Raw genomic sequence first — 72,089 nt, forward strand, 5'->3', positions numbered from 1 at the left:
GCCATTTTTTGCCTCCATATCCAAGTACCAATGACACTTTTCAATCATGCCTTCACAAAGCATCTTGAACCCACCCTCCTCTGTCTCCGTTGCCCACACCTCCCACACTTGTCCTTAGACTCCTGAAATACCTTCCCACCAGTCCTCCTGCCTTTGCCTCTCCCCTTTCCAGCCCTGTTATAGGAACTGCCTCCAGGTCAGCCTCTCCCGAGCACCACTGGAGGTTTCAAAACGGTCCCAATAAGCAGTTCTAGAGACTTTTTTTCTTTTAAGCAGTAGCAGCATTGTTGACATAAGAGCATGACTTCTTAGGGGACTACCTGGGAAAAGGCCAAACACATGTACCCTGATGCTTATAAAACTGCTCCACAATCAGCTGTGGTACTTTAGAGCCACAGCACAAGCACTGCTGGAGAGATGCAGATCTTCACTCCCTCATCCACACTCAGGGTGCTCCTACTATGGCTCGATGCTGAGGCAGTAACAGCCCAGCCTACTGATGGAGGCTTCAGTCTCAGGTCAGATAAACCTGTTCCTCAAAAAGCACTGGTTTTGTTTAGGTTTTTCCTTCTACATATTTGCTGTGGTTTTTGTCATCAAGCAAAATCATTGCTATTATTGCCTCATTGTCTGCTAGGGATTTTAGGACCTAGTATTATTTTGGAATTCATCTAGTTTAAACTAGAGATTTCCAAAGAAGCAAGTTTATTTGAAAACAGTGATGACACTTGAGAATGCACATGTTCTAGTTCTCAGGTTTGAAGGTTAAAAGCTCTTAATCCAGTCGTTGGCCTCTCAGCCACCCCTCTGTTTAACCACTACATGGCATTTGACCCCTGGTATGCTCAGCCCACTGGCTCACGTGTAGGGCCACATGCTACAGGCCGGGCCCCCGACAGAGGAAACAGCTGGATTTTGGAAGAGGTATGCCACCACTTCCTTAACCAACCATAACAGGCATGTCACTTCAGAACTGATTCTTCTTAAAGGCAAGAACAAAACACTTGATTATTCTCAAAGAAATAGCAGAAAATAAAACCAAACAGATGACTTGGGAAAATAATTCTACACAAGAGTCTGTATGTCATGATTCTTCCTAGTCCCATCCGCGAGTTCCATCCCCCGTCCTCCTGAAGACGACAGCTTCTACAGGCTAAATGGCCCCAAATCCCTCTAGTTTTGTGCCTGTTCATTCACATGGGCTCCTCCCTACTCACCAAGCAGAGTGGAGGGTCGCTCCTGACAAGCACCAAACTAAAACATGGCTGCCTTCCTCCACCAGATCTTATGAACCAATTCTGGACTTTGGGGGCAGACACTGGACACTTCTATGGAGGCTAAAAACTTGTAGTCCAGATTTCTCAAGCAAGAAAATCCTAAATCTGAACAGGTTTTCTAGACTTCTCCTTGAACTAACGCACAGATTTTTTCCAGTACTAAATACAATATGATCCATGTTGGTGGAATCCAAGGATGCAGAACCACAGATAAACCATGGATACAGAGGACCCATATATAGAAGGCCAACTGTAAGTTACACATAGATTTTCACCTGCAGGGGGGATCAGCACCTCTAACTCCCTCCTTGTTCAAGGGTCAACTATATTTTAGGCTTTGCAGGCCATATGGTTGGTCTCAGTTACAAATTCTCAACTCTGCTATTGTAGTGTAAAAGCAGCCACAGACAATACGGAACAAATGAGCATGGCTGTGTTCCAATAAAATTCATTTACAAAAGCAGGTATGAGCCATACTCTGCTTTAAAACAAGCCTCAAAGGACTAAACTGATCTGCAGGTAAATTAAGTACCTGTTAGAATAAAGCTCAGTATAAAGAAAAAAAGCCAGCAATGTAATATCCACAATGTATACTATCCTTTGTAGGTTACCAGACCTACAAAGAACTGGAAAATGACTTTCCAGGAGAAAAATAAGTCAATAGAAACAGATCCAGAAATGACAGATGGTGGAATGAGCAGATAAGGACATTTAAAAAGCTATTATAAACTTAAAACGGAGTATAATCTATAAAAAATTGAATCACTAAGCTGTAAACCTGAAATTAATATAGTAAATCAAATATACTTCAGTAAGAATTATACATATTAAAAAATTAAAAACTATTATAAACATGCTCTTTCATGCTCAAGGATGTAAAGAAAATATGAATACTGTGACAGAAATGATGTAAAAAATAACTAAATGGATCTGCTAAAGACGAATACAGTATCTGAAATGAAAATTTCACTGGAAAGGAATAATAACAAATTAGATACTGCAGAAAAAAAAGATCAGTGAACTTGAAAAAGTGCAATAGGATTTATACAAAATGGAGAACAGAGGAGAAAAGGAATAATTAGCAGAGCCTCGGTGACCCACAGGATATCCAGCAATCTAAAAGACATGCCTACCACAGCCAACAACATAAAACCCACCCTAATTGTAAGGATCAAGAGGCTGTAAGTAAAAGGATGGAAAAAGATACATGATGACATGGTATCAGATAAAGGAGGCTTCAGGACAAAGAAAGTTCCCAGATACAAAGGACATTTCACAATAACAAAAGGGACAATTCAACAAGAAGACATAATAATCCTAAATGTGAATGCAGACAAGAGCAAAACTTCTAAACAGAAGAAACAAAAACTGACAGAACTAAAAGGAGACATATATGCAAATCCACAATTATAGTTGGTAATTTCAACATGCCTCTCTCAGCAACTTATAGAACAAGTGAAGAGAAAAAAGCAATTAAGGATATAGGAAACTTGAGCTCCACCAATCAATGTGACCTAATTGGTATTTATAGAATGTTACTGCCTGCAGAAAACACATTATTTTCAAATGAACAAGGAACACTCACCCAAGCAGACCATATGGTGGGCCATAAAACAAGTTTCAATAAATCTAAAAGGATTGAAATCATCCAGAGTATGTTCTCAAACCACAATGGAATTAAATTATAAATCAATAACAAAAAAAAATTAAAACAGTGCTTAGCAATAGAAATACAATGCAAGCCACACACGTTAATTTTGAATTTTCTACTAGCCACATTTTTAAAAGTAGAAAGAAACAGATGAACTTAATCCTAATAATAGGTTTTCTTTAACCCACTATATCAAAATTACTCATTTCTACATGTAAGCAGCATTTTTAAATTGAGATATTTTACCTTTTGTTTCATGCTAAGTCTTCCAAATCCAAGAAGTTACTTACAGCACAACACAATTTAAACCAGGCACATCTCAAGTGCTCACCTGTGGCTACCATATTGGACAGTGCAACTTCTATGGTAAGCTAATGTTAGAGTTGGTAATTTTAACACCCATCTATACTAGGTTGTTCAATTTTCCCCCTCAAAGGAAAAAAGTCTTGCCGTGAAACAGAAGGCTTTTGAAATGTTTACAGCTATCTTAAAAAATGTTAACACATCAATCATCGGGGTTGCCAATCTTGTCTTCAAACTTTTACTTCCTCTTTCACTCACCCACTATCGTGGTGGGCAAAACACTTCCCAATTTTAGCCATTGTTCTCAAATTGGTCTACCACTCGTTCCATGAATACCTGTTGGCTAACTTAGGATTCTCCTGTTCTTACGTCTGTCAGATGCCCCATTGCCTCCTTTTATTTTTCCTGCACAGACACAACAGTACACAGGTCTTGTGCCTCTTAGTGGTTTATCCCCACTCCACTCATATTTTTGAGGCCATGGGGATATCTTGCCATGCAGTTGTGCTGCAAATGTTGTCGAGGGGTTTCTGGTTGCTACATTTTTATGTGGAGAGTAAGAAAATTCAAAAAATCTGAAAGATGTTCCAGCTACAACCATCATTCCAGAATTTGGTTTTCTAAATATATGTATGTATTACTGATAAAAATAAAAATTTTCAAGAGAGAATATTGTCTGAACTCCCCTCCTTGGCTTTACCTCTGGCTGCAAATGTGGAATAAAGAGGACCCAAAGAAATGATACAGGACTGCAGGAAGGAGAAGGAACCAAAGAAACACTTTCAACAAACACCCTAAGTACAAGAAGCCAGGCAGAGAGGAAAATCTTGGATTTACACCCAAAGATTAGCCACCAGAGACAACAACTAGATGAAACAAAACAGCTCTGAATGGTGAAATAGGACACACATCCTGGAGATTCCCCAGAGAAATAAAGGCGTTGTTAGTGGAATTAAAATTGGTTCAGGCAGTACAGCTTCATTCTTTACTCAGCTGTTAAGAAAAATACAAGCCTGAGTGGGATTTTGGAAAACAACAGTTGTCGTGCCAGCTTTAAATCCACCCTCATGCACTGCACTTTGTGATACTGGAGTTGTGACCTATAAACATTCCTCCCTCGCCAGTGAACACATTACTAGGCACCGTCAGTAGAAGGCACTTCAAGTGAAAGGGGCTTCACTTTTGGTTCTGGTGCTTTTCCGTCTTGCTCCTAATGTGGCACTGTCAGCATGTGGCTTTCTGGCCAGCCGGCAGCTTCTCTGCCGGTGGTACACACTCTCCATGATTTTGCTGGCACCCCAGGAGGTGGCTTTCCCCTAAGTGTCACTGGCACCCCAGCAAGTGACTCCTAGCGAGTTTCCCTGACACCTTAAACTATGGCACCTCAGCAAACTTCCCCATCCAGTGGACCACACCACACTGTCCTCTCAGTGAGAGCTGAATCTCAGTCCTGGGGGAGGAAGAGGGGGGCTCTTCCAAGTTTGCTCCTTTCCTGGGGACTCTCAGTCTACAAGCAGAGGCTGCGCCCTACATCTGCTATCCTCGTATTCTTTAGAGATGTCTGCCCCATCTTTGTGGTTAATTCCCTGTTAACTAGTTAATAATTCTTCATACTGAATTTTCCCCGTTCAAATTACTGGTATGATTTCTTTCTCCTGAATCAATCCTGAACCCTAAATGATATCATAATCATTTGTAAAATTTACAAGAGGATGTATATTTTCTAAATCACTAAGAAAATTAAACCAGGAAATTAAGTCCGTTTAGAAAGTGAGAGGAATCGGTGAGAAAGCAATAAAACATGATCACAGAGGACCAGAGTTAGTAACTAACACAAAAGCAAATTGGATTAAACACTCTATTAAAATGCAAAGACTCTCCAAAGAAGCTGAAATATAAAATCCAACAAGACATGCTGTTTAAGAGAAAACTTAAAATTATATGAAAGCCAAAAATAAGGGGACAGATAATAATTTATAAAGCACATATAAACAAAAAAGAAGAGAAATTCTAATATCAAAGAAAGTAAAATTCAAGGCAAAAAGCATAATTGGACACAAAGAATAACTTAAGACTAGTAAGTCTTCCTTATGAATTGTACCTGACACAAGAATTTGTGTACTAAATAACAGTATCAAAATATATAAAGCAAAAGCTTCTAGACAAGATGAAACTGAGAGAAATAACTATAATAGGAGAATCTAAGACAATACTATTTAGTCTATGGTAGTTAATAACCAAAAATAAGAAAGTGAAATTTGAATAATTAAAGTGGTTGAACAGATACACATTCACCTCTGTCTCACACAAATTGAATAAACATTCATTTAAAACACCCATAGAACACTTTAAAAATGTTAGGCCCCAAAACCTCAATAAATTCTTAAAAACAAAAACCACACAAGCCGTGTTTTCAAGGTAAAAATCCCATCAGTAGCAAAAAATTTTGAAAAAAAAAGTCAACCACACAGAAATTTTAAAATATTTTTAGTTACTGAAACAAAAACTTAAAACACAAAGATAAACTACTTAGAAAATAAGACACATCAACATAGCAGGGATGTGAACATATTTGTAATTGGAGATAACCAAAAGCCTTTAATACTTTCAACTGTATACAAACAAAAACAAAAGTTACAGGGAAAAAAAATCTAGAGAAATCAAAGGAAATAATAAACACAAAATGAGAAAGTAATACATTTTAAAACAAAATCACAATTGATAAACAAGTCCAAACACCACTTTTTTTTCCCTAAGGGAAAAAAGATACCTTTAGCAAGTTTAAGCAAGGAAAAAATTAAGACAACGGAAGAACTAAGAAAAGGTAAATTTCCTATAACTTAGAAGTAGCAAGTTTAATAGAAAAGAGATTTTATTCTCTTTCTATTAAAATTATCTAATAAATGTGTTAAATTTCAACAAAATGAAAAGATTTCTGGAAAAGTATAAATTACTTAAATTTAGTAAGAAGAACCACAAAATGAAAAATACATTTTAAAACAAGAAATTTTTAATTTACATTTAAAGTTACTTAAACTTAAAATACCTAACATACTAATAGCTACAGAAGAAACTGGGGTTATCAAGAGTTTATCTCCTAATAGGGCTCTGAACTCAAAAGTTTTATAGGCATGGTCCTTCAATTTTTCATGGAACAAATCACTCCCATGCTATAATATAACTGCTTAATGTACAGAAAAATATATACAGTTATCATATTCATTTTACAGAGCTAGCAAAATCCCTGTATCAAAACTTGGATGACAGCCCAAAAGACCAAATTCACTCATGTAAAAAGGCTATTTTCCTAAATAAAATATTAGCAAATCAAATTCTCTAGTACCAACAGGGCAGTCACAGTTTAGGAGAAATGTATTCCAAAGGACATCCCGTATTTCAAAACTAATTTTCCCAGAAAAATAAATGTAAACACAGGGGGTACAAGGTTGGACAGCATAACTCTACAATCACTATAGTATATTTTTACTTTGAGACCACTTTTTCTTATCTCATCTTTATTTCTAATATTTCAAGAGAGGACTCTCACTCATAGTGATGGTTTCTTTTGGCTCTTTTATCATATTTAATTTAGGTCCCAAAGATACCGAGACTTAAGCATGCTTCTGAACACTAGTTTTAACACTACCATTTAATAATGCCTGTAAGAGAATATGGTTAACAGTGAATGTTAAAATAGCCACCCAAATCGCTCTCAGAGTGTGCTGGTAAAGACCCTGGGTGTTACCGCACACTAACACAGGATGATGGCACATCTGTTTACTAGTTAAAGCTGCACTGCTATGAGGTAAAATCATGAGCAGTTTACAATGCTGTAAGACTGCCAGTTCTGAAATGATGCAATTCTTGGTCATTTTTTAGGGTGTAAGTTTGTGCATTACTTCAAATTTCAAAAACAAAGTGACTCTTTACTAATATTATTAGATCAACTATTTTTAAACCATATAATTCAAGTCTACATAAAAATTTTAAAAAATTTTTTTAATTAACCAACCTGATTCTAGGCGTTCAAAGATGGTTTAATAGTGGAAAATCTTATTAAAGCATCATCAACAAATCAAATGGGGAAGAAAAAAACCATACAATCATCTTAGCAGATATTCAAAAAGTGTATTTGACAAAATTCCAGGGCCATTTGTAATTCAAATACTTTAAAATCTAAAAATAGAGGGTATTTCCTTTCTAGATAAATATCTGACTCAAAACAGGCAGCCTAATGGTAAAACACTACGGAGATACCCATTAAAACCAGAAACAAAACAATGTCTTCCATCATCATCATCATTTAACATTTCAGTCAACAAAACATGCAATAAAAATTAAACTATTATAAGAAACAACATTATCATTATTCATGAATGATACCAAAGTATTTCCTAGAAAACCCATTGCAAAATTGCTGGAAAAAAGAGTACTAGAATTAAGTGACTAGATACCATGAAAATATAACTTTATGGTCTGATGAGACCACAGAATTATTACTGCTCAAACCCTTCCACCTTTCTCCACCAGGACTGGCTGTATCCCAGTTTGAGTCGCTATTATTGTTTGCCTGGATTACTGCATCAAGCTCTTCTATTAACCGGCTTCCCTATCTTCGGTCTGGTGAGATTATACAGTACAGCCACAAGACAAATCTGATTGTGTCATTTCTTTGCATAGAATCTTCTCATAGCTTCCCATCATAATTAGAGTAAGATCCAAATTCCTTATCACAGCCTCATAAGGCCCTACCCAACCAGGCCTTACACAAACGCCATTCCTCACACTCTAGCCATATGGTCCTCCATTCTGCTCCTCAAAACATTAGGAGCTTTGTGCTAGTTCTTCACCCAGCCAGCATTACTCTTCCCTTAAACCTCACAAACTTGGCTCCTTCTAATATGTCAATTACATCTAATCTTAATCAATTACATCTCTCCTCAGAGAGCTCTTTGATCATCCAACCTAAAGTGGCCACCCAGTCACTATCTCCCATCACCCTGTTTTAATTCCCTCCATAGAGTCTAAAGTTCATGCTCTGATCTTTTCCCTGTATGTCTGGCTTCTTCTCCCACTAATGTCACCTCCATGAGAGCAAGAACTTTGCCTTAATACCTGTTCATGGCCAAAACTTAAGTAAGTGCCTGGCACACAAGAAGGGCTACTCCTCTTCTCTGAATCTTAATTGTCTGTCATTATCAACAGATTTTAAGCCCCATAAAACAGGAACCATTCCTACTTTAGTCACTGTTTGATCACCAGGACTCAGATACTGGCTATACAGTCAATAAATACCTGATGAATGAATGAATGAATGAATCCCTCCTTCCCTCTCTTTAACCCTAGTTGTCTAAGATAGGGCAAACTTCTTTGGTGAGTCCAACACATTACTAGCTTATATTGAACGTGTAGCCAACTAACGATTTCATGTGAACTGTTATAAAGTTAGATCTCACATCTATCCACTCCCCCAATTCTACACTTGTGTGACTGACTTAAGATAAACACAGAACCTTAATAAAGTTTGATAGCATTGTTGAAATTAATCTTTCAAATGCCTTCACCAAAAAAAAAAAACAATAACACATCAAGAAAAATTAGATCTTTAAGTCTTAATCCATAACTGTGTAAGTAGTTGGGCAGAGAAGATACCTCCCTAAAGTTATACTGGGGGTAGGTGGGGGGAAACCTGAGGTATTAAAAAGTTATTCTATCTTAAAAAAAAAAGTTAATCTTATCAGTGTGTAGAGAAATGACCATTCTATGCTAAAATGGTCAAAACTAATAAAACCACAAGGATTGCCTCCTAAGGATTTAATTAATATACTGGATCGCTATTTGATTACCAGAGAGTTACTCACTAAATATGACAGAGTACATATTTGCTGGTTTGTGGGCACTCTGAAGTATCTAATTACTTCAAACAAAAGGCCACATTCTCAATTTTTTATATTTTGTTTTTATTCAAGAGTTTACTCACAGGCAGCACTTTAAAATCAGGCTTTTAAAATTAAAGGCCAAAACTGGAAAAAAAAATTGCAAATATGACACTGCTAAAAGAATGATCATCTTAATAATTTAACCCTAAAATGTCTTGTGGAGTTAAAGTCTTTATTCATAAATGTGTAAGATCAATATCATTTAAAATAAACAACTGAAAAACCACATATCATGGGCAAATTTGTCAAAGATAAACATCAGTTTCAGCCTTGCAGGGTATGAACACCAGCAATTAATTCATCTTGTGACAGAATATAAACTATCCTTCAGAATTTGGCCTTTAAAGTCTCTTTCTCCAGCAGCAAATCAGCATATCTATGCTGAAGTTCCTTTTCTCTTTCTTGTTGTCGTTGAACATCTTCCTTTAGACACTTGAAGAGATAAAAATATTAAATAATTATTTCATATGTAAGCACACTGAAAATTAAAAATCTTATGGTACTTTGTCATCTTACAGACAGCTGACTTAAGTCAAGACTCTAAAGAGGCAAGCAGTCCCCAAAGAGAAATAAAAAGAGCAACTATTTTTGCTATGAAACCAGTGCTGCAGCCATTCTTTGGTCACATAACTATCATCTTATAAAATCCCTGCTGCTATCTCAAAAAAGAAAGCCATTATTGTCTCATCAATACCCACAAATGTGCTTAAAAAAGCCCTAGCTGCCCTTTATCTGGGCAGGGGCTATCATGGACACCTGGCAAATAGTTAAACCAAATCTGGCCAAAGGAATTTGATGCTTTGGGATGACTGGCTATTTTACCAGCATTCTAAGTTACAAAACAAAAAGACACTAATGTACCCTGGAGAGCTGTATGAATGGGATCCAATTAAGTTTCAGGGGGACAAATCTCAAGGGTTACTTATCCCACTTTACAGTGTATCTATATATAAAACAGAAAATTAGTAAAAGAAAAGCCTATATATCCACAACTGGCCTGGTCTATCCATCTACACACAGGCAATTGTGGATTAGAAGGTCAAAAACTTTAGGCTCCCACTGAAAAAAGCCAGACAGTATCAACTGCAGAAGACAGCCTGGACAGGAAGGAGAAAAAGGAAAGCCCTGATAATTCTTCACAGCCCTCTTTCTAAGCAATGCTGCAAGGCACTAATGTTACCTCTAGCCTCCGGGGAATAGCAGAATCTTCATGTTTCTTGAGTTCTTCAAAAGTGCGTAACTCCAAGTAAGCCTGCTCAATTTGGTCCCATAAGTCATTCAACTGTTTCATGAGCCCCATTGCACGAGACTGGTAACCCCCAAGCAAAATTTTCATCTTCTTTTCCATCTTTGCAGCTCTCTTGGCTTCTGTTGTCATGTGACCTCTGTTTATCTGGGGAGTGGGGGGGAGTGCACATCATCACACATGAGATAAGCAGGCGAAATAACAGGACTAAAAAGGCACGCCTGGTCTTCTACTGCTGCAAGCAAAAGTACACTGGAGTTCCTTATGCTTCAGCTACCTTAGTACAAAATTAGGCTTAGGGTCTGTCTTGCACCTGAATGGTTTTAGTCCCAAATAAGCTATTCATAGTAACTTTACCCTTGATTCAATCTCAAAGTAGGCTTGAATACCACAGTATGGGGAAAACTAATCTCTACCTACAAAAATAACTTCTGCTATCACTAATCTGCAATGATTTGGGGACTGGCAGCAACCCACCTTCACCATCTGTATCTCAAAAATGCACTTCTATATTATACGTCCAGAATATTTTAATAACTGAATAATAAATAGAGCATTGCTGTGATCAAAACATAACCTCCTCAAACTACAAAATTCCTCAATTATTTTTCTAATGTTATAATTCTAACTTCGGCATAAAACCCACAAAGGAAAGAGAACATCACATTTGGCAATAAAAAAACTTTAATTTTTGAGGAGCAAATGAACACCATAAAATTAAAAGAAAAGACGGTTTTCCTATTAAGTATACTGAGCATAAGTGGGCTGCCTCCTCAGATCATTCTAAAATTAGAGGAAACAAATTTAAAATGCATAAATTCAAAAAAGAATTACAGAGGGACAACAGAAGATTTCAACAAAATTCTGGAGCTGACACAGAAAGGCAGAGAAAGCCCCAACTTAGAGGGTCCAAGGAGAGGGGGCTGAGAAGGCAGCAGGTGTGCAATGCAGAATCCCACCCCATTAGCAAAACACCTTCTCCAGGTGTACATTCTGTACCCCATGATATAATCATATCGCCATGATCTGGAAAGTCATGTTCCCAACACACAACACTTAAAATTGTGAGGTCAAAACCTTAGGAATAATTATGAAATCTGTGTTAATTTCTTTGTGTCTCCCCTCTCCCCTCAAACTGATTCCGTCAAGTGACTTCTATAAGCAATCAAAATTAAGTGGTCTCAGGGTAATATAGCCCAAATGACTCTATAATTCATAATAATGTAACTAAGAGCACCCCATAACAAAAAAGACAGTGTGACTTTTTTTTTCTGAAATACTAAATATGATAAGTAGAAACGGTACCATGGGAAAATACTGTCAAATACAAAATACTGACATGAAAAGTATATACAGGATGTTTTTTAAATATTTAGAAATATAATCACCAACACAAAACAGCTTTCCCTGATAACAACTTTGAAACATCCACTTCAATGTGTAACATCTGATTTAAAAACAAACATGTTGGGGGTGAAGTTATAGCTCAGTGGTAGAGCACATGCCTGGCATGCACGAGGTCCTGGGTTCAATCCCCAGTGACTCCATTAACAGTAAGGGAGTAAAAACAAACATGTCAATCTCAATGCTTTCTTTAAAAAAAAAAAAAAGTAAGAACACCAAAAAACACAGTGTTCCCCAAAATATACAGTACACTTGTACTGGAAAAGAAGTACTTTATACCCATCCATCTCCAGCTTAGTTGACTAGAAATCAAAGACAAGCCTATGGCAAAGGGGGTGGCAGGGAAGCAACATGTTGCATGCGTGCCTTCAGAGATGGAGATAAAATTTACATAAAGCTCTTTTAAAACCATTCATATCTTCAGCATTTTATAATAGCTAATAAGCTTTTATTCCACTGCAATTCACTTGAAGACAAAAATCCATGAATAAATAATGTCCTTTATAAAGGAGCCATTTCCCTCTAAGAGATAACAAATCAAAGTTCATTCCTCGGCCATGATATGCCTTCTAAGGGTCAGGAAGTACTAGGTAAAGTCAGCAGTACAGTAGAGTCGGGGAATGCGCCACACTTTCCACCAGGCACTGCCACCCAGCTGTTTTGAGTTGATGTGGGTTATTTAACCTCTGTATCTCCATTTCTCCATCAGTAAAATGGCAGCAATTGCTAAAAGTTATGAAGTTTAAATGAGATAATGTATATAAAAGCCCTTAGCTGCCCAGAAACTGGCATAAAGTAAGCAGTCAACAAATGTTAGCTCTGATTACAATTATTATAGGTTTAACCATTTTGCTCTCCTCTCTGATGGACCAAGGGACTAAGGATAAGACTTTACAACCCCTTTTTAAATTCCAACTTTAATAAAAAATGACGTGGACCCCTTCCTGGGAATAAAAGCAAGGAAAAATAGCTGTTCTTTCTTTTAAGTGAGTAGTTTGCCTCTTGAGGACCACCACACCAAGTAACAGGAACTGGAGCACATCTTTTCAAGCCAATGCTATTCAACTCCAGCTAAACTTTAGAATTACCTGTAGAGCTATTAAAATCTACCAGTGCGGGGAGGGTATAGCTCAGTGGTAGAGTGTGCACTTAGCATGCACGAGGTCCTGGGTTCAATCCCCAGCACCTCTGTTAAAAAAAGATAAATAAAATCTACCAGTGCTGTAAACCCAGAGACCCTTATTTAAATGGTCTCAGATCATTTTATTTTTAAAGCACCCCGTGATTCTAAGAGGCAATCAGAATGGAGAATCCTCTTTAAGCCATTGCCATTACAGAAGCTAGACACAGCTATTCTCCCTTAAAGAGACCTACCAACTAGATCCATGAGTTAGCTGCATCAAATTCCTTATACTATTCAGCATATTCCAAAAATGCCAACATTAAATACTCCAATACATGTGGATTCAAATACATCCCAAAAAACAGAATTTCAAGTTGATACATATAGTGATTTTTTTTAAAATTAGTCATACAAATTATCATTTTCATTGGTTAAGATAATTCAATTAGCTATACACTGCACTTCATGGAAATTCAATTTCCAACCTGGTGTAACAACATAATACTTATGCTCAGAGTGTTTAATTAGTCATCAAGGCACATTTAGAATGATTGGTACCTTGTATCTGGGAATTAATCTCACCTCACAGTTGAGTCATTTATTATTCCCAAACCACCAAAGATTTTAAAACTGCAAAGTTGCTAGCTTCCATTTAATGCCAACAATTTTATTTAATTTAGCTCAATCTTTATTAAAGTCTTCTGGCTCAAATATTGTGCTAAGATTCTAAGCAAATATGGAAATAAATTACACAAGAAAAAAAGCACAGAAAAAAATAATGTAGTCAAATAACCATATAAAGTTAGTATAAAAATATAAAGAAGAAATGAAATACAGCTTTTAATGTTCAATTTCAGCTTGGTTACCTTACATCTGCCATCTAGTCATTAAAATGTGAAAGAAGCTATCTGCATACTAGTAAAATGCTCAACCTATGACTGCTCAATACACTTTAGGAGGGAAAAAAAACTAACATATAACGTCTGGCCTCTTTTCTAGCCAATAAATCTCTCAAGCATGAAATGCACATGCATACATGGAACAGAACTACCTTAAATCAGCCCCAACTCCCTCGCCCCACACTCACACACACACAGAAACAACATTAAAGTCCAACAGAGTATAGAAACTTACTGTTTAAAATAAACAGAATCGGAAAGAATCAGACTCTGATGTAACCAGATTAGTATTTCTAAGCCCTTAAACACACACACACACACACACACACACACACACACACACACACACACACACACACACACACACACACACACACACAATTAAGCATTAGCAACTGCCCTGAAGGAAAACTTATTTTGAACAAAACAGTACTGGCTTAAGGAGCTTGTACTGCCTCTTATAGCTGATTTACCAAAAGTTTTCTCTCCCAAAAATGACTTTCAAACCCCTGCATTTATAGCTGATTTACCAAAAAAGTTGTCAAAACTTTTAATCCAATTTAGCTAACACTAAGGGTATTTTGAACGTAAGAGACACGGGAGAGAATTCCCATTCACTAAAACTTGGTATTTGCTAGACGCAGTACCTCATTTAATCTTGTATTATCTCAAACTCTCACTTCCATGAGAGTAAAACTATTACCCACCCAAATGTTACAGGTAAGAAAATCTGAGACCCAGAGAAGTTAAGTAACTTGCCCTAGGCCACACAGTAACTAAGTGATGAAGCTGTGCAGTTGCGTCTTACTCCAAAGTCCAACAAATCATGCCATACCACAGCTAATAAACCAGATGTCCTCCCTCCCTGCCTCAGCCCCTGAAATGCAAACATGCCTGAAGAAATTCAAGCTGTGGGATGAAATGGCTTAACGCCACCAGACTTCACTGAAAAACAAATTATTCTCAAATTATTCTAGACATCGTAAACAAGATCTTAATTAGTGGATTTGTCCATCATTTTTTCCTTGATTTAGATGTCAACCTGTGCGTAGCCACTTATAAGAATTTTGACACTGAAGAAAAGCTTTTCATTTCCCCAGCTCATATTTTTAAATTCTTAATTCTCTTATTCTTTAACAAGCTATAAAATTATAGGAAAACAAACATCTCTCAGAAAATTTATATGAGGAAAAAAGGTTATTTTAACAAATTTTTCAGATGTTGGGCAGAATATAACTAGCCTACTTGGAGATTTTGCCAAAGCTAATCTTTTGCCATAGACTTTAAATGAGAGCAAGTGATGAAGTTTCTCTTTTTCTGAGTGATACTTATACCATTATACTATTTAAATAAACAGAGTAGTATATGACGATCCCAATTTAGGTATAAACACCTACCTCCTTTCACCCACACATACATATGTGTGAATGTCCATATATTAATCTTTTTTAATCATATTTAATCTTATATATATACACACACACCCCAGGATGTTTAAGGCAATTATGTATGGATAGTAGGGTTTTCTCTTTATTTATTTTTTTCATTTAAAATTTTCTACAAAGTACAGGTATTATTTTTAGAAAAAATGCCTACAAATGTTATTTTTTAAATGCATAGAAGAGAAACTGTCTAAAAAGGACTGGCCAGAGACCAATGGAAAACTGATGGTCCCCAGGAGATGAATCAGTGGAACTGTAAGTGTTTCCTCGGGTCATTACAAAAGGGGGCTGTATGGGACTTATAAAAGTGTAATTGTTACTTTCAAACTCACTAAGTTTGTTAAGGTTACTAAGCTAATTCCAAAATAAACACATTATCCTTGGGTCTCCAATACTGTCTTCAGTTAAAGTCTGTTACAGTGAGGTTCAGAAACATTAAGAGCATCCCTCACTGAATTCTTGCTTGGGGACCCAGAATATAACCTTATACCACTGGAAAAACAGGTTTAAGGATACCGAAAATAAATATAAAGTTAATGGCAGCTCCACTTCCTAGTCCATCAATCCACAGTATGATCCTATAGTAGCAAAGATGTGGTTCAACCACCAAAATGTTTGCAAACAACAAGAGTTCACGAGTGACTCTGCTTTAATCTCCACACTGTTCACCAGTATTGAGTTCTAGCAGTGAACCATCTCTATATTGAGATGCAGATCCAAATAAGTGATTATCGTCAGCACCTAGCGGACGATAGGTCACATCACATTGCATCCCTGCAAAGCAAGCTAAGCAATAAGGCAAAACCTTACTAGAAGCTTTTTCAAGAACAGTAATGTACCAACAAAGGAATGCCGAGAGCATTTTACATCTGCGTAATTTAGGAAATGAAACAAGATAAACTGCATGAAACAAATTCAACTCATGTTGAGGCATAACAGAAGCAACATGGTTGTACCAAGGAAATCTCTGGTCCAGCTCTAGAGTTCTTGCTAGAAACAACCAAAAAATCTGTCAATGCCTTTAGGGGTCATGGCAGAAAGCAGAACGTGAGAAAGAGCATCCCAGGGTACTGGGAACTTCTTTCCTGCCACCTCATGCCACCCCCCTCACACCACCCCCCACAAGGGGACATAAGTGTAGACCTGCTGAGACACTACAACATGTAATCCCTCCACCCAGAACTGCCCACCAACTTAATTTCTACCCTAAGTTTTCACTCTTTAAAGTATTAAGGGTATTTTTTTCCTGTGTAAAAAAAATCTGAGTTTATAATGAAAATCATTGAGAAAATAAGATCCATTGTGCAGCCAATTTTGCTGAAATATAACCATTCAGTAAAGTCAGGGGTCCCCATAAGAGTTCTACAAATACACTGAGAAGGTTTTTAAATGTGTTATCTGTGTTCTTTAAGTTACTTTATTTCCAAGAAGTCAATGTTACATAATATTTCTTGACTAAATTGACTGTGCCAGTAAAACACAGAGAGAAGTATTACTTCTGGACCTAGTTTCCACCTCTAAGGAAAGCCTTTCCATTTTTATAGCTAACATGACAAAATCTACTTTTCAGCCAAACTTCCTCAACACAGCAGTTTAGATACTATTTCAAATACTATTAAATTTAATGGCAGGCCTAAATTCAGACTTCTCATTTCATTTTTGCACCTACTGGAAATTATTTCACTCAAAATAATTATGTCTTTAGACGATTTCCTATTTCCACTTAAAGTGGAAACAAATTAGAACACTTTAAATTCTATTTGCACTTCCCAAATACAGTAATGACTCATTTATCTGGCATCATCGGAAAATGAGGTTCTCCACATGAAGTGTTTTCCAGGTAGATGAAGTCCACAAGAGCAGAGCACTCGTCTGCCTTGTTCCCTGCTACCCCCAGGGCCTAGAACAGAGGCTGAATGTAGGAGATGCTCAGTAACGTTCATGGAATGTGCGGTTAAGTAAAGTACTAAAGTTCTTTTACTTTTAACCATTTGATGAAAACCCTTATACAATTACAGCCATCCTTCTTTTTTGTTTTTTTAAAAACATGACACTGAACAGAAATTAAGCTCCGCTTATTAATTTGGGCTATCACTATAGAGAGCAATCACTCGACCCTGCCTATCAGACACGTGCAATGTCCTCCGAAGCTGTTCAAATAGCAGTGCTTTTTGCCACTATATTTAAGTGGCCTCAACACGCTATGCTTTTTGAAGCTTTTCCTTTTCTGATATTAGCTGTCGGTTCTGTTTGCAGCTGCTGCCATATTTTACATACAAATGTCTGGTGAGGTTCTGAAATTAATTCTATCTCCTAAGCAGAATAAAATAAAATACATGGACTTGGTTACAATTCATAAGTCTTTCCTGCTTACTTCTGACCTGTGACTACACTCTGATTCTATTTATTTAACAGACTCCTTGTACCACCCACAACATTCTACATAAAATCTGAGATGGTTCTATTAGTTTTAAATGAGTATCTTAAGGATTTTCATTTAGTTCTAAGTTTCAAATATTAATCATGAGTAATGGCTCGAAGACCAGCTCCAATTTAAACCTCAGGGCATGTTTTTTAATCCATTTAGGATTAAAGCTGGACTTCATCTTACTTGATATGCTGTGATAGGGCCATAATTTAGATTCACTGTTTCAGAGTTCATGGCAGCAAAACTCAAACACACTGGCAGCCACGGTGTATATGCTTGCGCAGCAAGGCATAGCTCCCTGAACCTAAGAGTGGAAGGATAATTTAAGTACAGCCTTTAGTTTATATAAGACAACTGGAGTTCCTTCCCCACAACAAACTTTGAATAATGTTTATAATTTAGCAATCAACTGAAATGATGAAAGAATTACCACAGTTGAAATAAAATATTTATGTATTTCAAACCAGTAGAATTGTATCTTCAAAAACTAAAATAAGCTAAGATAAACCTCGTTCTGAATTAGGGATGGATACAAATAAAATGGGGGATTTGTTTATTTGGGTTTTTCAGCCTCTTTTCTTCTCTTTAAAGATTTAATGAACTTTCATGTGAAATAAGCACAGTTTACTAAATTAAAGGACTTGATTACGTGTTCTTTAAAAGTAACTAGCTGGGTAAACAATAAAGCAAGTTATCCAGGAGTCAAGAAAAGAAAAACTACTTCAGACTGTTTTATGAATATTCTTCCAAAATCACCAATCCTTCAGCAAAAATAGTTCAACGGAAGATTTCAGTTCCTGGTACTGAACTGAACAAAGAGAACCACATGTTTTTAATGGTTGCTCATAAACGACCCAAATAAATCTCCAAAAGAACAGCAGTGGTTCTCTCTGTATTTTTCCCTTCAAAACTCACAAGACCAATTCAACATAGAAATAAAAATTACTGTACTTTATGGCACCACTCACTTTGTGACACATTTATTTGCTGTCATGAAAGTCAGTGCCTGAACAAAGTAAATGAGATTTAGGGGAAATTTTTCTTTTTATATTTTAAACAGCACAAAATGTCCTTACCATTTGAGGAAACAAGAATTTACCCACCTCAAATGAGGAGATTTTCAAACTAAGTGAGAGACCTAAGTATTTACATGTAAACATTACAAGGAAGATTTCCAAACAGCTTTCCAATCAGTTATGATGCTGACCTTAGATCAGAATTACACTAACTACCACTTATAAGAAATGAAGCCTACACAACAGAAAATATAACTTAAATTTAACCACTGATGTTCTTTCAGCTTTCCCTGACTTTGTGAATTAAAACACAGAGCAACAGCACACCCTGCTGGAAATTAGTCATACAGCTAGAGCAGTCAGCAGCACTGGATCGTTAAAATTTCACCCAAGATGAGAATTACTTCAGAAACTCATTTCCCACTACATGATAAAAGAGGTTCACAGTATTACCATTAGGTGCCTATACATGTGATCTTACAGGTAAAATTAATAAATTAAAGGATATTGCTTTTTCCAGCCCATTTCCCTAGCCTCACACAGCCCCAACTACCCCAGGTGATTTTACAATTTTTTATTTTAATCCTAAACAAAAACATTTTAAAATCTACTTTCTGTAAAGAGAAACTGGTAATCAAATAAGGAGAATTTGAGGCCACTTTCTAATGTGATTGCCTAAAGCACCCCTAGCTCCTTTGCAACCCAAGATCTCTTGGCCTCAGAAACATCCCTGAAGACTATCGTTACGAATTCACAAGGCAGCCTAGTAGTCTGTGAGCCTCAATTTACACACCATTGGCAAAATGCCTACACAGATTCTGGAATTCAAAATATGCAGACCATATTAAGAAACCACATGCCATGAAACTCCCATCCAGCATACTTCAACATTTGTACAGACATGAAAAATCACAGAAGCCATTGTCAACAACATAATCCAGCTCAGTGCTCTCTCTATAACAAACTCACAGGAATCAGGGGATGAACAGGAAGGAACCAGAGTTTAAGTGTGCTCTCCTCGCTACAGAAAGCAAGCTCCTTGGGACACTGAGATCCTTCCTTAGAGAAAACAGCTATCCTAGCATTGATCTACATTGTTCTGAGCGACTAGTGTTCACTTCTTGGCTCCTTGCTCCCACATCTAAAAGGTTTTGACTGACTTGTGGTCAGCCTGGAGGGCACTCTATCACAAAGGCCAGCAACTCTGAAAAACCAATGAAGAAGGCCAAGGAAGATCAAACGCTTCAGTGCAGTTTTTCGTTAAGTACAGAAGTAACAATTATCTTAGATCTTTTTTTCTGAAGTTATCTCCAGTAGTAGTATTTGGTTTATTATTTCAATCAAAGTACATTTAAATTAGAATTTTAAAAGGATACCAACCTCAAGCCTCTTTTCCAGTGACTCAATTCTGTCCTTTTTGCTAGCTAGGTTGGCCCGTGTGTAGCGGCTCTGCCCAGGAAGATACAAAACTTGACTGTAGCATTCTTCCCACACTTGGTTATAAGCTTCACTTGAGAGTTCTCCATGGCTCATACCTTGTTTTACCACTTCCATCTCCTGTACCAGAACGTCCTGAGCCTGTTCACAATAATAATTTCAGTAAGTTTGAGTACTAGAGATACTTGCCATCAATAGAACACTTTAAAAGACTAGTTTTTCCTTCTTTGGGCAAAGACAAGGAGCTCTGGTTGACTGTTTTTGGAAGCAGGGTACAATACCTAAGCAAAATGAATTAAGAAGTCTATTAAGCCAATGCAGATCTGAAAAACCAAGTATCCATGTATTAACCACAATCATATAAACACCCTTAGCCTTCACTCATAACAGCAGCTACCATTTCTCAGATATCTACTATGTGCTAGGTACCAGATTGAAAATTTTTACGTACTTTATCACCAAACACCACAGTCACCCTTACAAAGCAGTCAATATTAACCTCACTTTAAAGTTGATGAAATGATGGCTCATGGAGATTAAACAACTTGTTCAAAAACACTAGTAAGTAGACAAGGAAGGCTCATGCCCAGGCCAAAGGGCACAGTGCTGCCTCCTCTCCACCACGCCGTCTACACTTCGGACTTCACGATATCACAAAGGGGAAGCAGGCGTTTTTTTGACACACGACCTTTTTCTCATCTGAAAGAATACCCTTGACACTGCCAGAAAATGAAACTGGAGGCACAAATCAAGTAATGATGGATCACAGACCAGTTTTTGTTCACTATGAAAGAACCAGTTTAAGATGACAGAATGAGGAGGATTGAGATGGACAAGCCTGGGCTCCAATCACAGCTTTAGCATCTAAGCAACTACCTGAACTTACTTAACCCCCAAGTCCTCTCTCATCTGTAAAATGGAGTAACACCTAGCATGTCTGTTACGAGGATTAAGTGATACAGTATACACAAAGAGCCTAGCCCAACACCAGACAGACTCCATGAGCACGCTGCATGAACTTTTTCCAGCCCTTTGCTTCAAAGCTCATGAGAAACTGACAACTACTTTTTGTGCTTTATAGAATGTTTTTGATCATTCCAGTAACATCAGAAAATAAACACAGACTAAAATCAAGATGAATAACCAGCATAAGATAAATTTAAACAAAAAAAAATGGACATCTTTTCTATAGTAGACACTTTAAAACAATACTTCTTAGGGGAAATAATGAAAAAAACCAATTTTAAATACTTCATGAAAATCTGACACTTTTTTCCTTATAATATAGTATTTCACTTTGAAACTGTACATAGTAAAAATTTACTAAATCAGCTCTTGTGCTAATTAGGAGAGAGTAAAGCTAAATTCTATTTAAACTGTCCATACAGAATCTGCTAAGTAAATAGCTGCTTCAAATTCTTTTTGGAATAAGTAAGACTATAAATAGATAAATAAAATATAGGAGGATATGTAAACTAATGTGTAACAGTTTCAAATAATTCCAAATCACTACTAACTGATTATTAGAATCTGTCCCTTATAGAACCTCTATTAGCAACAACATGATCTTTATTTCAAGTTTCCATACAAACAATGGAAAGTTTAGGGAAATGTATTTCCTAAATTTCACCTTCCCTGATTCAGTAAAGAGTATTTCCTTTCTTTCAACAGGTGAAAGGTTTAATCTGTAAGTATTTTTAATACAGTCTTGCTTTTTCACAGTACTCTAAATAACTGAGGTTTAAGTAGGCATTCCGCTTTATTTGGAGACAGCAGAGTTAAACACAGAAAATGGCAACTGTAGCAACTGTCAATCAGGCACACAACCAGGAAAGAAAAACACCTTGCCATCAAACCAGTGTTTACCTGAACATGGGGAAGAGGGGGCAATTAACTCTGTCCTCCTCATAACGCTTAATATGAACATTTATCTCCTAACTATGTATTTCAGTTGTTTATGACTATCAATATGGGAAAATATGTTAACGTTTATCCATGATACACAGTATCTAACAAATACTTAAATCACACAAGACAGCAATATTCAATACCTTTTTCAACTCTTCTTTGGAGAACTTTTCATAAGGGTTATGTTCCAGATAGGCAATGTGCTCTGCATTATTGGTACCAAATCCTACAGTTTTTCCTTTTTTATTTCCAGATGGTTCATAAGGGTGATGGAGAAGGTCATAATGAAGCATTGTGATCATTTCCTTTTTGATTAGCTCTTCACTTTTCTGTAAATCTGTTAGAGGTGGTTCTACATTTAAGGGTCTTAGAATAGTTTCATTTACCTAAAATTTTAAAACAAGTGCAATTATTAAACATATTACTACACATACTAATGTTATTACTAATGTTACAAGTTATTACTTGTTCTAGCATGAATTAAATACAGGCACACCTCATTTTACTGTGCTTCACTTTACTGTAATTTGCAGATAGTATGTTTTTTACAAATTGAAGGTTTGTGGCAACCTTATGTTTAGCAAGTCCATTGGCACCATTTTCCCAACAGCATTTGCTCACTTCATGTCTGTGTGTCACATGTTGGTAATTCTCACACTACTTCAAACTTTTCCATTACTTTCTATTTGTTATGGTGATCTGTGATCCATGATCTTTAATGTTACTACTGCAAAAAGATTACAATTCACTGAAGGCTCAGATAATAATGAGCACTTTTTAGCTACAAAGACGTTTTTAATTAAAGTACTTTTTTTGAGGGGGGATATAATACTAAAGCACACTTTTAAAACTTCAGGATAGTGTCAATGTAACTTTTACATGCACTAGGAAACCAAAAAAGCCACGTGAGTCACTTTACTGCCATATTTGCTTTATTGTGGTGGTCAGGAACCAAATCCACAAAATCTCCGAGGTATGCCTATAGGACTTTAACATTTTCAAAGGAAATTATTTTTTTTTCTTCAAAATTCTTATATGTACCAGTGAAGCATTTCTGGTACTACGGGTACCAGATCTGGTAACTACTTTATTATATTCCAGAAAGTAGATGAAATGCTATTTTATAGACTTTACAAATAATATAAAAAACATCAATTGCATAAAAAGAAACTTAAGACTTTCTAAGCCAGAAATTCTAATACTTACTTCTGATGGTCTTGGCAGATCTTTCTGGACAGCTTTGTGCATTCGTTTCATTTCTTTTACACGCTCTGCATCTCGCATGGCCTAAAAAATTATTTTTATATCCATTTTTGCAACTATACAGTATCTGACACATTTCAATAAAGCTGAAAACACTGTAGTCTATAAGAACATGTGTGTTCAAGAGATAAAGCAGTAGAAATCTTTATTAAGTTTGTAAAAAGGCAATATAAGGCCACTGAAATTAATCAGTCTATTCATTCTCTCATTCCAGTAGAAACTAAGAGCTTCCAACATCTACTAGGAGCATTCGCTAAATTTACATCCTCCTTCTAGCAGATAATCATTCTTTTCTTGTCTAAATCAAAATCCTAAACTTAGAGGGGACATTTCCAACCTTTCCCTTCCACCTCAAGCTACTGATTTCTAATTTAAAGAGCCAGCCAATGAATGTGTTGTTTCCTGAGTCTTAAATTATGAATAACATGGGTTAACAAAGTAGAATTTCAAACCATTTCTGAGAGTAAATGTAACTCAAAATAGCTAAGACAACTAAACACAAAAAGTATTATCATATTATTTCCCATCAAAAAGTACATTTACGTGGTTTCCCTCTAAAATACCATTTCCATTGATGCCATTCTCACTTCAATCCCAGGAAATTACTCAATTTCTAAAACCATCTTGAAATGGACTATAGCAGGAATTCCTGAAGGAGGTCACATGATCTGTCTTAGGTCAAGATTTACCATTTTCCAGCCATGAGATCTGAGAAAGTTAACTTAATTCACCTGAGCCTGCTTCCTCATTTCTAAAATGAAGCCAATATCTAACCTATTTATTCCCCTGGTTGTTATGTGCAAATTATAAATTAATGAACTGGAATATATATTAGCACAAGGTGTTACTAATATTATTCCACCACACTCTAAATTTCCAAATTCACATTTTTTTTATTAGTTTACACTGACTTAAAACCATTTACTCAACCAACCCAAGATGTACTTGTTTCTAAGACTGATCAGCAACGTCTTTTCTTGGCTAGAGTGAAAGGAACGTCTATAAAGCTACCATACATATTTTAAAGCAGCATAATGAATTTGACAGAGGGTGTTTAAATTGTTATCTACAACAATATACATTTTAAGAATACATACCAAGATATTCTAAGTTTATTACAAATTAAATGAGTGCATATTATTAATGATGTAAGTAGTTTACTTTAGGGTAATTTTTTTTAGTACTGAAGAAACTTTAAGCAGCAATCCTGAGACACGTAACAGTCATCCCCACCTGCTTCCGTGCATCCACATCAGCAGCATCTTCAATGTAAGTATCATCTACTTCACGGTCTTCCAGTTCCTTCTCAGCATTTTCTGGTAGAACAATTTCAAAATCATTCTTAGGGGCAGGAAGGCCCAACAACCCTAAACGGAGGTGTTCACGAGATTCTCTTTCCTGTAGAAAAGAATTGGTCCTTCTCAATTCATACACATTAAAATATTCAAATAATATTCTGTAAGTTTCTTAAAAAATAATTAGCCTAATTTTAATTACAGAAAAATGATCCCTAACGTCAGAGTTAAGACAAGATTTTGTTTAATTTCTATCTCCATTTCTTCCCTATATTAAGACCAGTCATAAACTTTGATTTGTGATCAATGAAGTTACTATGGGATATTCTAACAGAAGGTTTGAGAATTACCTCTGCAGGGGCAGAAAAAAAAAGTCTTCTGGGAGTTCCACTTAAGGATTTCTGACACTGAAATTTAACAGCAAATGAAAAGAACAACTTCAAAAGTCAATTTGTCCTTGGGCTAACAAAACCTAAACTGAAAAGATGCCTGAATTTGTGTGTGTGTTTATTTTTAATGCAAATACAAGATCATACACAAGCCAAAGAAAATCGCTCATAGTTCCCAAAACCAAGTGCCTGGTACCCCAAGTTTTCCCCACTACATCCTCAGCTCACCTTTCCGTCTCGTTCCCCACTGTTCCCCTGCACGTATGCTAGGTGGGAGAACCAGATGAGCTGCTAGATTCAAAACATGCTCCATGCTTACTCATGTCGTGGCCTCCATCTGGGACTGCCCCCTCCCTTCTCCTGAGTACGCTTCCTCAATGAAGGCTTTTCTAGTACCCACCCAACAAATGAGATTATTTCTTTCTTTGGCCGCCCTAAGCATGTTGGTTTTACTCAAAGGACTTATTTTGTTCTTATACTACAATTATTTTTGGACTTGGTTTAACTGCCCATCTCTCCAGAGCATCAACTTCTTTAAGACAAAGGACATGTTTACTCAACTTTAGATCCCCTGAAGTGTCCAGATTTGTGCTCTGCACATATTAGGTTCTTTATTTGTTTAATTCTTCTATAGCCATTCAGAGTTGGCATTAGTTGATATCAATTAGGGTATTAAAAAAATTCTCAACCAACCAAATCTATACATGAAGTTAGAATTAATTTGTAAACTGGAAAGAGATCATCACTGGAACTCATTTTTTTTTTAAATCTCACAACAATCTTCCATGGCTTAAGGTAAGGCAGCCCAACAGTGACATAATAAAAGCAGTAACAAGAGCAGAAACAAAACTATAACTTTTTAAACTAATTTTCTACATCATCTTGCAAAATACACAAAAGAAAACTTCACTAAGGTGAACAAGTAACATCAAATTAACGTGGCTTTGAGATCTAGACTGTCTTTCTGAAAGCATAAAGCAAGCAGAGGAATCAAGCTCAAAATCTACTTTATGAGGCACTGGAAACTCAAAACTAATTTTACAGAAATAGGAAAGAATAAGTAAATCTATCATTCAAGAAGTATTAATTAGTAAATGATAAAAATAGAAATCACAAAAGATATATGGAGCATTATCAGCAAAATCAATATTCAAAAACATATTAAGAATAAGAAAAAGCAGGCTTTTAAGACCAAAAAGTCCCCCTTCTCAAGTCCTACAAATCATTTTCCTTTTCTGGTGTCCATAGGTGTTTAGAATCTTAGGGTATATGCAATATTCAGTAACAAGGAGAAAAATTTTAATTTGGTACCCATGAGATACTAAAAAAAAACTTTTTTTAAGAGTACTAAAAGGGAATTGACACGTACCATCTGCTTCACATAAGAGGGATCACTGTAGTCTGCCATTCCATCCTCAGGATTAATGTTCAACTTGTCTCGAAGAGGAGTTCTACCCGGGGTGGAGTTAACAACTGGTTTGGGAGTTGTCCCACTTCGTGGAGTCAGCCCTTCAGATCCATGAGAAGGAGTCCTAGAAAGACAGAAATTCCAATCAATAAAAGTGCCAATTTTATTTGGATTGTGCTTTCAAATGTTTTTCACATAAAATATGTTACAAGGAAAGCAAAAAAGAAATTTTCCAGAAATTCTGACTTCCTACGTGGTTTAAAGTTAGACCTCTAGGTTAAAATAAAAATTTAGTTCTACTAACTTGGTATTTACATGTACTATTTTTATTTTAATGACTTCAAATAAAGCCATTACATCTGACATTTTCTTGCCTTATTAACTAGGTCCATCAAACATTTTTTAACTTTCTCCTGACACATCAGGGTGGCTAAGAATACACAGTGGGGAGAGGGTGGCCACCACACTAAAGACCCCAAATGACTTTGAGTTCAGTGTCTTCAACTTCTCATTTGTCTCCTCCCTCCCTACAGCTGCTGGTTATTCCACTATCATCAAAGGCATACATACTTTTAAGTAGTTCCTCCGTTTTGTTTGGAAATCAATACCAGGCTTTTAGAATCACATCTAAATATGAATAGTTCTAAGTAAGAGCTAATAAATTCTCCTAGGAATAAAATCCATAGACTTTGCACCTTATATTTTAATTGTTCAAAGCTTTTTTTTTTTTTTTTTTGGTTGCTTACTTCCTGTATCTTGGCTGTGTTCCAGACAGGTGGTGCTGCCAGACAGCTGTCCCCAGAAGTGAGGTGAAGTGTTACCATATAAGACATGACCCCTGCCTGCAAGGAGCTTACAATCTAGTTAAGAAACAAGACATACACAGGAAAAGAAGGATTAGGCTCTCTTTCAAGCCTAATGAAAGTGCTAAATGTTATGTAAGGTTTTGGCTGCCAGTGTCTCTCAATCCTGCTGTCACGTATGGCTGTAACAGTCTGAGATGCTTCCTGTATGCTTAACAACCAGGAGGAGCACATAGCCTAACATTTAAAATGAAAAGTAAAGTCCAAGTATTTCCAACCTTAATAGCTCAAATTCCATTTTAATACGAATTGCCTCTGTAATGTCTGTATCTTAAAAATTCTTCTTTAAAACCAGTAGCTTAAAGCAAAAGAAATATAACCAAATACTGAACTCCGACTCTAGTTAACGATATGCATGAGGAAATGTTTAGGGTAAAATGGACTGATATCTGTAACTTACACAGAAATGCATTAAAAAATAAGATGGATTGATGATGGATGGATATGTGATAAAGCAAACATAGTAAAGTATTAACCACTATAGAATCAGGTGGTGGGTACATGGATATTTGCTTTACCATTCTTTCAACCTCTCTGAACGTTAGAAATTTTCACAATAAGATGTTGGGGGAAAGGCAATAGTAATACGTGCATAAAAAGTATTACAAATTCTATACAATTTATCAAATCATCATTGACAGTGGATTGATTTGCTCTTTTATTATACAAGATTAAAACTATTCAGAAACAAGGTGATAACATCAGAAACTCTGAAAAAAGAAGGAAGTGCCACTTGGTATCCAGCCATTTCCTGGATACTATAATGTTACTTGCTACTATGAGTGAGGAGAAATAAAAAGGCAAGTTAAACACTTATTTCCATTCCGTCAACATTACTAAAGCAAATATGTTGTCCAAGACCTCAGATTCAAGTTTTTCTAAAGTAAAAAACATCTGTTTATTTATAATACCTGAACGGGGTAGAAAGAACTGTGTTTGGAGTCTGTACAACCTGCCGTTGTGGAGTCACACCTGAGAAGTCGCTCTCGTGCAAAGGGGTATTAAGTCCGCCTTTTAACGGGGTGTCCACGTTGGTCAGGGCCATTAGGTTTTGGGCTTCCTGATTAACAAGAAGGTAAAGCAGTGTGTTTCAACAGTTTAGATAGGACAGCAAACACCTCTCCTCTGGTCCTACTACACAAACCCTGAAGCAGGCAGAATTCTTATATATTTTCTCAATGAAAACCAAAAGAGAAAATGAACACTGGGCCATGGCAGAATTCAGTAATTCCACTCCTGCCAACCTAACATTAGCATGTCAGAAGTTTTAGAATAAAGTTTTGTAGTCAAGAAATGCTTCGGTGGCCTCATATATGAAATTTCTTTTACCCAAAAGCTTTTCCTATTACCCGTGCCAAGCCTCTTTACAATCAAAAAGAAGTAAGAATGCAAATTCCCCCACGTGAGCTTAGGCTAAATGTCAGAACACCTAGGTTTTAGGCTTTATCACTAATCTTTATCCAATCTTCATTAGTTTCTCTGAGTCTCAGTTTCTTCTACTGGGAAGTTAAGATACTACTAACTCACCTATCTACTTAACAAGAAAACTCATGAGGGCAGACTCCTTTCTGAAGTCTAGCCTTTAGTCCCCCCGCTATAACCCTGTACTCATTACTACCAATGCACCCACAAGTCTCCTAACTCCTAGTGCAGGGCCTGTGGCAGGCTCTATTTTCCAGGCACAACCACATCTCTCATCTCACATGCTCATCTTACAATCCAACCTTGATACTCGTCCAATCAAGAAGTGGGGTCTGTGTCCCCTCCTCTTGAATGCAGGTGGGCTTGTGACTCCCCTGCAACTAACAGAATAAGCAAAAGGGACAGTGCTTCACTTACAAGGCAAGGTTAGGAAAACTACAGCTTCCCACCACACTCACTACAGCACTCACATTGGAGCCTTGAGACACCGTGGGGGAAGTTCAACTATTCTGAGGCCACCATGCTGTGAGAAAGCCCAAGCACATGGAGCTGCCACATGCAGATTCACTCCACATTCCCAGGTGAGGACCCAACTCACAGCCAGCATCAAACACCAGACATTCCAGATGATTCCAGCCCCTATCCATCAAGTCATCCCTAAATGCTGAGTCTTCCTGGCTGAGGCCCTAGACATCACAGAGCAGAGACAAGCAGTTCCTTCCATGCCCTGTCCAAATTTCTAACCAACAGAAACCATGAACACGAGAAAATGTATTAAGCCACTAAGTCTGGGGGCAAAATGAAGGAAAGAGGAGCAGGCTTATTCCCCTATTCTGTATGTCTTTATTCACGGAAAGAACCTTGGCTTTCACATTATCAAAGTTTCGTGTGTGTGTATTCTTTTTGCTATTCCAAATACAAAGCATTTTTCCCCAACTAAGCTCCCAAAAGGCTGGCCAGCTTCAAACCTCCAGGCAAGAGATCAGAAGCCACTTCTCTGGGGAGTCTGACTAACCCAAGAGAAAAGATCTAGACATATTAACATCAAGAATTCCACAATGATAAATAAGTTACAGCACAGGGAATATAGCCAATATTTCATAAAAAGTTTTTATGGAGCATAATCTATAAAAATATCAAGTCACTATGTTTACACCTAAAACTAATATTGTAAGTCAAGTATACTTAAATAAATTTTTTTAATAATTTTTTTAAATTCCTCAATCAAACATCCCACCCAGTTCAGCCTACAGGGAAGCCTGGAGTCAAGGAGTCCCACCCACACCCAAGAAGCTTCCAGGCAGCTTTTAATTGCCCCACCCATACCCTCTAAACATAAGCAGAGAGCAAAATCAAGAGACATTTGAGGAAATATCAAATATGAAAAATAGAAAACGAAACAAAACAAAGACTATGCAGGGAAAAGAAAATTTATAAAAACAAAGTAAAACCATCATTAATAGCCTCAGAGGAATAAGAAGATTGTCATTAAATGAAATGTTTAAAAACTGAACACATTTAAACAAGAGCTCTTAGAAATTAAAAATTTAAAAACTGAATAAAGATAAAATTCAGAAAATCTCCTGTCAATAAATCAGAAAGTCAACTAAGACAGAAAACCAGAGAGGAATAAGTAACAAAATAAATCAATGCAAGTGAGGAGGAAATTTTTTTTAATTTTCAAAATCATTTCCCAGAATTGAAGGTTGTGAGTCTGCAGAATGAAAAGATCCACCAAGTACCTAGCACAGTGTTAAAAACAGACCCACACCAAGAAACACCCATTTAAAAAAGAGAAGACCATATAAACATAGCTTCAAGAGAAAGAAAAAAACAGGTTTCCTATCTATTAACAACCTGAACGGCATAGAAGATCTTAACAGCAAAAACAGAAGCCAGAAGACACTGGAGCACTGCCTTCAAAACCATAAACAAAAATCATTTCAATCTGGAATTCTATACCCAGTTGTACTATCAATCAAATAAGAAGATAGAATGCAAGGTCTTAAAAACTCAGCTCCCATGAACCCTTCCTCAGAAAGATACACTTCATTCCTCTTTCCTGGAAAGAGGAGACCCAAGGGACTTCCTAGGGTGACAGTGAAGGGAAAGCAAGAGAGCAAGCTATAAACAAGATCTAAACAGTAATCAGTCCGGACTAGAACATTCAGAAGCTCTGGAAAAGACTTCAAGTGTTGAAAAAGATGAAAACACCTAAAACTTGACCAGATGACAGGAGATTTACACAGTTAGTAAAGTCTGAACTGAACTGAACGAGAACTGACTTTGTGCTAAGTAATCAGAAAATTAAGGAATTAAATAAAATAAGAATTAATTCAAAGAAAAATAAAATACTGTGCAGTAGAGTCGATGTAAGACATTTTCTGGGTCAGCACTGAATATGGTTTATATAATGTTAAGGTAAACCATAAATCTGGAGAAAAATTATGATTTACTATAATGGAAGATGGAGGAATGGAAAGAGTGTGCATCCATGGTAGAGGCAGAGGGTGTGAGAGAGCCAAATGTTCAAATGCTAGGTAGAAAACTGCCTAAAACTGAAAACATAACCAACATGTAGCAAGTGTCTTAGCAGTAAAACAAAGGTAAGGTAAAAACAAAGAGCAGTAACTGATACCTCTAGAAAGCAAACCATGGGGGGCACAACTGTTTCTCTTACTAAGCCTTCCTATCACAACTATTTGACTCCTGAATCAAGACCTTAAAATTGTATTTGACTATGAGAGATGAGGAAATGCGATGTAAGGGTGCTGAAAGACTCACTAGTGTTTTGTTAGGTTTGTCTATCCTCTGGCACACAGACACCCTAAGAACACACAGTGCTGTATACACCATGTGTTAGAGAGAGGGAAACAGTACTGAAGACAGTCTATGCCAAGCTAAGTACAGAGATGCAAGTTTTAAAAATTACTGACTACATACATCTGATTTCTTTCCAGGATTGCTAGGCAATGTGAAAATTTTAAATGCTATGCTTTATTAACAGGTACTAAATACTAATGAAGGAAGAAGGGCTTGCTTCAGGATAAACCTATGAATTAATAAATGCAGAAATGAAATCACCCTACCTAATCATTGAATCTGATTTAGCTTCCCTACTACAGAAATCGCAAGCAGCTATGCTACTCAGTTTCAAACTGTTAAGTATAAAAGAAACAAAACCAAACCACTCAGTGTTCTCTGTAACACTTGTAAGGACAATAAACAAAGTGAAATGCTCATTCTGCTACACTGCAGCTTACCTGCAGAATTCTGTCCTGGGAAGCCGGCGTCCGTGGTGTTCTCAGAGCGATGCTGTTGTTGGTGACATTGTATTCAGACAAGAGGGTACTAGAAGCAGAGTTTGTTATGCCAGATTCCTCGGCAGTCTGACGAGCAATTTCACTTGCTTGGCCTACTTTTACAACTTCCTGGAGTTCTGCATCTGAAATCTAAAGACACAGTCATCATAGTAGCAATATTTTAACCAGGAATAACACACTTAAAACTTTCACATTCCAGAAAGATGAATTGCTGAAGCTGTGTGATGAGCACACAGGGATTCATTGTACTACTCTCTTTACTTTTGGGGGGCTTGAAAATTTCCATAATGAAGTTTTTAAAAGTCTTTCCTATACAATGCGTGGGGAAAATTCCGTATGTGATATAGTATATCAAGGTGCAAAGTCTTATGTTTCCATACTGAAATTCTTTCAAACCAACATATTAATAAACCAAGAACAAAACATTAGTATTTTTACAAAACCATTTATCAACTGGGGGGAGAGGACTAAAAACCAATTAAAATATCAGAGTCCACTGAGCCACAAAATCCCTAAGAAAATCAAAAGGTGTTATCTCAGTAATTTTACCAGAATAAATTTCCTAAGAACTTAAAAAAAAAAATTACAAGCAAAATCTCAATTTTAGAAATATCACTACAAGGAATGACAGCATCTGACAAAAGTATTGTATGTTTATGCCCAAGAATTTTGTGTTCATGCAACCAGTGCACTCTCTTGGGGAAAGAAGCTATTCAGGTCTCCTAAATCTGCCTCTCTGATTCCATTCAACTGTCCAATTCTACAGTGCTGCACTAGTCAAAATAAAACAAGAGCTTATTTAAAATCCCCATGTTTCTGACCAACCATAATTCAGTCAAAGGAACAGAGCCCACGACAAGCTGAATGAATTATCTCTTCTCCACAACTCCCACAGTGCTCTTCACAGCTATTATCCCAAAAAGACAAGTACAACTCAACAAAACATCCCATAAAAGAAAGCCGCCTAAAGTCCACAAAGGTGATAAAGTCCACTTTTATCAGCTACAAAAAAAGAGGCCTGAAGTCCTAACCTGCTGACAATCACATACCAAACCATCAGATGAGCAGTTTAAGGCCTGATATACTAAATTATAGAGAACTTATTCCTTATTTATCATACTATCTCACAATGATTTATTTTTATGTGGCTCATCTATTAAGTTGTGAATTTCTTAGTGGTACCGAGCACCTAGGCCCACAAACATCTGAATAAACGGTAAGCAGATGAGTTCACACAATGAGAAACCTGCTTTTATCGGATTACCTGAGGGGCAGGAAGTACTAGTTTGCTCCTCTTTTTAGTAAATTCAGAAACACCACTAGTTTGAAGAATAGCTGATGGTAAGTCAGATTCTTTCTTCCTTTTCAAATGCTGCTTGTCTTTTTTTCTATCTCTTCCTTCTTTTTCACTGTCACGGATCAAGGTGGAGAACAGATTTTTTTTAAGTTACATACAGACAATAACATTAAAAGCCATATACACAGTCAAATGCTCTGAACAAAAGAATCCCATTCCTAAGAAAAGTACTAATAAAAAGACAAAAACTATATACACTAAGTTGTTCCCTACACCATTACCTACCTAATATATTCAAAAGGAATGCAGACTTAGAACAGCAATAGAATTACTAAGAATATACTAAGTAATTTAAGTACTAAATATTCAAACTATGTAACTATAGAGACTATGATAAGCAAAATGTTACATAATGTGAAAAAAACATAAAACTTTTCCTATATTATGATTATGTTCTAATAAAAATATGTATGTGCACACAGGAAAATGATCAAGTATACAAAAAGGAAAACAATTAAATGAAGGGGACAGAATTAAAATATTATGAATTTTTAAATTTTCCTTTAAAATTGTTCTCAGTTGTTTGATTTTTTTAATTCATAAATTTTTTTTAAAGGATACTTAAGTCCTGACAAATGATACCAGAGAGTTGTTAGGGTCTAAAGCCAGGCTCAAGGCCATCTTTTAAAGCTCCAGGAATGCCTTCTCCCCTTTCCATGTCCTCCTCTTCCACCATCTAGTCTACTCCTTCCCAAATGATTATTTTCTTCTCCAATCTCTTTACTTGTAGAGAATACCTAAAGCAAGGTCCTAATTTGAAAAATAAACACAATGGAGTATACCCAAGAAAATCCTGTTTCACAGCAGCTGACATCTGCTGTTTACTAACAATTCATGTCAAGAGAAATGGAAGGCCACTCAGGGAGCAGAAAACTAAAAGTCTTTGACAATCATAAAAGACTGTCACAACATTCATATCTAAGAATCAAAGAAACTCTAAAAGTCCCTAGAAATGAGCAAAATCCTCTGCATCCTAAGACATTTTACAAATATACCTACTTATCCCCATTAAGTGAAAAGATTTAAGAATGCATTGGCAATTTTTTTCATTTTAATTTCATTTTAAGAAAAATGAGAGAAAATTTTCACTAGGAAAAAACAAGAAGCAACAGACCAGATTTTGATGGATTCCTTCGGGCCATCAGTAAAATAACTCACCTGGTCACAAATGGACATAAATGTTAAGACTGTGACTCAGTGAGTAGAGAGTTCACTAACAGCCAAGTGCTGACATTTCAAGAGATGCAAACAGCATTCTGTGCTAAAAACATTACAGCCAGGTCACTGATTTTCTCAGAAAGGTGACTCCATTAAATAAATAAAAGCACTACATAGGCCACATTGTGCTAAATGATAAAAATCTAGGTCTTATATGGATAATACTTGGAATTTAATAAAGTTCCTACTATATTTTCCATTTAAATAATCAGAAAGTCAACTTACGATCTTAGCTCCCCATCAAGATCCTGTTGTCTTAACTTTCTGAAATCTGCATCAAGAGCCTGGTAGTTTTCCTCAGAAGTATCATAGAAACCAAGAGCAGGCTTTTTTTCAAATGGAATTTCAGCATTATAATCAACTCCTCTCTTCTTTTTTCTTTTCTTCTGAATTTCTATGCCAGCTGCTCGAAGTTCTCTTCTCTTTTGAAGGGCAGCAAGACGCCTAAAAGGAAAAGAACACAAGATCACCTTGAAAATCATATACAGTGGGGAAGGGATGTATCATCCAAGAGTTAAGGAAACTATCTGACCATTTGGGGAAGAAATATTTATTTAAATCCTCACCTCACACCATTCACCAAAATCAATTCCAACTTTGATTTAAAGGTACACACATAAAATAGAGCAAAGAGAAAACCAGAAGGAACTGTAAGTAAATATGTATCCTTTCTCTGGATGGAATACACTTATTTAATAAAAATTAAATAAAGAGCAAAGAAAAAGATCAACAGTTAAAAAAAAAAGTCTCTGGAAAGGATCCTAACAAGATATAGCTAATAAAGAAACATTTATTCCAGAAAATCTAATAAAATTCGGTAAGAAAAGTGAGAGCCTGTGGTAACTGAATCAAGACCAACTTCCTCTTCCCTTCCCGCCCCCTCCAGCTCAGGGAGACAGAAACCTCCACTCCAAGAACATAGGGCTCTCTCCCCACTTCAGCTCCCTGGCTTTCATTCCAGGAGGGGCAGGACATTAGCATCTCTCATCCTACCTCCAGGCAGGCACTGCAGAGGTCAAGTTCAGTAACAGTGACTGAGAAGTAGGGGCTTCCGGATTCTTCTGCCCAGAGGCTCTACATTGGGCACATGCTACTGACAATGCTGGAGCCAACAGTCCTTGCCTGGGCTTGTAGGAGGAGGGTTCCGTGATAGGAGACACAAGCCAAGGAGACCCACTCCCCACCTCCAGCACTCAGCTCCTAAAGTGGGGGTGTCACTCGGAGATAAGCACATCAAAGCCCATAAGTAGTACTGAGAATTCCAAGCTCCCCAAAGAAATGACTTAATTTGCAACGGGGTATGGAGACGTTCAGGCTCAGGGCACTCTTAAAAACAGTGGAAGTTGTGCTGGAAGGCAACTGCGAAGAAACTGATAGATTCATTTGAGATACAGGCTAAACTGCAGGCCCACTAGTTTGCGAGTATCAATCTCTTTCAAAAAGTAGAAGCCTTCCTGGGGTGAAAACAAATATCAAACACTGACCACAGAAACTATCCCTTCAAAGGAGCCAAAGTCTGATTGGATCAGTTTGTGGAACAGTTAATATTTACACCCAAGACATTGCTGAAAACAATACAGCAATAAGCTGTCAATTAGTCAAATTTAACAACTGGGTATACCCAGCAGAAAAGATGTCACAAACTCCTGTTAAAACTACATCACCCCAAGATGACTGTGGGCACACCCAAGACTGCGCCCCCATGAGGAGCAACCCCAGAGGCTTCACATTTCTGGAGGAGGGAAGAGAACAGACTTCAATAAAATAATCCAGCCTGTCACTAACAAGTAAACAAGCAAGTAACAATAACAAGGAGGGAACGGGGGAAACACAGTGCCCAGAACTGCTACGGTATATCATCCAAAGTGTTCAGTTTCCAACAAAAAAAGGTGAGACATACAAAGAAACAGGAAAGCATGACCCACACATCAGAAAATAAGCAGGAAACAGAAACTGCCTGTGAGAGGAACCAGATGTCAGATTTAACAGACAGACTTCAAAGGAGACATTATAAATATGTTCAAAAAACAAAAGGAAACCATGATTAAAGAAGGAAGATATAATGAAAATGTTGCATCAAATACAGAAAATCAATGAAGAGAAATGGTTACAAAGAACCAACCAGAAATTCTGGAGTTGAAAAGTATAAAGCTAAAATGAAACTTCACTAGAGGGGTTCAACAACAGATCTGAAGTGACAGAAGAATTAGCAAACTTGAAGACAGATGGATAAAGATTATGCAATCCAAAGAAAAGGGAAAAAAATGAAGAAATATGAACAGAGTCTCACAGAAATGTAAAACACCATTAAATGCACCAACAAATATATGCACAATAGGAATACCAAAAGGAAAGGAAAGAAAAAAAGGAGAATAAAATATTAGAAGAAATAATGGCTGAAAGTTTCCCAAATTTATTCAAAACCATTAACCTACACATCAAGGAAGCTCAACGAACTGCAAGTAAGGTGAACATTAAGAAATTCACGAAAAGAAATATACAAAAAATGTTGAAAGCCAAAAATAAGGAGAAAATCTTAAAAACAGTGAGAGAAAATGATTCATCACTTACAAGGGAACCCCAGTAAGATTAACAGTTAACGTCTCATCAAAATAGTCTATACAGTATGATCTAATTTACACAAATGTTACTGTATACGTATGTACACATAATTGTATGTCTATATTGAGAAAAGTTTGGAAGGACACATTTCAAAAGTAATTTTATTCTTTAAATAAAGAAAATAAAGACTTCAAATGACATTAGAAAACCTTTACAATATAACGCTAAGTGAATATAACCAAGCTATACAGCGTTGTATCAACCGTGCCCCCAAAAGAGAATAGTACAATACTATTTCGCAAGAGAAGAGTATTACTTTTATAATCAATAAAAAGCTTTAAGTTATAAATCAGATCTGTAATTTAACATTTAAAGTAAATAACAGCCCTCCAGTGCATTTTGCATACAGACCAATGTAGTCAATTACAAGATATTCACACAAGTTATAAAGATGTGTAGGTACTATAAGAAAATCTACAAGAAAGAGTAGGGTAAATTTAAATCTGCAAAATTAATTTAAAGCAAATAATACCAGCCATACTTGCAGATTCTTCATATCCACACTTGCCACATCCCTGACCCAGTCCACATGATTAAAAGGCTCAAAAAATTTGGCCTCTGAACAACATGGATAGAAATGGAAACGTGATTATTTTTTTAATCTTACTCACATTACTTAACCCTAAATAGTGTACAGGATAGACAGGTGACTGAGATTGAGCAGAAAATTTAGTACCTCCTCTTGGTTTCTGTTTACTATCCCAGGCCAATCATACTCCCATCTTAAGTAACTATTCTGGGCTAGTGGTTGCCAGCTATGCCAAAAAGCATCCTCTGGCATGAAAGAATCCTCCATCCCAGGACCTGGCATTTCAAAGCCATATTGGGGGAACCATCAACACAATGCTAGTCATCAGGTCAGGAAGCACTTCCCAACTTAAAGACCAAAGAAGGCAGCTGTGTAGGCTAGGGAGGTTATTCCAGTGCCTGAATTCCAAAAGCTAGTAAGCTCTTGTAAATTTCACTTTATTCACTTCATCCTGGTTTCTGGGCTATTAGGAATGATGTCAGTCATGGATCTAACCAAAAGGAAGGGGAAAGTGGAGAAAACCTTGAGTAGAGGGAATACTTAATTCCACTCACTTTTTAAATGAGAATGTCTATGACAGCCTAAAATGTGGTTCGAGGCTCACTGACTCCATGTTCAGCTGAGTTTCCTGTTTCACAGCCAGTGCCTGCCCAACACTAATCAAGGAGACTAACTAACTGGCAGTCATGCCAAAGTCACAGAGCCCTGTATCCTGTAGCCATCTGATGCCAACAGGGCGGGGTGGGTGTAGCTCAGTGGTAAAGTCCTCAGTTCAAGTCCCAGGACCTCCATTTAAAAAAAAAAAAGGCTACAACAAATGAAGCTTTCCGATGCTAACAGAACAAACCCAACACACCGTGTGTGTGCACGCACACGCGCGTGTGTGTCCGCCCGTCTGTCCATACACATAAATACATATCTATTATCTATATCTGGGTATTACTTCAGTCATGTTACAAAACCCTTTTTAAATATGTATTTTTTCTATAACTATTCTAAAATGGTTAGGAAAAATATATAGGACTTTTTCTAAGTAATAAAGAAACTAAAGCATAACTGGAATTAGACAATTCTCACTCACCCAGCGGGGCTGATAAACCATGCAGTTTCACTTGGCCTAAGGATGCAGATCTACTGTTCAACTATGGATAGAAACAACCATACCTTGCTTCTTCCAACTGTTTCTCTCTCGCTTTCCTCTTGGCTTTCTTTCCCTGAGTATTAGCCAGGCGGGCTCTAGCCTCAGAAAGCATCTCAAGTTCATCTGCAAAAATTAAGAGAAGAAAAACTAAGTTTTTCTCCCGCAGGAGCAAGGTATGTGAGAGACATATCCTAGTGCTTAAGATGAGAAAAAGCATAAATATAGTCATCATATGGTATATCATAAAGGAAATAGCTTGAGTTTTGAAGTCAGAGAAACCTAAGTTAAAAACCAGACCCACCACTTGTTAGTTATGTGACCCTGGGCAACGTATTTACCCTCCCTCAATATGTTTCACCACTTATAAAATGGGAATAACAATTCCTACTTCACAGGGATGTTGAAAAGGACTAAGCAAAATGAAATATGTAGAGCATCTATCAAGTATTCATTAAACAGTGGCCATAATTATCGTATCTTTTATTAACATCACCTACCTGGCACAGCACAAATTGTGGAATATTGTAAAAACTACTATTTAATTATAAGGGAACTGATATCTTCATTATTATTTTTCCTTCATTTTTTTCCCTCAGAACTAATCCTCTCCTCCAATACATTTTCCTTAGCTCCCTCGAGTAGAATAAATTTCATTACTGATAACTTACAGCAAGTCCTATACAAGGGTGCTCACTGAAATTATAAGGGAACTTTAGGAAAAAACCCTCAGATTCCAAGATTACCCTACCTTCCCTCAACCTGCTGACTCAGATCTGCTGGGGAGGCCCTTGTACTTGTATTTTTTAAAGTTTGCCATGTGACAATGATGCAGCCAGCCTAGCCACAGTCTGCCTTTGGGAACTACTACCTTCAAATTCTTTAATTAAAAACTCAACAAATATTAACTGAATGCTTCACAACAACCCTGTGAAGTAAAATAGGTATTATTACTCTCCATCTGACAGGAAAGAGGATCAAAGTGCAGAGGGATTACATGACTTGCCTAAAGTCACACAGCTTATACGTGGCAGATACGGCACTAAACTAGATTCAAATCTTGTTCCTCTGACTCTTGATTCAACATCTCAAAAAGGCATCATAAATCTCCCTCATAGTACTGTGGTGCTGCCTTTTCACAAAGATCAAACTACCTGCCCAAAGTCAAAAAAGTAGTTAATAGGACTGGGGCCCAAAATCCTGACTTGTTGCCTCTTTCCTCAGAACAAAAATGAGAATACAGGATCCTAAAGAGCTTGCCTGCTGGCCTCCAGGAAATCTGTCCAGTAGCATTACACAGCTTAACTCACTTAATGAATTGAAAAGCCAGAAGATAAAGGGACACTGTCCAAAAAGAGCAATCACTCTATAATATAAGACTGGACACATTCAGGAAGAGATTTAGAATAACATCTGCAGGCAGAACTGCAATTCAAAAAAGTCAGAGGAGTTTAGAAACAAACTAAAAGAGTTAAATTTCTCACAGACATACACTTACCCTCATCCATATCAATCGGATCAGGCCGTGCTGGTTTTGTTTCTGGATTTGGATCTATTTCTCCAGGTTTAAGTTTTCGTGGATCATCCGTTGTTTCCTCTTCATTGTCTCTTTGGGCAGCTTTATCCCTAGATGAGCCCAGAATAATGAATCATACTACTACACCATTTAGTCTTAGAAATACCAGGTTTCCTAGTGTTGGCACTCTTTTCTTTCAAAAACTCAATGGATGGGAATTAACAAAATAAAGCATTTCTATTACTGCTTCACCTGAAAGAGATGGTTTTAAATCTCTAATTTCAGTGTTTCCACTGACCATTTAACTAGCTTCTTAAATCACAAATGCAGCAAAGCCACACAAAAAAACCTTTTAGTGATGAACCAAGATGTTCCAATGGTTAACTCTCAGCAGTGTGACTGTGGGTAATTTTTATTTGCTTTTTTACTATTTTCCCTCTAATTTTCCATGATTAATATGTATGACTTATATAATATTTTCAAATTATAATTTTAAAAAATATGTAACAGGAAACATAGTCTTGATCAACCACATAAGATGTGGAATATACAATCCAACAGCTTTAGCTCCTCTGGCTTTATTCAGATCTGTAATTACTGTTAAATTCAGAAAATGCTAAAAATTTATTTAGCCTCATTCAGAAGATATACACACATCTTAATACTGTTTCTGAAGATTCACTTACAGAAGAAATTCATAGTGTTCCAAACACTGGGCAGCTGTTCTTCCAATGATTGGAGCAATGGTCCTCCACTGAGTTGGCATCAACTTGGCCAAGTGCAAGAGTTTTTCCTCTTCTTCTCTGGACCATTCTGTTTTCTTAATGCTTGGATCCAGCCACTCATACCTAATAAAAAGATACCATTTTATACCTTAATCAGTCATCCAAGATGAATATCCTACCTACACATTAGACATACTGACTTCTAGTATCTGAAAAACGCAAGCTAACTCTCATCCTTCAATCACAAAAGCTGTTCTTTTTTTAATAACAGAATATTATTTGGTTAAACTTAGCCCAATCCAGATTCCCTATCTCACTAAATTCTACTGTATTTTAATTATGCAAGGTTAGTAATGCTTAAAAAAGGTAACCTGACTGAAACATGATCATATGCTTTCCAACAAATGAATTGTTTTCATTCATTTTATACTTTATTAGAGATATTGAAATTATTTGCAAATAAGACAATACCACCTCATATTTTCATAATGTTTCTAGTTTTCATAGTACTTTCTTATACTTTGATTTGATTCTCACAACACCTTGGCTTCTTTAAGCATTTGACTTACACTCACTAAATGCTTTTCAACATTATACGCTTTTTTTTGTTGAGTTTTTTAAGTAAAACTACTATGCCATCCTGTCTTTCTAATGCCCCACCCAACACATCCAGTCTGCTTATCTGGATGAGAGGCCTGCAACCAATATACAAGCCTTACCAAACACAGGGGTAGAAGCTTAGCTCCACTAAGAGAAGCAGAAATCAGAACCACTTATGCAGACTGAAGACCAGCTTCCTCTTTGTGGGACTATCTCTACATTCTGATCCTTTCCCCTACCCAGGTGCCTAGGAAATTAGGTTACTCATACAATCTAAAATATGATCCTAGAACCACATGGGTCAGGGCTGGGGCCAGATCACTCATGCCAAAAACACATGTAAAGAACTTAATGTGTCCACTATTCTGTGACTTAAAAGGGGACACCACAAATGAAATGTTGGGTTGTTATGTTTTGGGGAAGCAAATACACAATACTTCCACTGTATTAATGAGGAAACTCAACTACCAGAAAATTAACCATTAATTATCAATTATTTATCTGGGAAAGTAAATTCTAAAACAACCAACTTATAAATTTTTATAATACAATCCATTTATAAGCTGGGGTCCATCTACACCTAAAAGCAGATTTATTTTATGCTTCACAAAGCACTCTCAAACAACAATAACTCATTTGAGCCTCACATCTCCAACAGTCAGGGCCAAGTATTGTCCCCAGTTGGGAGAAAAGAGAGACGGGAGAGAAAAATGGCTTGCCTAATATCACCTAAGAAGCAAATGACAGCTATGTCTTAAATCTAAATTCCCATCTCACACTCCATAGTTTATTGTATCACAATGCTTGCTTTCTTTGGTAAGGTTCAAAGAACTGATATTTCCCTCATCATAATTAAGGTCATTTTCTATTTTCCACTCATTAACTGGTACATACCATCTGGCTTTACACTGCTTTGCTGATTTTCTATGCAGCAGTGAGGCAATCCTAGACCACTGGTTTTTCCCATATTTCATTACCGCTGCCTTCAGGATTTCATCCTAAAAATTGTCAAAGAAAAACAGTGTATTCAATCACAAAACTCCAAGTGAGAAAAGACAAAACTTAAATTAACTCTAACAGCTTTGTGCTAGAAAGAGAAATATAAACACACACATAAATCCTAGGGTTTTTTTTTTAAGTACAAAACTTCATTATGATAATAAAAAACAGCAAGCTAGCATCAGCAAAATGAAAGAAATTAAGAAATCCCTTAGAAGGACATCCTACCCTCCCTTACAGACAACGCCCCTTCAATCACTGGGAGTGGGTACAGTCCAATCTGAGAAACCCTACTTGATAGATTTTAAAAAAGGATTCCCCAATGTGTGGCTGTCACTCTCTTCAAAAGGATATGGCTCGCTCATTCATTCATTCATACATTCAAAAAACATTCTCTAACATCAACCTTATACCAGGTCTTGTGTACTTTAGGGAAAGAGAATTAAATAAGACACACACAGCCCTCAAGAAGCAAGTCAAGGGGGGATGGTATAGCTCAAGTGGTAGAGCGTGTGCTTAGCATGCATGATGTCCTGGGTTCAATCCCCAGTACCTCCTCTAAGAATAAGTCAATGAATAAACCTAAATACCTCCCCCCACCAAAACAAAAAAACAAAACACAAAACTCTATAAAGAAGCAAGTCAAGACTCTAGTGACTCTAGTCTCAAATCCAGGCTTCTTGCCTCCAGCTTACAAACAGCATTTTCTCCCTGCTCTGACCCAAGAATCCACATCTCATGTCTAACCTAAGAATTAAATGTTTCTCCCCTAACTCACCAGTCAACTCTGCCTCTAGCCTCCCCCAGTCTCTATATACTATCTCACCAGGGCACCCATTCAATACGGAATTCACCAATCCCAGGGGAGCCCCGCAAGCTAAACCACAGACATCAGTGATATTAGAGCCAAAGATGAATGCACTTGGGGCATTTAACTTTTAGACTTTTTTCCACGTTGAACTAGAGCTACATGCCTCATACATGAGCCACTTCATGCCATTCCAAACCCTCATCATCAGAGACTGAAAAAGACTGCAGGGCTTTGGCCACTGCATAGGAATCCTGCTGTTGCTTGATTTTGTACATCTGTCTCTTCCCCATAAGTCATCTCTTCTCCAATTTAAACAGCCTAGGTCCTTCTGTGCAAGCTGTGAGGCAAGGATGACACTGACTTTATTTGTAACTTTGTTGGAGTACTGTTACATTTAATCACATCTTCAACTAAGTACATATAGCAGTTACTGACCCTACTAGAGCCATTCAGCAAACATTTGCCAAGCAAATTTTGTTACTGTCCTAGGTTCTGGCGATGACAAGATCTAGTCCTGTCTTCTTGCAGTGCTGTCTTCTGGGGAAAATAAATAGCAACTCACACTTACTGGAAGACTACCATGTACCAGACTCTGTTCTAAACGTTACAAATGCAGTGACTCATTTAATCCTCAAGAGAGGTAGGTATTATTATCATCCCTATTAGCAAATTTAGGCTCTGAGAGGTTAAGAAACTTACCTAGCATCACACACAAGAATGTGATGCTTGCAGAAAGACAAAGCAAACCATAACAAATGGATGAAAGAGGTGTAATGGGACCACTGTGGGTGCAACTACTTTTCACAGGGTGAACAGGCAAAAATTCCAGAAGAGTTTCTGAACTGGTTTCCGAAAGAGGGTCAGACAGGTGCTAAGTTGTAGAAGGATATTCCAAGAAGGCACAAGATGTAAAACGACACAGAATATGAAAAGACATGGGAAACTAATAAATAAATTCAGTGCACTATAAACACAAAGTGCTCTAAACCCTTATTTCTATTTTACTCCCTCTGCTATCCTTTGGCTCACCATAAACTACATTTCTGGAAGCAAAGAGACTACCACAGGCCTATCTGTTTGTCCTAACTGGCTTCTGTCCAGGCTGAAGTGTAAGTGACAGGAAGAGACAGGCCTTGGGATCTGTCGGGAGGGCGGACAAGTTATGCCTTGATAACAGATAATGAGGGATAAGAACAGAAACGGGCTCTTAGAATCTGGCACTCAAAGTGCTTCCCCTCTGCAAGGAAGTCAAAGAAAAAAACAAAGTTGCGGCAACAGCACGTCTTTATTTTTGAGTATCAGAGAGAGGCACGGCGCCTGGGGTGGGGAACGGGGGTGCCCCAGAAGACCGACTCTCGCTGTTGTCCTGTCTCCCCCTTCCACACAGAGTTCACCAGGGCGGAGGGCGCGTCCTCAATTCAACAAATGCTCCCCGAGGGCCTAACGAATGTCCAGCAGGTAGTCATGTGGTTAAACCACGGTCCCTGTCCTGGAGGTGCTCAGAAAACGCAGGACGGGGCACAAGGTAAAGGCCCAGAGGGTCGGCCCCGCACCGCCCCCCACGCAGACCCCGCAGGCATCCTCCCCGCCTCCCCGACCTCCGCGCGTGCGCATCAGGAGTCGGAGGGGCGGAGGGCAGCGGACGGCGGGAAAAGGGGACTTACCTCAGTATTCCTCCACACGCCCCCCTTGATCATAATTCGAGGCATCTTGGCGGCAGGGTGGCTCGGCAAGCGGCCGAGTGGAGCTACAGAGAAGAACTAACGGCGCTACGGCCACGGGACCCAAAGCCGCCACTTCCTCCAAGCGCGACCTTCTGCTTTGAAGAGATCTACGCAGGCGCGAGAGGTATAAGGGGGGGCGGGCCCACTAGCAAGTCTCGCGAGAACTCGAGTGGCTGAAAGGAAGTTAAGTGCCCAGTTGTTAAAGCTCCATTCTAGAAAGACTGACGGAAAACCATTAAACCACTCTCGCCAAAGCGCCCTACGCCGCGCACAAGCCCAAAACTGGTTGGAGGAAACCACGGCTCTCGCGAGATAACGGCGGTGGCTCTTGGCAGGAAATATAGTACTGGGACTAGTCGTGACGTCACCTAGTGATAGAGCGTGGGACCGTCTCGCGTGTAGCCCACCCAGCTGATCTAAAAAGAACTTTGTTCATTTATTACTTTAATATTAGGCATTTAACTAATGGGAATTCATTCACAAAATACTCGAGAAAAGGCAATAGCTTATTTAAGCCTAAAGTTCCTAACCTGTATAATGGAAACAATAATGTACCAACTTCATAGGGTTGTCCTAAGGATTAAATATGATGGTAAACCTAGCATGGTATCTGATACATAAGTGTTCACAAAAGTGGCAGCTGTTATTACAAGGACAACCACAAGTGATCAGTGGTTGTCCGAGGAACTCGCAGAAATGTCTTATCAGAGTTTTTCACTCAACTCTACTCATTCTCTATGGATTAATAGTAAAGAGTTACCATCAGTAGGCACTGGTATTAGACATACTCGGTCTGGTTCTCTAATTAGCTTGGGTAATAACCTTGCTGAATCTCAGTTTCCTCATATGAAGAGTGGAGTTAACAATTCCTGCATCATAAATTTGAGGGGCATATTAATTGACATACCTAAAACCCAATGTCGTAGGGATTGCCAAACTGCCATTCCACTTCCCAATTACTCACTCAGTTTCCTTCACCATTCAAAAACATCTCTTTGACACCAGCCTGGAAGGTATGAAATATTAGTGGACTGAGAAACACCCCGAGAATTTTTTATATAATGCCTTTCTCTTTATATTTCATTTCTCCATTTGCCTCTTCTGAAAGAGCTATGGAATTTTCTGATTAGATTTTGGGGGCTGGTTTGTTTATTTATTTGCCTTGAAATAGGAAACTGTGTCAATAAAATCACTACTTTGTTGGATGACAGTGTTGGATTATGAAGAACACAGAAACTTTGCCATATAAAATGTTGGTCCAATCCTCTCTCTCCTTGTTGTGTGACAGGCAACAGGCCATTTTCTCTGGGCCTCTGTTTGCAACGCTTCTCTATAGGATGTGTTACCATTATTTTCTGTCCACCCTATCCTCAACATCCATTCAGTTGCTGTGGTTAGTGCCTCTCTCTCCCTCTCTCTCTCTCTCTCTCTCTCTCACACACACATACACACTGGCCATTTGATTGACCTGATCAAAGCTAAGCCAGTTAAGTCTCCTTTCCAGGAATTTTGACACTGCAACTCATCTCTGCTGACCGATAAGTCTCTAACATGTGACACCCAGGAGTTGCCTGCCACCGTGTGTTGTAGCATATAGACGAAGAAAGTAAGAAAGCGGGTCCCAGGGGCATTGAGAGGAGCAGGGAAGAGAGAATAGAGAGAGAGGTAGGTCTTGACTGTGCCGTAGCCCCTGGATCCAGTATGTTCCTCAGTCCTCGGTGCTTCCCTGTCCCTGAGTTCTAATGATTAGTTCCCATTTCAGCTTTTGCCAGTTGGAGTCGGGTTTCTGTTATTTGTAAGCAAGATTCCTAACAAATCCAGAGCTGAACCAGTCCTCTCTCAGGAACCATTTCAGAGCTAACATTCCAAGAGCCCATGATGATGGCTTCTCCTTCCCTCTCAGGACCACCTTTACCCCAAATGTCACATTTTTAACCAACTAGAACAAGGTGCCCCTTTCTCAAGGCACTTTATTTGTAGCTGCTGGGAAACGTCACAAAATACTGATGTTTTGAGAATAAGACACTAACTACAAGAAAATTATATCTCCCATGCCTATGATATGAATTGCACCCCATTAGGGGCATGTGTTGTACAACCAGCTGGCCCACTGGGACAGAGCAGCCCTGTTAAAAGCTCCCCAAGGCAACCCTGACTGTAAAGCATGTCCCATCAAAATTCTAGTTTCCCTCTTGTCCAGTTTTTTTACCATCAGGAAACTGCAGGAAAGAGCTAAAATTAGGGTCAAAAGCCCATGATATCAAGGCATGGTGAGGAGGGGCTGGGATTAGCCACCCTCATAATCTTCATCATCTCTCCAAATAAACAAATGGAATTTAAGTAGAAATACTGTGCCACTTTGCAAATACAATGTCAAGACAGGTCCTCCAGCCCTATCCTATCTACCAGATTGCCACCCCTAAGCCCCTCTGTCCCATTTAGATATTCCTCAGGTAGTTAATGTCTGGTTTCCAGATCTAGCAAATAAAAATACAGAACTCAGTTAAATTTGAACTTTAAATAAACAACAAATGATTTCTAGTATAATTATACCTCATGTATTCCTTCTGTCCTGTTTCTGAGAGAACCCTGGTTTTTCACTCCAGCCCACACTGTGCCCAGCCAGTGGAACCTATTTCTAGCCAGATGACCACACCCATGCTCACACCATCACCACTGGCAGCTGCCCCTACATCCTCTCCATATTTGGTGGAAACAGACACATTTCCTCAGAAAACAACCCATTGGGAATTTTGGCTTATTTGATATAAGGCTGAGTCCCTCCACACACACCAAGAAATGTTTAATTTTCATGTACTTCTTATGAAGTTCAAGTTTGGGAGCCTCAGTGTTGATTTCTCAAGTCAGGAGTGGCCGCCCCACCCCTCAAGGAGTTCCCCAGCATTGGAAGGACACCAGGCATCTCAAAATGGGTCCCCAGTCCTTTCCCAGAGTCCACCGGGAACTTGGCTAGCGCTAAAAGGTGCTCCGTCCCACGTCTGGCCCACGGCTCAGTTCTGGGTCAAGGCATCACCGTCTCCTCATTTTCCAGCCAGGAAAGAAAAGCCTGTCAGTCAGTGGCATGATCCTGAGGAGCTCCAACTCTAAAACCCTTCACCAAGTCAAATCTTATAAACAAGGCTTTTACCTCCCTAGCTTTTGAAGACCAAATGGCTGAGAGCAAAAGGAAACAGTCTAACCAAACTGAGTACCTCATCCTAGAAATGCAGGCAATGAATGGAATCCTACAAAACACTCATAAATCGTTTGTGGAGCTGTAAACGTTGATGCTAGTATCTTAATATTTTGATAATTTAGAGTACAGAGACTATAGAAGCAGCCTTGGAATTGTCTTCATTTAGCTTATTTGGACTTCAGTGCCTCTAGCTTGAAAACATAATTTTCCCTCCAGTCCACAGAGGCCATTTTCCTTTTTTTCCCAGGACCTGAAATTAGAAGACCTCATGTGCGATGTGAAGCGGTCAGTCCAATGAATTTACTTGTCCGTGTCCTGTGCAGGTTGTTTCTATTAAACCTGCAAACCTCAGTTATTGGAAGTAAGAGATGAATACACACACGCACACACACGTTTTTATCTACCAAAGAACCTAAAGGGAAGTGAAGGGGACCTTCATGTCTAACAGGTCCAACCTCCTGTGCCTAGAAATAAGACAGCTGGAATGGCCATGACACTCATATACTTTTCCCATGTGGCCTCTGTCTATGCCTTACCCCCCCCCCAAAACATGCATGCATGCGCGCATATGTCCTGGCCAAAGTTGGCAGTGGAAGGTTTCACATATCAGCTGTTAGGGGTGCCGTGGAAGAAGGCCTGGCCGCTGATGGGTACCCACAGAGAACCCCAGATCCAGTGAAAACTGCCCTGACTTCCAGGGGATGGAAAGTGGCCTGCAACTCCAGAAATTCAGTCATTTAATAGTTTTTTTTTATTATTAATCATCACTACTCTGGTTTTGAGCAGCATATAGGACTTACATAGATGTCCGTGAAATCTGGAGACTGCTAGCAACACATCTTCTGAAACTATATTTTGGTTGCTTTTCTTAGTACCTTTACTGTGTAGGACTCCTTCCCTCCAAAACATGAGTACCTTCTGAGAGCAGTTTCCTGTTCCACCTAGATAATCCCACCCAGAAATCCCTGCAAAAGCTTCTTTTGTGTCTATATCGTGTTCCCCATTATTCACCCACACAGGTGGATTTTGTTATATTTTAAGTAATAGAAGCATACAAAAAATTTTTTTTCGTAAGTTGATGTATTAGAGAAAACCTGCTGGCAACTTTTTTTCCTTTTTTCAATTATTTGGTTTTCTTCTCTCTTCCGGGTTTTGTTGGGGGTAGGGGTGGGCCTTGCGTCCCAGGGGCAAGAGCACGAGCACAGGGGTAGGCTGATGCCACCCCAAGGAGTGGTTGGGCACAGCTGCTGATGGCAGCCGGCATGTTCTCTGCTCGTTGGTCTAAGGCAACGTATGAAGAAAGCACACATGTACTGTGTTCTAAGCCTGCCTCATTCACTGTGGCTGCATCTGGAGAGAACGCTTTGACGGGGAAAAGAAATCATGTCTCACACTTTGGGTACTATGAGTCTCAGCATAGTCCCCAATTCTCTCTTTCCACTTGAAGGTTTGGGGGAGAACAGATCTGCAGCTCTCATTAGCCAACCGGGAAGGGTGGGGGGTCTCCTTAGTGGACAAGGAAATGGACTATGAAAATGCTGAGAGTCACAGCCTGACTGTTTAGGGTTGGCTTTCATTCCCAGTTTTTCCTCTAAATGTCTGCTTCTTGCCTGATTGATGAGAGGCCCCAAGACTCATGACTGGGGCTCACTGAGCTCTTCTCCTGTGTGACTGTGTAGACAAACAATGCTGAAGTGGGGGATGAAGCAGTAGGATTAATTACCTGGTGGAGATCCAGCCTGCACATTTTTCTGACTAGTACCTAGTGAACTGTAGATAAAAATCTCAAAAAAGATGAATAAAATGAGAATAGTTTTATCAAAATTAATGAAAGCTCACATAATGTCTGCATTTTATCACTGATTCGAGGGCATCCTTAGAAAGCTAAATTTAACTGAAAAAAACTGAATGTGGATCATATTTGAGTAGTATCATATCTACATTAAATTCCCTGAATTTGATATTTGTATTGTGACTGTTAGAGATTACCCTTAGCCTTAGGAGATACATACTGAAATGTATAGGTGTATTAGGATGCCTGCCACTTATTCTGATAACTGAGCAAAATAATAATAGTAATAATATGAGAAAAAGAGAGAATGTGTACAATTTTGGACAAACGTTAACAAATGTAGACTCTAGGTGAAGAACATGTAGGTATTTGTTAGTTGTACAACTCTCACAAATTTTCTGTAAGTTTGAAAGTTTTCAAAATATAAAGTTATAAAAGGGCAAAACACAGGTGATTCTGCATCCCAGTCCAACACTGGATTTTGAACAGTTACACTGACAGAAGCAATCACTGGGAAGAGGCTCTCAGAGGACAGTCAGTGCATACTTTCTGGACTTGTTTCTGCTCAGGATTGTTTCTGAAAGTCCAAAGAACCTGTGGATAGAGGCACAGAGTTAATGGTTGTGCTCCATGACCAGACCAACAGTTCTCAACCACACACTCGATGGTGACATGGCCATGGCCATGACATCATCTGCCCAGGGGCCACCTCGGGGCAAAGGACACCATCCACTCCCAGAGAGGCACTGCCTCTCTCCTCTCCACTGCGAAGCCTCTCAAAATCCTGCTCTTCCGGGCTCGCCTCCAGGCTTTTATACTATTCTTTGAAGGTTCTTTAACCCACCAGCAGGTAGCAAACTCTGTAGCAAGGGGACCGCTGGCTGCCAATTGTCAAGTTCCTCGACTTCCTGTATCTCATTCTTCAGCTTGTTGGCCTTCTCCTTCACCCAGAAAGGCAAGCTGTGGGAAGAAAACACCACCCTGAGTTTGAGTTGGTCTCCCATGCAAATGCTACAAACACCTTCAGCAGACAAGACAGTACATCCTCTAAAAGTAAGAAGGTCTCCAATTTTGGAGACAAGTGTCAAAAGAAAACACCGTGTTAGTTGTCACCATTTGCCCTCCCCCACAAACTCTGCCCAGGAAGCTGACCCCGTGCTGAACCACTTTGACTCCTCCCTGGCTCCACTTTTGAGCCGGGCTTGGCTAATGGGAGGCAACAGGAGATCAGAAGATGGAAAGACAGAGGTTGGGGTGTGTCTCATCAGGCTCCTCGATTCCCTCCCTGTCTCCCCAGGTAGCCCAGTTCTGGAGCGGCTGCATGCTCCCCTGCCACGACTCCTTGTGAACAGCCCTTCTCTGTCTCCCACTGCCCTGTGAACCATGAGCCCCTTCCTGCTGTTTAGACCGAGGAGTAGTAAGAGAATCTCACTGTCAGGGGCCCCTGGGTGCTTCGCCCTCCCACCTGAGTTCTCTCAACCTGCCCACACATTAGGAAACAGTTCAGAATCCCAGCTGAGTATGCCTTCAGCTTTCTGCCAGGACCTCAGCTAATGCAGACACCAGCATCCTCCCAAGTCTGTTGAGATTTGAAAGGGCATATGCTAGGCTGCACTGTATGTGTTCCAAGAGGTACCAGGAAGTGTGGCTCCTTGGATGAGTCAGAGCAGGAAGATGACAAATGTTCTCATCTTTTGGCAGCTAGAATTTTCATATTTTTAGGGGGAAATGCACCATGATTAGGAAAATACTCTGATAAACCTGCTGGAGGTAGGGAAGTGCCTGTAAGAAGGAAGAGGAGGATTACCACACATAGTGATAGGTGGGAGTCCAGGTTATAATTTAAAGCTGGCAACCCAGTAGTAGAAGCCCAAGTAAGAAAAGCAGGACAAAGGGCAATATGGAAAGATATTAGCATGAAGAACCAGAAGAATAAAAACACACGCATTTCTAAACATTGAAAGAAGTAATTTTTAACTTTAATTGAAATAATTAAAAAACAGTGAAATACTCAGGGTAAATATAATACAATACACATAATACATGTAACAGAAACTACTATAATAGAATTGAAATCAAATCTGTCAGGTCAATAAATGCAAATGTCCTTAATTCACCTATTAAAGAAAAAATTTCAAATTGGCTCACAAAGGAAAATCCAATTCTATGTCTGAGAGACAGACCTAAAATAAAGTGATCTTAGAGTCTAAGAATGGGCAAAAGCATATTAATTAAATGCAAACAAAACGAAGTAAGAGTTGTAACCTTAATATCTGGCAAGGTATGATATAGGGCAAAAAGAATGAAATGAGAAAAAGAAAGATGTTTTTATATGCTAATGACTACAATTAACAATTTTGTTAATTGCTACTATTGTAAATGGTTATATTTTATAATATAAAATATTTATATATTTTTTATAAAATAAAATTTATATTTTTAATTTAAAAATATTTTATATTACAAAACATAACCATTAACAATAAACACAGTAATATTTGAGCATTTTGACACACCAACTCTTAATCCAAGTGGACAAAGCTAATAGATAAATATGAGTAAGGAAACACAAGGGCTAAACAGAATAATCAATTAGATAAATCTTCTGGGTATGCATCTAACTTTGCATCCTGATGAAATAGAATGCACTTTCAAACGCATGTGGAGAGAGTCCCCAAATTAAATGCATATTAGATCACAAGGAAAACTTTGATAAGTTCCATAAAGTAAAAATAATAAAAACAATATTTTCTGATGGCAAGGTGACAAAAGTAAAAACAAATTACAAAATAAAAACCAAAAAGCTCTCCTGGAAATTCAAAATCTTTCTATCAAGTAATTCTTTAGTCAAAAGGAAAACACCAACACAAAGTGCAGAATTCTTTAAAAAATAAAGATAACCTACATATCAAAATTTATAAGGTTCAGAATGGAGCTGAGCTAAAATGTAAGATCAGAGGCATGGTACCTCCCTCAAATACAGGAATACTCCAATGGCTTGCGCTCTGCCTCGTCAAACTCTAACCACCATTCCTGCCTGCACTCATTTAAGTATATGTCTTTCTTTTCCAACAAACTCTTACGTTTTAGAAAACAGGAGCCCTGACTTTTCACTGCATATAAAACCCATCATAGTGCACACCTAGCACAGCACAGGGCGTCGGATAGTCGGCCAATCACATCTGTTAAGACGTGAGTAGCCCAGCTGCCAGACTCCACAGGCACTTGCCCTTAGAGTGTCTCACCAAAACTCCTCTCTACAGCTAGTCCCACCCACCTGTGGGGACTCAAAAGGTACATATGTGTTAGGAGTCTATGACCTACTCCATAGGAGAAAAATAATGATTGATATTTTAATAAAGATAGGAGAATATAAAACATGGTGAGAGAACTCACTTGGGAACTTGTGGAAGAGGCTCAAGTGGAATAAATGTATCAAACTTCTTTTCATAAGGCACTCTGAAAAACAGAAAAGGCAACCATAAAACTGGTATGGCTTCTGTGGCAAAGAGGTCATTACATTGTGTGTTCAATAAATTGTCTTATCTCCTGGTTTTAATTGTCACGTATGGGCTTCAAACCCGTTAAGGATGATAATTCTTATTATCTTTTACCATTTTTTGTAAAGATTATTAAATCAAACATGATTAATTTTTATCACGGTATAGTTGATTTACAATATTATATGTTTCAGATGTACAACATAATGATTGATAATTTTTCAAGGTTATATTCCATTTATAGTTATTATAAAATACTGATTATATTCCCTGTGCTGTACAATACATCCTTGTAGCTTATTTATTTTATACATAGTAGTTTGTATCTCTTAATCCCCTACCCTTATCTTGCTCCTCCCTTTTCCCTCTCCCCACTGTGACTACTAGTTTGTTCTCTATATATCTGTGAGTCTGTTCCTTTTTGTTATAGTTACTGGTTTGTTTTATTTTTCAGATTCCATTGTAAGTGATATCATACAGTCTTTGTCTTTGTCTGACTTTTTCACTAAGCATAGTACCCTCCAAGTTCATCCAAGTTGTTGCAAATGGCAAAATTTCACTCTCTCTTACAGCTGAGTAGTATACCATCGTATACATGTATCACATCTTCCTTATCCATTCATCTGTTGATGGACACTTAAGTTGTTTCCATATATTGGCTATTGTAAATAATGCTGCTGCAAACACTAGGGTGCATGTATCTTTCAAATTAGTGTTTTTGTTTTGTTCAGAACATGATTCATTTTTAAATAATGTTTCTAAGGTACCACATCAACTATTTTTCTTTTTAATTTCTCCTCAATGCTTCCAAAGTAAGTCAACTCAAACAGTAGCCACTAACCAACAATCTGATTCAGTATGAAAACTGAACATCCTGTGTATGGTTTCAATTACACATAAACATGTGTGCATTCACTAAGGAACTAGATATGGACTTTTTTAGGAATTGTCACCATCTATGTCTTGTTGAGATTTACCCCTTGCAAAATATAATTTATATGTAGTAGAGAAAAGTACAGTTCCTTTAAAGTTAAGTAAATAACTTAACTATTAACATACACTTACACTGAAAAATTCACCGGTGGGAGAGTTGATCCTGCTTTGTGGAAGCCTTTACTCCGTTCTGGGTACATGTATGGATTATCTCCTGGAGTTAACTTTGGGATTCCATTCCTGGGATCAATATCTGTGAATGATGTTTAAAAACAAAATCATAAGAAGGGCTGAAGATGAGCAACAGATTTGCTGTAAGTATCAACATGACAATGGAAATAGGATAATTTAGTGTTTTATTACGAGGTACATATAGGTGTCTTAATGTTCTGTTTGTGATTGTCTCATTTTGAGGAGATGAAGATAAAAGTGTGAGCCTGTGTTTGAGACATTTTTATAAAGGTGTTGTTATGATTACCTCAACCTGGGAAAGAAGAACAGCTTACGTCTGGATGGGATGTTTTGGTTTAAAATGAAAAGTGAATCAGAGGTATCTGCAATGTTGAAATCTTTTCACTCCTGAGCATTAGTGCACACTGAATCCTTGACTCCTATAAAGCAATCTCCTCTAAAAATATATAAACCTAAATACCTTCCCTGCCAAAATGAAATAATTAAGTAATACAATAATAAATAAAATATTTTCAAAAAGTAAATGAGATTATTATGATGATCTAAATCCCAACCCTCACCCATCACTTCCCTCCTAACTCAAAAGTAAACATTATCCTCAATTTTGTGTTTTTTTATCCTTCCTTCCTTTTTCTTGTTTTCATAAATACTGAGTAAATGCAAAGGTATGTTTATGAAGTATTTATTGAATATATAGAATAAAATATCACAAGCACTTGGGTGCTTCTCACTCCATTTAAGAAATAGAATATTTTCTTTATACTTGAAGCCTCCAAAAGGCCTCTCCCTGAATACAGCATCTTTTCTTTTCTTCTCCCTATTCCACTGGTAACCCCAACTCTACCTTTCTTACAAACAAAAACTTTTTATTAGGGACGTTTTCAAACATGTGCCAAGTTTGGGAGAAAAGCGTAATGTAACATGATGTTCCCATCACTTAACTTCAACTGTCAACACATGACTAATCTTGTTTCATCTTTACCCTCCTCTGCCCTCAGGGAACATTTTAAAGCAAGTTTCAGACCTCATATAATTTCAACTGTGAATATACCAGTATGTGCCTCTGATCGATAAGGATTATTTTTATCAACATGACCATAATACCTTTCTCATATCTTAAAAAAAATTCCTTTATCTCATCAAATATTCAATCAGTGTTCAAATATCCAGTTGTCTCATGAATGCCACAATTTAAAAATGTTTATAGTTTGTTCAAATCAGGATCCAAATAAGATCCACATAGCAATCAGTTGATGTGTCTTAAGTCTCTTTGAATATATAGGTCCTCCCTCCCTTTTTTCCTTGCAACTTATTTGATGAAGAAACTAGGTCATTTGTTCTGTAGAGTTTGCCACAGTTGAGATTCTGCTGATTTCACCCCTTGGTACCATTTAATGGGTTCCTCTGTCCTAGGTATTTCCTGTAAATTGATGTTTGGCTCTGTAGGCTTGATTTGTTTTGGTGTAATTGCTTCCTAGGTGATGTTGTTCAATGGCTTCTTTAAGCATCAAATGTGATGATTCTTTTTTTTATTTCTTCTCTTCCTTGATCTCACCGCAACACTTGATACTGCTAAGCTTGACACTGGACACAAATTCTCTCTCTCCTCATTCTTTCTTGGACAAGATGGAGAGGCAGCATCAGGGACCACCAGTCAGCTGCCATTTTGAACTGGAATTCAACACATTTATTATAGAAAAAGGTCAATCAAAAATGGTTGACTCTAAGCCATCAGCTATGATCAAGCCACTGGTGGAGATCCCTTAAGGCCTAATTTGTTGCCATAGAAGGAAGAACAAAATGGTCTATGGTCATAGGTTGTAGGGAAACAGATCTGAAAATATAATTTTTCTCTTGTATAGGCCTCCTATGGTACAGCATATTGGATCAGTCAGAATAGGATGGCTTCTGCAGTAACAAATAATCCCTGAAATCTCAGCAGCTCAATCATTGGTGTTTACTTCTTTCTCTTGCAAAGTTCACTGTGGATTCAGCAGCTCTCAAGGGTAGCTCCCTTCCAAGCCGCGACTAAAGGATCTTTTTCCTTTTTCGCCTTATGACTTCTCCATCTCAACATGAGGTTTCATGTTGAGGTTAAGGCTGCCGTAGCAAGAGAAAGAGAAAGTGCTGGAGGGTCACAACCAGTTCTTAAGTCTTTTTTCTTTTTTTTTTTTAATGGAGGTACCAGGGATTTACCCAGGACCTTGTGCATGTTAAGCATGTGCTCTACCACTTGAGCTATACCCACCTCCTCATTTACTTTTGATATATACTTATAGTTGGCCCAGTTCTGGCCAGTGAGACATGAATGGGAGGAAGTCTCCCAAGGACCATATGGGAAAACTTTTCCTTCCTTCTAAAAGGGGAAGGCAACAAGAGATTTTCCTTTTTCATGTCTTGAATAAAAACATGATCCTTGGGACTGCAACAGTTCTCTTGTGAACATAAGGTGACAAGCATGAAGACAAAAAAAAAAAAAAACCAACACTCAGAATAATAACACAAAAAAACAAAATGAGCCTGTATCTTTGATGACATCATTCGGCAACCAGACCATATAGGTCACCAAGATTCCAAAGCTTCTTGTTCATTACATGATAAATATCTTATGATCTAAGCCTCTGATAATTTGATTTTTCTCTTACTTGTGGCCAAGAGCATGCCTAAGTAATATACAGCTAAACTTGGTCCCTTCTTGATTTTTCTCAATTATTTCAGATTTAAACCAGTTAAGTAAATCCTTCCTGTTCTACCCTATGGCTGTACCCCAGTAAGGAGTGGGAAGTAGGGGTGTGCACAGCAGGCTTACATGACATCAAAGCTTTAGTGGAGGGCTTTGGGTCCTGGCTCACTGTCTGCAAACCACACTGGTAGCTGCTACTTTCTGAGACGTGGCATCTATTTCTATGGTCCACTAAAATGCATCATCGAGTCCAATCCTCTGGAAGTCATCCTCCTCTCCAATGCACCAGGTGAAGCATAAATCTGTTCTTAGATGGTCTCTTGCCTGATGGTTTACTATGCGTCACACCGTGGCCCCCGGCATGCCAGTTGTAAGCCCAGCTCTCCCGGCTTGCTCTCTCTTGCTCTCGGTCCTAATGGCCACAGTCTTTACAAGGCACAGAAACGCTCCTATTCTTCCACCTCTCCTGGTGAGACCCTGAGGCTGGCTTTCTGCCCAAACCTCCACAGCTATTATTACTTTCCTGCTCCGGGTCAGGCCAGAAGCCACTTCAATTTGAAGCTCAAGGTCTACCCCCAGCTACACTGTGAGGCGGAAGCCCCAGCTAGATGCACTTCTGACCACTGCTAGATTTTGATCTCAGGAGTCAGGCAGGATGCAGGGCTCCTCAAATTCCCCATATCAGTGACTGCTTTCCCATCTCCTCTAGCATGGCTTTTGGTGTCTCCTCTAGCCAAACAAAAGCCTTCCAATAATGTATAAAAGATCCAGTTATCTACATCCTCTCCAGCATTTGGGAGCAATTGTATTCCTGGGCATTTATCCCAGAGAAATGAAAACTTGTACATGATTGTTTATAAAAGCGTTATTTGTAATAACTAAAAATACAGAAGCAATAATAATGTTTTACAGCAGGTCTGGTTAAACAAAATGTGTATCCATACCATGGAAAATACTTGTCAATAAAAAGGAACCAACTTTGGATTAAAAAAAAAAGAAGCCTTGGTTTCCAGAACTATCTGTATCTGCTATGAGCTTCAAAGTCTAACCAAAAGCTCAAAAATGAGAACTTCCTGTTTCTTTCTGTTTGCATTCTTGCTACAGCAATCTTATTCTTCCCTGAAGCAATGGCTGACTCCTACACAGGTATTTCTCTGGAAGAGCGTGCCCTAAATGGTCCCTTGATACTCAGCAACTCTTTAGGGTCTTTCAATAAATCTATGATGGGTAGGTTGGGACAAAGAACTCAACAATTTACAAACTGAAGATATACATCTTCTCATCTCAATTAAGTAAGCTATGAAATAACAACATGCACTTCAGGCTAAGGTTTACGGATGTTTTCCTTGAGAAGAATCTAAAGTATGATTTAAATGCATGTGACAGGCAGCATCTAACTGAAACGTAAATTATTTTCTTCGGGCTTCAATGAAGGTTTCTATTAATAAGCATCTGAGAGAACTTATCTGATGACTTGAATGTCACATTAGCATTTTATGAAATTCAGAGAAAAACATAAATGTGGATCAGCATATGGTGTGAGTTCTTTGCCAAAAAGTGCAGCCTGCCAACCATCCCCTTCACTTTCCTATCTTCCTGGCTGCCTTAGGGTGACACGGTAACCTGGCAGGGCTGCCCCCAGCCACGGGATGCTGGGCCTGCAGAATCACGACTCACAAGTATTTTCAGGCATTGCACAGTTAAGGTCCGGGAGGAAAACATTACCGTATTTCTTCCTTCCAAAGCACTTTTCCACTGTCCTCTCTGATAGAGATCTCCGGTTGCCAAGGAAGACTCCATTAAAGAAGCACTGCTTTCCAACATGGTAGGTGTGGAGGTTGCTGCTAAACCTCGGGTAAAATGTCCACTCAGGACGCTGTCCATCTTCTGCAGGACATCAGAGATCCTCCCATCAACAATGTTCCCAGCCTCACGATGTAGTTGGAGGACAAAAAGTTGTGAAAGCCGCCCCCTCCCCCAGCACTATCTGGCTGTACCACCTTCATCAGTGTGTATAATTCCCTGGTTCTACATCAGAGGTATTGTCAGCCTCTGTGGGACAGGGCACAAAGGAAGGGAAGTACAGAGAAAGCTATCTAAGAGGGCTCTTTCCCCACCCCCCTTTTATCCTTCCCTGCAAAAATGAAGCCAATTTTATGGTTGGAAGTGATGTAGAGTTAGGAAGCTCAGAGATAGTATTTTTTTTTTTAACAGAGGTACTGGGGATTGAACCCAGGACCTCATACATGCTGAGCATGTGCTCTACCACTGAGATATACCCTCACCCTCTCAGAGATAGTTCTATAAGCACTATGATCCAACCTTTACTCTAACAAGTGTGTAGGAAGAACAGACTGCCCATCAACTAGGGAGGCGCTGGGACAACCATGGCATCTTAACCAGATGGTACATGTTGTTGGCAGCAACAATGGCACATAAGTGGACGGACTACAGTGACACGGGGAAATGTGTGCATGCGATTACGGCCAACCAGAAAGCCTGCTGTGAGATCTTAGGCTAGTTACTAGACCTCTCAGTGTCTCTGTTTCCTCACAATAAAAGATCCCCTAACAGCTCTAGAGTTGCTTGAGAAACTCTTGGGCTCTTTGATGGTTAAGAAGGAACACAGGCTTTGGAGGCAGGCAAGTTTGGGTACTAATCCCATCCCTCCACTTTCTAGCTACGTGTACTTGTATCGGTGACTGAATCTCTCCAAGCCTCAGTTTCCTCTCTGTAAAATGGGTAGGTCTATATTAGCCACGTAAATCTACATGTATGGACACAGAAAGAGGTCCATGATCTGTTTACTTTGAGCAGAAAATAATGTGTATACTATTTTCTACTAGTGAAAATATGGTGGCATACTACAATCTATAAATTCATATATACATACATACACGTTTCAAAATTCTGTAAGAATATATATCAAACTCTTCAGAGCTATGGGGTGAATGGAAAGATTATTGGAGAATATTGGGGAAGAGGTTTTTATACTCTAAATATTTCTTTATTATTTTAATACTTTGCTACAGTAGTTTTATGGTTTTTATATAAAGGCATTTATATAAAGGCATTATTTTTGAAAAACACATGACTATAGCTCCCCAGCAGAGGTGTTGTGAGAACTAGAGACGAAGTGTGTTGAATGCCTGGCACCTCAGTGAATGGTACCCAACAGTATGGCAGACTTCTTGAAAGACCCTGGGTGTAGAGGCGGGTGGAGGAGGATCTATGACGTACTCACTTGTCTGCAGCTTAAGCAGGCTGAATTCCTGGGGATATTTATCCTTTGGGACTTCAGGCAATGAGGTTTCAGAGGAGTGATCAGTATGTGAGGAGGAGGAGGAGAGCAGATCCAAATCTGCAGCAGGGCTGGAGAGGAGGCAGAAGGATTAGCTTCTTCTGTGCGCTTAAATCGGCAGTTAGAACCTGATCTTATAGACCTTACACTAGAATTGGCCTCACGGATGAGGACTAAGATTGCTCCTTGGTAAAAGTCCATGAGTATAATATTTATTTATTCATAATCTGAGGGGACTGAAACATATTCAAAGGTGCATGCTTAAAAGCAGTTTGGTGTCAGAAAGTTAAACATAGAAATACCATATAACCCAGAAATTCCACTCCTGGCACAAACCCAAAAGAATTGAAAACAGAGTCAAATAGATACTCATATAAGATGTTCATTGAGGCATTATTCATCAGAGCCAAAGATGGAAACAACCCAAATGTCTGTTGACAGATGAATGGGTATATAAAATGTGGTATCTACCTACAATGGAATATTATTCAGACATAAAATGGAATGAAGTTCTGATACATTCTACAACATGGATGAACCTTGAAAACATTAAGGAAAGTGAAATAAGCCAAACACAAAAGGACAAATATCGCATGATCCCACTTTACCTAGAATAGGTAAATTCCTAGAGACAGAAAGTAGATTAGAGTACCAGGAACTGGGGAGAGGGTAGAAGGGAGAATTATTGCTTAATGGGTACAGAGTTTCTGTTTGGGGTGATGAAAATGTTTTGAAAATAGTAGTAACAGTTGCACAACATTGTGAGTGTAATTAATGCCACTGAATTGTACACTTAAAATGGATAAAATGCAAATGTTATGTCGTATATACATTTACCACAATTTTTTTTAAAAAAAGAATGATACATGTTACGACACAGATGAATCTTGAAAAAATTAGGCTGAATGAAAGAAGCCAAACACCAAAGACACATATTGGTGACTCCATTTATATGAAATATTCAGAACAGGTAAATCCATAGAGATAAAAAAGTAGATTAGTGGTGGTCCGGATCTGGGGGGGATAGGGGACATGATGGGGTGAGTGCTAAAGAGTATAGGCTTCTTTGAGGGGGGGTGATAAAAAGGTTCTAAACTTGACTGTGGTGATGGTTGCACAACTCTATGAATACACTAAAAGCCACTAAGTTGTACAATTTCAACTGGTAAATTACATGGTATGTGAATTACACTTCTGTAAAACCGTTAGTCAAAAAGATAAAATAAAATAAAACCAGTTCAATAAAACCAGTAAATGGAAATTAAAAAAAGAAAATCAGTATAAAGAGACGAGGAAGAAATAATCAAAAACAAACCTAGACTGAAATGGTTATAATAATAAAGCATTATGTTTAGCGTCAGACTTCCTGGCAGTTAAAAAGGCCTGCAACAAACAATTGTAAGTGTCAGCAGAAAGGGTGTCCCTTCTGGTCTAAGCGGCCTTGCATTTGATAGACAGACTTGGACAATGTTTTTAGGTATAATTATCTGTTATAAAGTCATAGGATCTTTTTTCATAGTATTACATCGCCCTTATATTTGAACAGTTTCAAACCAACTTCATATTGGTTGTCTTGCTTGCTCCCTAGGAACAATCCTGTGATACAGGTAGGGCTGATATAATCATTTCCATTTGAAAAGGAAATGGGCCCTCAAAGAAGTTAGCGAGAAAACGCACCCAGACAGGGGCAGAGCTGAAAATGCAGTTTAACTCCAGACTATGTTGCCTAAAAATCATAAAGAAACCTAGTTCCGGGGAGGTGGGTATAGCCCAGTAGTGGAGTGCATGCCTTGCATGCACGAGGTGCTGGATTCAACCCCCAGTACTTCTATTAAAAAAAAAAATTTATCATAAGAAGAGGGGAGAGTAGAGCTCAGTGGTGGAGTGTATGCCTAGCATGTAAGAGGTCCTGGGTTCAATCCCCAGTACCTCCATTTTATAAACAAACAAACAAACCTAATGACCTCCCCTCACCAAAAATCAAAAATTAAAAAAAAAAGGATCCTAGTTCCATAACTCCCAAGTCTTATATAGCTTGATCTCCAGTTTTAAATAAACATATCTAGGGTATCTTTGAATTTCTGTAGTGTGTGGGTAGAGCAGAAATGCAGTAACTCAGAGCACCCCCACCCCAGTTCAAAACATGATAATTTTGACACTGGGGTAAAATATATCTCTCCTAAATATTTTTTTATGTATTTATGTTTGCTGAACAAACTCAGTAGAAAAGATTGCAAGGATAAAGGAAACTTTCCAAAAGAACTTTAGAAATATCCACTTACTTTGTTTACTCAACAAACATTTAATAAGTATGCTTTGTGGCAGGCACTGTTCTGGAGACTGGGGATCCAAACAGTCCCTGCTCTCAGGAGCTTAGGGTCAAGGGGGAAAGGACATGGAAACAGATAAACAGGTGATTGTAGAAGAATAGGTAAGTGCAGAGTTGGAAAAAGTAGATTTTGCAAAAACGCTCGTATGATCTTAATTGTGAAAAATAAATACAAATGTATATGTATAAGAAAGAAATAGATTTTTTTCTCATGCATTTGAAAAAAATAAAATGTTAACATTAAGTCTCTAAGAGATGGGATATTGTGATTGTTATTTTTAATACTGTTTTTATATTTTCAAAATTTCTACCAATGAACTTAAATTACTTTCATTATAACAAAAATTTGTTTAAAAAAGGTTTTCAAAACTTTTTACTGTAAAGGAAATATAAACAGAGAAAAGTACATAAAACATACAGCTTTACAAATAATTACGAAGCCAACATCCAGGACGAGAAATAAAACATAGTCAGCCCTTTCCTCCCACTTGCCAGAAACCATCTGTGTGTCTCTTTCTTAAAGAAGTAACCACTATCCTGAGTCTGACTGTTATGGTAATCATTTCTTTGCTTTTCTTTAAGATTTACCACCTGTGTATGTGTGTATTCCCACAAAATATATAGTTTAACTTCCCCTGATTTTGAACGTTGTAACAGCAAGCCCTTATTGTACGCCAGGAGCCTTCAAATCACTTTATATGCATTAATGCTTTTAATCCTCCCAGCAATCCTGTGAAGTATTATCTCCATTTTGCAGATAAGAAAGCTGAGGCCCAGGGAGGAGAAGTCATAACTGCCCAAGTCCACACAGGTACCAAGTGACACAGTGAGTTTTGAACCCGGTCTAGCTCCAGAATCTACGCTCTTGACAAACATGTCACATCACCTCTCAGACTGTTGGCTCCCTGCCCAGAATTTATCCCAATGCTTACAGCTCTTCACTGGACCTTACTTACACTAGGTAAACAGATGCTCCCCTGGGGCCGAGAGGCCCACTGACACTTGGACCTGTTTCAACAGAAGATGAGGGGCTGACGTTTCTGCCAGAGGATGTTGGGTTGGCAGAGCATCCCTTAGATTCCAGAAAATCATTCTGTTTAGTACCTGCAACACATTGATAAAAATACCTTCTACTTTATCTTTTTTCCCAGATGATAAATAATTCCTATTTTTTTCATTTATTTTTTTAAAAACTTAACATTTGAGCATTTATTGTGTACTGCAGACCATCTTAGATACTTTATCCCATTTAATTCTTATAACAACCCGCAGACGTAGGTATTACTTATCCTTCCATTTTACAGATGAGGAAACTGAGGCTCAGAAGGTTACACAACTAAGATCATATAGAAAATAAACATGTTGGCTCAGATTGGATCACAGTTCTTCTAACACTAAAGTCCAAAATCCTAACCTCTGTGCCAGACTGCTAGCCCGTCCACATGGCTCCCCTACTCTGAACTAAGTGGAAGAGAGAAGATCTGAATCGAACTCTACACCACTGTGCATTGTATTGAGCATCTCAATACAGTATCTCAAAGGATTTGTTCAAAGAAAGACTAATGAATATAGCTGGTGACCGTAATCCAAAGAAATATCTCCAGAACTTCAATGGGTTCCCCTCCCATGGCAGTGTCATCCTTCATTTATACACATCTTCCCCACCAGACTGTGCCCTATTCATCTTAGGAGCACTCAGAGCTGTGCATGGCTCAAAATAGATGTTCATTAAATGTTTGAGTGAATAAATGGAAAAGAAGTATAACTTCCCAAACACCCACCATGGCAAGTAAGGGAGTCCTGAAAACCAGTGACGGTCAAATAGAGAAGCACAACCCATTACCTTCACTCTGCTCTACAGTGACTGATTCCTGAAAGTCAGTCAGTTCTCTCGTCAGTTTAGAGGTGTGTGCCTTGTCCAGTCACTTAAAAGAAAGTCAGATGAATGGATATTACACTTCTTTATGCATACCTTCCTAGAGCATAGGTGCTCCGTAGATAAGAAGCTCCGGTTATAAGAAAATTCCAAGAAATAAAAGGCAGACTTCTCTGATTCTGGAGCACATTTTTAGACTGACTGCTGTTCCACCCACACAGTATCCTGCTTCACGAGTATATGGTATCTACTAGGCACGTGCTGCAAATTCCCACCAACTAACAGTGTGGCTGCTACTTAGCCAATTTTCTATTCATTTCTTATCAACTCCCGCTCAGATTCGTACAGCAGGTAAATCATATCTTTTCCATTCTTGTCAAGTCCTAACCCTATCACCAAACCCTTTACTCCTTTTTTTCCCCCCAAACCCTTTATTCTTAACAGGACTTTGCCTGTGACTCTATAAAGTTTAAGGGCCAGCTAGCTACCTCCTCCCACCACGATACCCTCATTCTGGGATGCCTCAGGGCACAATATAAGGACAGTTGCATCAGAGTTACTTGAGAGGTCTGTTAAAAGTTCAGACTCCTAAATCCCATTATAGACCTATCACACTGGAATCTAAGTGAAGCCAGGAAACCCACCCTTTGAAGCGATCCCCCTCCCCCAGCAGCTCTCAGGCTCACGCTTGGCAGTGAATTTCCTCCTTTTCCAGTCCAGCTCCAACACTGCACTGCATTCTATCCCCGTCCCTGATTCCCTACATTTGTGCGGGCATGAGAATCACCTTCAGGAGCTTGTGTGTTCAACATGCAGATTCCGGGGCTCCAACCCAGACCTACAGGGGAAGACCCGGGAATCAGCACATTTAAGAAGCACCTCAGGTGATCCTCAGAGCCAGACAAGTGTGGGGAGAGCTGTTCTGGAATATGGCACGGACCCCACAGCAAGCCCTCGGTACAAGGAGGTTTGAGCATTTGGGATGGAGTGGAGCCCAGCAGAGGGGCCAAGAAGGGAACAGAGCTGTGAAGAGACAGCACAGAGCCCCAGCAGCCCCACATGCGGAGTTTCAAATGCAGTGTCAACAAACATAACCCAGATCACACTCTCTGTCCACAATGCAGTACTAGAAATGCAGTATCAGAAACCAATAATTAAAAGACAGCCAAAGAGCATCCATAAGCTTGGAAGCTCAAACCACCCCTCTAAATATTTCATATAGTAGAAGAAAACATAATGGGAATCACAAGGCACTTAATGATCAACGACATAAATACTATATATCAAAGCTTGTGGGATCCAACTAAAGTAGTCATTAGAAACTAGAACCTCAAATGCATGTACTGTATTTTACTGAATGTAAGACACCATCCATTGGAATAACATTATTATTTTATGTACCACGAGGAAGAGACTGCCAATTAAACTGACACATGCTTTATCACTTAGGATTTTTATTTCATACGTGCTGAAGCACCCTTTTAGAATTACTTAGATATCGACTTTAATCACATATTTCTCGTGTGCATATTTAAAGAAGAAAAATATAAGCCAGATAAATTGGCTAAGGCATTCTTACACCTCTCTCACATTCAAGTCTGATTACTGAATCACTTTTCAACTCAACCCCTAATGTCCACATTTTCCACCTAAATCAACCTGAGTGCAACAAGAATGAGAATCTAGGTGATGGAGCATTTCATAAGTGAGTGCTCCTCTTTTGCCTCTGGAATTTTCTTCCAAGCCACGGATACACCTTCCACATTATTCAGTGCTCATCCAGCGAAGTTTACTTAGGACAGCAGCCTCACACGGGCTACTGCGCCCACAGCACTCGTAACACCAATCCAACTTCAGAGACACAAACTGTGAAAAATGTCCATCTTACAACTGACCGATTATAGTGTTGAACAAAACGAAGAATTTCAAAATTAATGGCCTAAGCTTTCAATTCAAGAAATAAGGGGAAAAATGACAAACCCCTCAAGATGACAAGAGAAGAAATCATCAAATGAAAGCAGAAATGAATGAAATGAAGATTATCAAAACTATGGTTTCATGGAAAAAACTAATAATGTAGATAAAATTCAAGAAAAAAACGTTAACACAAGTATACAGGATAAGAAATGAAAAAGAGGTCATAATTACTAATAAAATAGAAATAACTTCACACATAAAGAAATTGAGTACCAGAAATATCAAGTAACTTGCACAAGACTACAGAGCAATGGAGTGTAACTTATAAAATGTAACTGAGTGTTACAGTAATCAAGATGGTACTGACAAAGATAAATCATTAGAACAAAGTAGAAATGTAATGTAAATGTAAACAGAATAAACTTTTATGTGATAATAGTGAGGGAACCATCTTATCTCAGAACCATAAATGGATGCTTTATTCAAAAAGTATTGCTGAAACAACTAATTAACCATTTGGAGTGAAAATAAAATTAAATCTCTCTTATCCCAAAATAAATTCCAAATGAATTATGAATTTGAATGTAAAAAAATTAAAAGGTGTACATGAAAAAGTAATAAGTAAATGTTTATATAATGCTAGAGTGGGGAAGTTATTTCTAAGAAAGATATCAAAAACAGGCAAAATAAAAGAAAAGATGCATTAAATTTGAAAGCATACATATTTATAACTTCCATAGCAAGCTATAAACTGGGAGGAAATTTATAATATACATAATCAGAAAAAGTTAATAATCATGATAAACTATGGGTTTTTATAAATTTATAAGATGAAAATAAATACCCAAGATAAAAAAAAATGGGCAAAGGATTAAATAGTTCATTACACACACACACACACACACACACACAAATAGCCGATATACATTTGGGAAAAAACTTTATGCTTCCTAAGCTCTAGTTTGAAAAGATACATACACCCCAATGTTCACAGCAGCACTATTTACAATAGCCAAGACATGGAAACAACTTAAATGTCCATCAACAGATGGCTGGATAAAGAAGTTGTGGTATATTTATACAAGCAACATGGATGGACCTGGAGATCATCATACTAAGTAAAGTAAGCCAGAAAGAGAAAGAAAAATACCATATGAGATCACTTATATGTGGAATCTTAAAAAAAGACACAAATGAGCTTATTTACAAGACAGAAACAGACTCACAGTCATAGAAAACAAACTTATGGTTACCAAGGGGGAAAGGGGCTGGGAAGGGATAAATTGGGAGTTTGAGATTTGCAGATACTAACTACTATATGTAAAATAGATAAACAACAAATTCCTACTGTATAGCACAGGGAACTATATCTTGTAGTAACTTATGGTGAAAAAGAATATGAAAACAAATATATGTATATATATGTATGACTGAAACATTATGCTGTACACCAGAAACTGACACAACATTGTAAACTGACTATACTTCAAAAAGAAAAGTTCATCCTTCCTAATTATCAGAGAGCTGAACTTAAAACAAGATACTGTTATTTGTTATCGGTTTGCAAAAAGGAGTGGCATTCTTGTGCATTGCTGGTGAAAATATCTCCACCTTACCAAAGAACAGCTAGGCCATTATGTCCTCCAAAGCCATTGAGAAGCACCCTTTTCATCCAGGGGTCTAGTCCCAGAAATATATTTATGAAGAAGGTATGAAATGTAAGTATAATGGTGCAGAAAGCACCCACAAATATAGAGAAGAAATCAGATCAAGGGCAGAGATGTCCTCTAGGTCTATACTCATATGTCAGTTCTGAATTACTTATCATAGCATTTACTTACAGTAATATTTACCCATAGGTTTTAGCAGTGGCTGCCTTTTTGTAGCATAAAAATATTTCACATTGTATATTGTATTCTGCTAGAGGACTGGAGAGTTCACCAAAGCAAGAATTGGTTGCAACGGATGGTATCAGAGGGGATCTCTCACAGGTTTTTTTGGTTTTTTGTTTTTTTAATTTGAGAGGCAAAATGTATATGTATTAAGCAATCCTCAGCAGCAAGCAGTGAAATCACATCTACAAATTTAGCCTATTTTCTTGTTTGCTTAAGACGTTTTATGTTGGCAACACTCTACAAAGTGGCCTGTGGCTACTGTAACAGGGAAGACTTTTCTGACCTGCAAGGGAAGAATGCAGTCTCCCTGCTAAACTGGCAAGTTCTCCAGACCCAGCTGACTCCCGAATCTTCCTAAACGTAACTCAGCCCCAAACATGACCTGGAGGTATCCACACAGGGCCTCAAGCTGTCCCTCCACATCACCTCAGGTAGAAGAGGGCAGAAATTGCAAGTCTGAACCCTCTCATTCTGATACTGATGTTCCCACTGTGTAGAGTAACGAGTTACTTTAAGCAAGTCAATGACGTCTCATGCCCAGTTCCCAAAGCCTGCCCAACTCCCTATCTAGCACCGTAGGCAGGGGTGAGGCACTGTAAGCTAAGGAACGTCCTTCTTGAAATGGCCACCACTGATCATGATAACTGTTATTCAAATGCAATAAATATCCAGTAAGCCGTAATACAGAAAATCCTAACAAGTCGCTAAAATACTATGAGACAGAAAAGATGTTCCAACCAAAAGGACCAAGAGAAGGATCTGATGACTAGAAAGGAATTCAGGAGAAAAATGAGAGTTTAGAAGAAAGTCTGTTTCTTTGGTACCATCTGTGGAATTCACGATCATTATTTCCATTTCCTTAGGCAGGAATAACACCTTATGTAACCAAGGCATTTTTCCACTCGTCATCTCAGCTGACTTACACAATAGCAAGTCTGGCAGGGAGAAGATAATACATCAAGCCAAGCTGGCTTAATGTGGATAGTCTTTCCCCAAATACTGTTTCTCACCCTGCTTATCTGCTCAACAAATGACCTAAGGATCTAGGACCAGGGTTTTTAACTCCTTTTCTGGATCACAGAATCTTCCGAGAAATAATGAAAGCAATGGGCCCTCTCTGCTGGAAAAATGCATAAACACCCATTTGTCCATTCATCTTCAACTGGTTCACGGAGCCCCTTCCTTCCTGAAACCCATGGACCCATGTGAAGCTAAGCTCAGATGTGGTCTTCTGAGTGAACACACCTACACAGCAGAAAAGGAAGCCATGATCTTCTGATAACATAGTCTGGGGATCTCACGGGCTGGTGCTTTTCCAGCACCCCTACCTCAGAAACATGAAGCCCCTCTACCCACCCTTAAAACAGCAGCTCCCTTCTTTACCCCTGGTCAACCTGGAAATGGCATAAAGGTCTAGAGCTTAAAGCTAGAATCCCAGAAACTTTTTTCCTTGCTATACTAGCCACACTGGGCAATTATTGGTTCTAATCCTTTACTGGACACCCATGTGTAGGTGAGTGTGGTAAGCGACACCTCTCTCCTCTCCCTGCACTTGTGAATGAAGAGATCACAGATCTGGAGTACAGAAGACCAGAGACCAAGCTCAGATTTGATGGGGCAGAGACGGAACATTCTAAAATCCCTTTTTGCAGCACGAAGGCCACTCACCTATATGTACTCACTTGGAGGTTTTCTGAGAGACTGTGGCTGTTCTGCTCCAGGGCACTGTTCTCTAAAGGCAAATGTGCCCCCAAACCTTCTCCTCAGCCTTAAGAACCAATCACAGAGCTGCCATTCATTAGTTAATTTAAACCTTTCCTTAAAGTGTTCATGATCTCCAACCCAGCTGTCCCATCTAATGAACAATGCCACAAACCTAATATATGAGCAAAGGGGAAAAAAAAGAAAAAGAAAAAAGGGCCAGCGCTTTGGAGGCTGGAAGACTTGTGTCAAATCCCAGCTTCACCGTTTTATTGACTGAAGCACTGGACGGGTCAAACCTCTGGTCCCCTTTACTGTTTGTAATAAACCTCTGGGCTGTTAGGAGATCCAGGGAAGTCATTTATGAGAATCTCTGCTTTGATGCTGCTCTCTGCCTTATCAAACCTTGGGTTAATACAGACAGAAGTTACAATTGAAGTAGTTGTTTTTACATGTTCGCTAATGCCTCCTTGCTCTAGTAGACGGGTATGGCGACCAAATCCCATCCAGCCCTCCTGATTCCTTCAACTCAACTGTATCTCCTCTCCACCGTGGTCATGCCAGTCTTTCTCTTGAACCTTCTCCAGCTCTGTACTGCAGATCGCTGTGTGGATACGAGGGAGATGACAACACGGTGGACCGTTTCCAGTGTCCATGGACTCCACTATGCACGTGTTGATTTTAAATATTAAAAGCAATCAGGAGACAAAGAAAAGTCCTTTGTAAGAAAGGCACCAATCAAAACAAACAAACTCCACGGGCCATTGAAAGTCAAGAGGGCAGAGTTGGCCTCAATCAGAACTTCCCTCCCTCTGCCAGGGCGTTCCTGGGTTTGGATGCCCGCGGAGCTCCCTGGGTTCTCGCCCTGTCCATTCGGTGCTCCCTCCTTTCCACTCCCGGATCTCCCACCCCTACCCCTAGGGCAGGCCTGGGCCTCTGAGGGGGATGAAGCCGACATTAACGCACCAAACAGCAGCTGAACGGCCGAATGCCAGGCAAGGAACCGAAGAGCTGAGGGCAAGAGGGAAGCCGCAGCCGCCGCCTGCGCCTCCCGCGGAGGCGCGTTCCGGGGTTGCCGGGACACCTGCCCAGCGACGCGCGGCCGCTGCTTCCCGCCAGGCGGGGCTTCCCAGGCCTCCTCTCTCCGCATCCCAGGGCTCTCTGAGCCTCCGCACGTGATGGAGTCTTCTGAAGGGCCAGAACCCGAGGCTCCAGCCACGGCGGGGCGTCGTAGGCAAGGACCGCAGGCAAAGCCACTCAATGTTTCTGGATTTTTTTTTTAAGAGTTGTGGTCCTTCTCTAGACAATTTTCGTTATAAGGACTGTAGCCTCTGGTGGCAGTGAAGGATGAGCCCTCCACACAGCTTGCAGATGCCCACTTGTAACTGGCACTGATTAGACAGGATGACCTACCACTCACAGAAGGCCTTTTCTGGGCCAGCCTCCCTGCTGGATGTTATCTTCCTTAAGCAGCCAGCTGCATTTTTCAAAATAGAAAA

At 38.5% G+C, this 72,089-nt stretch overlaps 2 protein-coding genes and 1 non-coding gene across 3 annotated transcripts; 1 reads left to right on the forward strand and 2 right to left on the reverse strand.

Moving 5' to 3' along the window:
* Positions 1-9,167: 9,167 nt before the first annotated feature.
* Positions 9,168-45,474, reverse strand: CDC5L (cell division cycle 5 like). Its single transcript, XM_006201944.3, has 16 exons — positions 45,216-45,474; positions 42,636-42,739; positions 41,103-41,264; positions 40,399-40,526; positions 38,927-39,026; positions 34,837-35,055; positions 33,301-33,445; positions 31,977-32,165; positions 28,203-28,351; positions 26,390-26,552; positions 24,570-24,734; positions 23,280-23,360; positions 22,217-22,459; positions 20,109-20,306; positions 10,351-10,563; positions 9,168-9,602 (listed from the first exon to the last, which is right to left on the reverse strand). Exons 1-16 carry the CDS (start codon positions 45,258-45,260, stop codon positions 9,498-9,500), a joined length of 2,409 nt encoding a protein of 802 aa, XP_006202006.1. The 5' UTR covers positions 45,261-45,474; the 3' UTR covers positions 9,168-9,497.
* Positions 11,892-11,963, forward strand: TRNAA-GGC (transfer RNA alanine (anticodon GGC)). The gene has a single exon. It is a non-coding gene; the product is annotated as a tRNA-Ala (tRNA).
* Positions 45,475-50,608: 5,134 nt separating the features above from the next.
* SPATS1 (spermatogenesis associated serine rich 1) lies at positions 50,609-71,871 on the reverse strand. The gene is given in 10 exon segments (XM_072944895.1): positions 50,609-50,857; positions 51,108-51,223; positions 53,660-53,722; positions 54,829-54,949; positions 59,297-59,458; positions 60,816-60,943; positions 64,158-64,305; positions 71,125-71,165; positions 71,167-71,254; positions 71,557-71,871. Coding segments are annotated over 10 exon segments (1,080 nt in total). The 5' UTR covers positions 71,741-71,871; the 3' UTR covers positions 50,609-50,828.
* Positions 71,872-72,089: the final 218 nt, after the last annotated feature.

Source organism: Vicugna pacos, chromosome 20 (assembly GCF_048564905.1).
Source record: "Vicugna pacos chromosome 20, VicPac4, whole genome shotgun sequence".
NCBI lineage: Eukaryota > Metazoa > Chordata > Mammalia > Artiodactyla > Camelidae > Vicugna > Vicugna pacos.

What these genes read in the sequence shown, in the direction of transcription:
- CDC5L (XM_006201944.3), bottom strand. Translation starts at nt 45,260, where the DNA reads ATGCCTCGAATTATGATCAAGGGGGGCGTGTGGAGGAATACTGAG. An exon ending in GCGTGTGGAGGAATACTGAG is followed by an intron (nt 42,740 to 45,215) that starts GTAAGTCCCCTT and finishes GACAATTTTTAG; the next exon opens with GATGAAATCCTGAAGGCAGC. An exon ending in TAGTACTTCCTGCCCCTCAG is followed by an intron (nt 32,166 to 33,300) that starts GTAATCCGATAA and finishes CTGTGTCTTTAG; the next exon opens with ATTTCAGATGCAGAACTCCA.